The sequence below is a fragment of the Oncorhynchus kisutch genome, linkage group LG3 (genome assembly GCF_002021735.2).
Source record: "Oncorhynchus kisutch isolate 150728-3 linkage group LG3, Okis_V2, whole genome shotgun sequence".
Lineage (NCBI taxonomy): Eukaryota > Metazoa > Chordata > Actinopteri > Salmoniformes > Salmonidae > Oncorhynchus > Oncorhynchus kisutch.
The window spans coordinates 27186208-27247582 of record NC_034176.2 but is presented as its reverse complement, the minus strand read 5'-3'; the positions used below and the strand labels follow the sequence as shown (position 1 = coordinate 27247582).

General features: G+C 42.6%; 1 protein-coding gene across 6 annotated transcripts; it reads right to left on the bottom strand.

The window, feature by feature from the left end:
* Positions 1 to 5704: 5704 nt before the first annotated feature.
* Positions 5705 to 52381, bottom strand: LOC109879266 (fibroblast growth factor receptor 1-A). 6 transcript variants are annotated; one of them, XM_020471444.2, is made up of 18 exons: positions 51707 to 52374; positions 36670 to 36850; positions 22098 to 22346; positions 21876 to 21965; positions 21064 to 21236; positions 19073 to 19196; positions 17838 to 18028; positions 15155 to 15305; positions 12291 to 12487; positions 11725 to 11870; positions 11473 to 11594; positions 10757 to 10867; positions 9641 to 9867; positions 9443 to 9565; positions 9249 to 9319; positions 9003 to 9140; positions 8517 to 8622; positions 5705 to 8293 (listed from the first exon to the last, which is right to left on the bottom strand). In XM_020471444.2, exons 2-18 carry the CDS (start codon positions 36821 to 36823, stop codon positions 8117 to 8119), a joined length of 2550 nt encoding a protein of 849 aa, XP_020327033.1. In that variant the 5' UTR covers positions 36824 to 36850; positions 51707 to 52374; the 3' UTR covers positions 5705 to 8116. The 6 variants fall into 6 exon arrangements, with proteins under 6 accessions (XP_020327033.1, XP_020327046.1, XP_020327054.1 ...); XM_020471457.2 differs by having other exon boundaries at positions 5711 to 8293; positions 12297 to 12487; positions 51707 to 52381; XM_020471465.2 differs by having other exon boundaries at positions 5711 to 8293; positions 9677 to 9867.
* Between the last annotated feature and the right edge of the window lie 8994 nt (positions 52382 to 61375).

Sequence of the window (61375 nt, the reverse complement as noted above, 5' to 3'; positions counted from 1 at the left end):
TTCAAAACATTACTGAGTAATTCACAGCCCACATTTATCTCCCTTGTTTGTGCTTCAAAATGGTTATTTTGATTTGTCTGTGTTGGTTACAGCTCATTATAGGTGACATGGTCTTAGTGGCTGTTGAAGAGCTCTAACAGCTCTGACAGCACAGTGCCCCCACACTCTGGAAAGTGCCAGTGCCCCCCTTGCTCTGGACACTGCCCACTTCACTATGGGCAGTGCCCCCCTCGCTCTAGGCAGTGCCCCCCTCATTCTGTGGGCCCTGCATGTGTAGACACTCTGCCTTTAAGACAGGAGACAGGCCTCAGTCTCCTCCACAACACATAGCAGATGGAAGCTGGCCGAATTGATATTCATGAGCCCCTGCATTGTCCCACTCCCTTTTGTCCCCTTCTACCCCTCATGTGCAATGACAACCCCCTCCACTTTTCTCCTCCCTTGTTCCCATAAATAATTGTCTCAATTGCAATGAAACAGCCAGAGGCGCACAACAACAGGCTGATGTCACCACTCCTCTCTCTGGTGGAGGCTCTAATAAGCAAGTTCCCCCGCCACCTTCCCAAGCCCCACTCTCAATTGAAGCTGAGTAATGATGGCTGATTGACAATGCGTCACCTCCGTGGGGAATCTGCAAGGTGAAGAGCAGGTCATCTGTCAGTCCTGACAGGCCACAAATTGTGGACAATAATGGAGGGTTTCTGTAGCTTGAAAAAACGCAGAGACAAGGAGCCCAAACTTCAATAAATCAAGACAACTTAAATGAACAAGAAAATAAATAAATTCATCTGAGTCCCCACAGTCATGGTCAGTGTTACCAATGACCAATGACTAAACCAGCACTGTGTGGATTCATTACGCATCTTAAATCAGATATTTTCTTGAGGCTAAAGCAGTTATTTAAACAAATATTTCCCAGACTTTAAATGAAGACTCATTATTGACTGTTATTTCTCACACTCTTGCTTGTTTTCTCAGTCTCAAAGAATCCACTGTGAAAAAAACTGCATAGACCAACATATGCTGGTCACTACTGCTGGTTTTGCTGGTGACCAGCCTTCGCTGTGTTTTGGACACTGGTGACCAGCATATGCTGGTATGCTGGTTAACAGCATACCAACATAAACTGGTCACCAGTAAATGCTTACTTACGAGCCCCTAACTAACAATGCAGTTGAAAAAAAATACAGATAAGAATAAGAAATAAAAGTAACAAGTAATTAAAGAGCAGAAGTCATTAGAGACGGTAGTGGCAACATTACGTACAAAATAAGTAATTTTTTATTTGACAAAAAACACAAATAAACAAACTAAAAAACAAAATCGATTGGGGACACATAAACGTCTGCCTTCTTCTCCGGGGCCATTATTACCAGGCCTACATTATGCAAATGTATGTTTAATTCCTATTGGAATCCAGAAAGTGGGGATATCCAACAGTTGAAACTTCTATTCACCCACAATCTGCATTCAGAATGACTGGCAGGGTTAGAAAGACAAATAAAAGAGACTACCTAAACTGGAGCAATCATTTCAGTAACGGAGTGCAATAAGTCCAACTAACATATTGGATTAGTAACAAGATTAGTTATTTATCTTTGTGTAGCATAAGATTAATTAATCAATCAACACGCAAACAGACAGGTGTTGAAACAATTCAAAAAACGTAACTAGAATAGAGCATTCTGGGAAATATGATAATGATGGGCGTGGTTTTGCCAGCTAGACCGTGCTGGTCAGATCAGCTAGTCACCAGCACGACCAGCTAGACCATGCTGTTCGGCCAGCATAATCAGCTAGACCATGCTGTTCAGCAGGGTTGGGTAGGTTACTTTCTTAATGTAATCCAGTACAGTTACTAGTTACCTGTACAAAATTGTAATCATTAATACAACTTTTGGATTACCCAAACTCAGAAACATAATCGTATTACTTTGTTACTTTTAGATTACTTTCCCCTTAAAGAGCAATTCCGCCACTTTTCAACATCATATTCATTATCTCCAGCACAATACCAGTGTCTACATGTGAAAGTATAAGAAGAAAGGTCCTAAAACATGCTTCTCTGTGACATCACAGGTTAGGATTAAAAGTAAGAAAATCTGTGATTTTCAAAACTGGTAATGAGTTCCTAGCCAGAGGGAGGGTGTCTTCTTGCTCCCCACGTCACCGTGAATCTCATAGTGTTTGAAAATCCGTTTTTAAAATGAGGTTGAAAAGTGGTGGAGTTGCCCTTTAAGAGGCATTAGAAGAAGACACAAATGCATATTACCAAGAAAATTACATCTATTGCAAGATAAATTAATGTTTGAGTTTACATAGCTGGCCATAAATGGATGTTGCATTTCAGTTTATATGTAGGTTTTGTAGGCTTATTTTAACCCATTACCTTCTCCTACAGATATAACCTAATTGTATTATCTTTACATTAAAAACCAAAGTCTGTCAGATTTCCAGTCATTACAATTAATTGAATACCCCTTGATCTTCAAGAATATGACTTGGAAATATGTAAATATAGATTAGCGTAACCCATAAACTAAGGACTTACAGTGGGGCAAAAAGGTATTTAGTCAGCCACCAATTGTGCAAGTTCTCCCACTTAAAAAGATGAGAGAGGCTTGTAATTTTCATCATAGATACACTTCAACTATGACTGACAAAATGAGAAAAAAAATCACATTGTAGGATTTTTAAAGAATTTATTTGCAAATTATGGTGGAAAATAAGTATTTGGTCACCTACAAACAAGCACGATTTCTGGCTCTCACAGACCTGTAACAACTTCTTTAAGAGGCTCCTCTGTCCTCCACTCGTTACCTGTATTAATGGCACCTGTTTGAACTTGTTATCAGTATAAAAGACACCTGTCCACAACCTCAAACAGTCACACTCCAAACTCCACTATGGCCAAGACCAAAGGGCTGTCAAAGGACACCAGAAACACAATTGTAGACCTGCACCAGGCTGGGAAGACTGAATCTGCAATAGGTAAGCAGCTTGGTTTGAAGAAATCAACTGTGGGAGCAATTATTAGGAAATGGAAGACATACAAGACCACTGATAATCTCCCTCGATCTGGGGCTCCACGCAAGATCTCACCCCGTGGGGTCAAAATGATCACAAGAACGGTGAGCAAAAATCCCAGAACCACACGGGGGGACCTAGTGAATGACCTGCAGAGAGCTGGGCCCAAAGTAACAAAGCCTACCATCAGTAACACACTACGCCGCCAGGGACTCAAATCCTGCAGTGCCAGACGTGTCCCCCTGCTTAAGCCAGTACATGTCCAGGCCTGTCTGAAGTTTGCTAGAGAGCATTTGGATGATCCAGAAGAAGATTGGGAGAATGTCATATGGTCAGATGAAACCAAAATAGAACTTTTTTGTAAAAACTCAACTCGTCATGTTTGGAGGACAAAGAATGCTGAGTTGCATCCAAAGAACACCATACCTACTGTGAAGCATGATTTTGAGTGAAAACCTGCTTCCATCAGCAAGGGCAGTGAAGATGAAACGTGGCTGGGTCTTTCAGCATGACAATGATCCCAAACACACCGCCCGGGCAAAGAAGGAGTGGCTTTGTAAGAAGCATTTCAAGGTCCTGGAGTGGCCTAGCCAGTCTCCAGATCTCAACCCCATAGAAAATCTTTGGAGGGAGTTGAAAGTCCGTGTTGCCCAGCAACAGCCCCAAAACATCACTGCTCTAGAGATCTGCATGGAGGAATGGGCCAAAATACCAGCAACAGTGTGTGAAAACCTTGTGAAGACTTACAGAAAACGTTTTACCTCTGTCATTGCCAACAAAGGGTATATAACAAAGTATAGAGATAAACTTTTGTTATTGACCAAATACTTATTTTCCACCATAATTTGCAAATACATTTATTTAAAATCCTACAATGTGATTTTCTGGATTTTTTTTCTCATTTTGTCTGTCATAGTTGAAGTGTACCTATGATGAAAATTATACAGGCCTCTCATCTTTTTAAGTGGGAGAACTTGCACAATTGGTGGCTGACTAAATACTTTTTTGCCCCACTGTATTAGCCTTTCACCTACTCTGCTGTTGATGATTTTGTTGTCATGGAGGACTTATTGGTCTCATTGCTTGGAGTTGAAAAATAAATGCTACTCTCATGGAATGGCATGCTTTGAGCACTACTGAAGTGCTATATGCATGTGAAAAATGTATTCCAAACGCTGCATTTGGTATAGCCCTTCGTGTAGCCAACAAAAGCCTATTCCTGCTCTTTTCCCACAATCCATCAAACGCATTTGGTGTGTTAGACGTCTCTGACTTGTGGTCAGACTTGCTCAGGCGGAACAAACGTACATTTACGACCTTTTTACCATACGGATTTGAAAGATATTCAGAAAACTGAAAAGGTGTCAGAATGCTTTCGCAAATATCCTTTCTGAATTTAAAAGTAATCCTAGAAGTAATCTAGTTTTTCACAATATTATTGCTTGTGATATACCAGATTACAGTTCGTTTTTTTATAATCAGTTACAAGTAAGAGATTAATCCGTTATTCCCCAACCCTGCTGTTCCGACCAGTTTGACATTTTGGCTGGTCTGAGGCTGGCTTTTTCAGCAGGGTCAAAAGCACATCCAAATAACAACAATGAACAATAAACGATGCTTGAAGACATCATCCAGTGTAGCCTGTATACCAAAATAAACAGATATTAAACACTAGTCTTATTTTAACACGGTGCTCATAAATCAGATGCACTCCAAGCCAGTATGAAACTATTAGTAGAGCCCTGATCATATCACTGTTGCTGTACTGAACACTAACTAATTAACTTTGCCCCACCCAACTCTTCCTGGACCATCTGTCAGAAGTGATAATACCATCCACTTAATTGCATCTGCCTTCTTAGCGATGCACCATTAGCCGGCTATAAAGCAAGGTTCCAGGGGTCCATTTTATTTCCATATGGAGCCCTTGATGGTCACAGCACACGGAAGTCCTTTTATTGGTACACGTTCCCAGGGATTAATACAATTCCACCCAAAACAAATCAACATTCAAGTGACATCATTGGCCTCAGAATCCAGGAAGGGAACAGAGGTGGCTTCTCATTTCCTGGTTAAGGACTGATGAGAGGCAATGTCCCTGGAAAAGCCTTTTCTGATAATAGGGCCATTTGAAACTTTCACTTAATCCCCTCTCCAGTACTAGTCCTTAGTTACCATTCATATTTCAGTTCAAGTACACTGGCCTGAAGGATGAAATAGCTCACACAGAATCAAAACCCCAACTCATTCTTGCATCCTTTCCCTTTTAGCAATGATATACAGTAGGTACTAAAGGCTAGATCCATTGACCCCAGCAGTAAAAGCTAGCTCTTAACAGGGAACAGGAATTGTCACTGTGTGACTGGTTTAAGCCTGTTGCGTGGAAACAGCAATCCAGGTGATGCATCAGTCCATGGCAGGAAGCCAGAGGCAGATATCAGGGTCGGTGGAGGCTGATGGATGGAGCTGGAGAGCCAGCCAAACCAAGCCATTCACACTGCAATAAATGACATGTTTACAGCTGCCCATGGCTCTCTGCACTAGTGGACATTTCTTCTGGTGTCAGCAGCACATTATCATATTTAATCACCCCCAGTAACATGAGCTAAATGGGGAGGAGATTGAAGTGACTATCGCTCTCGCTCTGTAAACACGATTCATATCACAAACAACAAAATCAAGATATTTACAGACCCGTTTATTAAGCTCTTTCAAACTGAGCTTTAAATTAAGAGTTTTTCAATAGCATTTTATTTGATGTAACTTTTACAATGACACAAGCTCTGAAAACAAATGGGTCTCCTGGTAGAAGCATGGAGGGGATCAGTTCATTACATGGCAGGCATGCACAATGAAAGTGCATGGTGTTTTCTGAAGCATATCATTCTGTTTTTATTTTAAGCATGGTTAACTAGAAAAATGTACAGCTGTGATCATACTTAAAATAAACGACCGTTCATCAATGAGAAGAGGTACATAAAAGACGAACACCCTCACACAGGCACAAACTACTACAGCATGGATTTCAGTGAGAGAACATTGCTGGTTTCTCTAATCGACATCAACTACGGACGTGGAGCTAAGAATAACGCTGTATTGCAGGTTGACATGAAAAACATTTGTACTTGAAAATAAAAATATACGTAGAATGTTTCCACTAATGGTTAAGCGGCTGATTGATTAAAGGAAAAAAAGCAAAGCTGACAAAGAATTGAGACAGCAAAAACTGGCCATGAAATATTCAATACAATTTAAAAGTAATTTCATGTAGCAAACTCCCCTATGGATTATACTGAAATGGATCAAACATGAGCATCCTTGTACAAAAACAAAACAAATATGGTAATAAAAACAAGAACAGTGTAAATATATATATATTCTTATTAATGCCTAACTGTATTTACAAGGACATACTAGTTTGAAAGAATAACTGACCACTGACCCAACATACACCACATAACCAAAAGTATGTGGACTGCTCGTTGAACATCTCATTCCAAAATCAAGGGCATGAATATGCAGTTGTTCCCCCCTTTGCTGCTATAACAGCGTCCACTCTTCTTGGAAGACATTGCACTAGATGTTGGAACATTGCTGCGGAGACTTGCGTCCATTCAGCCACAAGAGCATTAGTAAAGTCAGGCACTGATGTTGGGCGATTAGGCCTGGCTCGCAGTCGACATTCCAATTAATTCCAAAGGTGTTCGATGGGGTTGAGGTCAGGGTTCTGTGCAGGCCAGTCAAGTTCTTCCACACCGATCTCGACAAACCATTCCTGTATGGACCTCGCTTTGTGCACAGGGGCATTGTCCAAACTGTTGCCACAAAGTTGGAAGCACAGAATCGTGTAGAATGTTTGTATGCTGTAGCGTTAATATTTCCCTTCACTGGAACGAAGGGGCCAAGCCCGAACCATGAAAAACAGCCCAGACCATTATTCCTCCTCCACCAAGCTTTACAGTTGGCACTATGCATTGGGGCAGATAGCGTTCTTCTGGCATCCGCCAAACCCAGATTAGTCCGACGGACTGCCAGATGTGAATCGTGATTCATCACTCCAGAGAACTCGTTTCCAATGCTCCAGAGCCCAATGGGGGCGAGCTTTACACCACTCCAGCAGATGCTTGGCATTGCGCATGTTGAGCTTAGGCTTGAGTGCGGCTGCTCGGCCATGGAAACCCATTTCATGAAGCTCCCGACAAACAGTTATTGTGCTGACGTTGCTTCCAGAGGCAGTTTGGAACTTGATAGTGAGTGTTGCAACCAAGGACCAAGGATTTTTACATGCTTCAGCACTCCCATTCTGTGAGCTTGTGTGTTCTACCACTTCACGGCTGAGCCGTTGTTGCTCCTAGACATTTCCACTTTACAATAACAGCACTTACAGTTGACCGGGGCCACTCTAGCAGGGCAGAAATGTGATAACGTAACGTGTTGGAAAGGTGGCATCCTATGACGGTGCCACGTTGAAAGTCACTGAGCTCTTCAGTAAGGCCATTCTACTGCTGATGTTTGTCTATGAAGATTACATGGCTGTGTTCTCGATTTTATACACCGGACAGCAACAGATGTGGATGAAATGGCCGAATCCACTCATTTGAAAGCATGCCCACATACTTTTGTATATATAGTGTATACAATGTATGAATGTCCCTTGGTAATATATTCTCTGGAATTGGTCATTTATTATTGATTAACAAATACAACAGACATAATTCTAACTCTGATCCATCCATTTCATAATCCTTTCAATTCAATCCTGTCTGTTTCCCTTGTTCAGTGGAATGCTCAGAGTAGAGAAATTAGTGAGTGTTTCTTTCTCCTGCACTGTTTGACACAAACAGAAAGAAAATCCCAGCAATACAAAGTGCCCTGAAAACATTTCCACCTCATCCACGAGCAAGCAAACTGCCTTGAGTTCTTGATGCCCTACCGGTCGGTTTAAACATTTCAGAAGTAAGTAAGCCCATCACAATCTCCACTGGTGTGTTACCTAGTCTCTGGGAGGGTGGGAAATATCCATACCAGGCCAGTTGTGCAGAGGAGAACACAGGAAAATGAATATTTGGTATTTGAGGGGAGTGAGGTATCAGCGTTTCTTGATGGCCACCCCATTGGAGTGGGGAGGGAACTTTGGCAGGCAGGGCTCCTCAGCACCAGCATCGTGGGAGAAGACCGAGTCCTCGCCCGAGGAGCAGGTGGAGCTGCGTGTGTCAGGGTAGCTGGGGGAATACTGGTCCAGAGGCACAGACAGCTCCAAGTACTCCTGCAAACACACACAGATGGCATTTATGAGAGAAGATTAGACACTGGCCAGAACAGTTAAATCTGGCTTTGGATATCATTACTTTTACACCCACATACAGACAAGTGGCTTAAATGTGAAGTAAAAACATTAACATTTTGCAGTTACTCCTGACAGTAACATGAGTGTATCAGCTCTGTTGACTGTGTGAACTGCTGAGGTGTGCTCAAATGTGGGGACTCACCTGGTTGGACGTCATGGCCAGGGTGCGGTCCAGGTCTTCCACCAGCTGTTTGAACGTGGGCCGGTGAGAGGGAACAGCATGCCAGCAGTCCCTCATCATCATGTATCTTTGGGAGGGGGGAGAAATGTAGAAAATAGAGCGGGAGAGAAGGAGAGTGGGAAAGGTAGATAATTCTGCTGCTGGCTTGTGTCAATATCTTTACTGCTGCGTCCCTGAGCTCTGGGACAGTATCTTTACTGCTGCGTCCCTGAGCTCTGGGACAGTATCTTTACTGCTGCGTCCCTGAGCTCTGGGACAGTATCTTTACTGCTGCGTCCCTGAGCTCTGGGACAGTATCTTTACTGCTGCGTCCCTGAGCTCTGGGACAGTATCTTTACTGCTGCGTCCCTGAGCTCTGGGACAGTATCTTTGCTGCGGCGTCCCTGAGCTCTGGGATAATCCCATAGTATCCATTCTAATGATAAAACACTGAGGAAGGAGGCTTACAGTTCATGGGTGCAGGTGGAGGGCTTGTCCATGCGGTGGCCCTCCTTCAGCAGCTTGAACAATTCCTCCACAGGAACCCCCGGGTACGGCGAGCCCCCCAGTGTGAAGATCTCCCACAGCAGCACCCCGAAAGACCATCTGCAGAGTCAGATGAACAAACCCGTCAGTCAACACACAGGTTACATGAATCTGACCAACTTCTGCACATTCCAACAAATAGTGAAGGTGCATCTATTCCATACTCACACATCACTTTGGTGCGTGTATATCCGGTCAAATAGAGCTTCTGGGGCCATCCACTTGACTGGCAAACGACCCTGTGGGTTAAATGCTAGTGTAAATTGGCTTATTTACAAAGGAGATGGAATAAGGTAAGGGGAAGCAATTCTCACATGAATTGGCATGGCTGAGGTAGGTAATGTAATTAGTAGCACACTCACATTGGTGGTCTTCTTATAGTAATCAATATGGTGGATATCTCTGGCCAGGCCAAAGTCTGCGATCTTCATCACATTGTCCTCAGTCACCAGTACGTTGCGGGCAGCCAGGTCTCTGTGGATACACTGTACAAAGACACATAAGAACTAGGTCGAGCTGGCCCAGCACATACACTGCATCTTTACTGTACTATACTCAACTGTGCTGATGTACGTAGAGTCGGATCCTGATGTTACCTTCTTAGAGGACAGGTACTCCATGCCGCGGGCCACCTGGTAGGCACAGGACACCAGGTCTTTGATAGACATGTTCTCTATGGGCACCTGGTCAGGGTTGTAGCAGTACTCCATGCCTGGTGGACGCCGAGCTCTCAGGTACTCCCGGAGGTTTCCCTTGGAGGCATACTCCACAATAACATAGAGAGGACCTGGGGAGGGAGGGGGAGACAAGCGTCACTCACTATTCAACACCACTAGAGGATGTAGCATTTAGAATAACTTTGTGACATCTGACACAAGACAGACTGATAGGAGCAAAATGGCATTTCAAGCGGTGAGGAAGGATTTCATTGAGGGGTGGAAGGGTCATGATGAGAGTTAAGCTCTGAATTATAACCAACAGCTGTATCTTTCTCCTAACATGTCACACACACAGAGACAGAGAGAGAAGACTAATGGTGTATTCTGGACAGCCATTTTGTAGTCAGGGGGAAAAAAACATTAAAATCACGGAATTAAGACTACAAAAATGTAAATGAAGAACAAGAAAAATTATTTATATGTCTGTTAACACGTGTACTCAAGTGTTTAAACAAAATCTACATCACTATCTATAGTAAATGCATTGACTTGAAAACAGTTTGCCAAAAAATGTGAGTTTGTATTTCAAACCAAGCCGGTGGGAATAATCTGTGCAATGCTACCAGATTCCTACAGTAACTTCTACTAGAACTTCTCAAGGGACGAGGTGGAACAAAAACCAGCCTTGTGTCGAGGACAGAAAGCTCTGCAATGTTCACAGCAGGGTCAGAACACAGTGCATGGTGCCAGGGCTTGTCAGTGAAGATTTGAAAGATATGGCAACCCTGGCAGCAGCTGTGGTCATCTCAAACTGAAAGCTCGGAAGTTAGGTGTCAGAATCCCTTACTCATAACATTGGACACATTTCTGCGTGCTGATCTGAACATGCCGTTAAACAACTGAACAATGCAAGGGTCTCAAAACACCACATTTTCCTCAAAATTAAACATGTTTTCAGCATTTCTGAATGAAAGATTTGAAGGGAAGAAGAGGGGTCTGTGCCAGTGTGAGACCCACCATCCTGGGTACAGGCTCCCAGCAGGTTAATGATGTTCTTGTGCTTCCCAATGATCTTCATCATCTCCATCTCAGAGATCAGATCTGACAGGTCTTTCTCTGTAGCATCAGCTGAGGGGAGGAAAGAAATTCCATTTGGTTTTACTCATAAAATTCACTCAATCTTGAAACCTCTATGATTTGCAAATAATAAAGAATTCCCATGTACAGTAAATCAATCCAAGTTTGTAAAAAACGAAGTAGATTATGCTACACAAAATGATTTCAAAGTACATTTACAAAACTATTTAAAAATGTTTCAAAGGCACCACCTATACGCAAAAGGCTACGGACAGTCTACTTCCAGAGGGACATTCAGGTAGTGTGTGTGTGGGGGTATAGATAAAGGCAGCACATAAATTGTTATTTTCCTACATTCCCACCCCCACTCATCACAGTTTTATTAACACAGTCACATATCCCAAGTCAGGGGGTTCTCATACATTTTTACTCTGGTCTCCCATTTACAGCGGCCAGGAGCCTGTAGCAGATGCCTCTTATGTCTGTGCATCACGGCTCTGAGTAAAACTCTCCTCCCATCTTGTAATTATGGTTGTGGCTTTCTGCTACCTTCTATGCTCCTTTTCAATAACTTCCCAACATGCAGTATAGGAGACCCAGCCATGTGCCCAAATCTCAGGTTCGATATGGTTTATGGGGGGGGGGAAATGACTTACATTTGAGCATCTTCACGGCCACTTTGGTGATCCTGTTTGGCTTCTCTTTGTCCATCCCTACAGCCTCTCCCATCACCACCTGGCCAAAGCAGCCTTCTCCCAAGGGTTTCCCCAGCACCAGTCTGAGTGGGTCAACGGGTGAGGAAGAAACAAACAAATTTGAGAGGATTGTGACAGACAGGCAATTTTCCCATTCAAAGGTGTGTTATGTGATGTCTGTATTTGATAGGTGTGTTCCAGTCATCTGGGTACCGGTCTCTGGGCAGCTCCCAGCGTGGATCCTGGGGCAACTCGTACTCAGACACCCCAGACAGCATAGGAGAGCCGCTGGATGAGAGGCGGGAGGGCCGCACCAACATCACCCCGGAGTGGAGGGAGGAGCTAGAGTCCACTGACACCTGGAATACAGAAGCCTGCTGTTACTCTCTCATAGTGGAGCCAGGAAAGGAACAACAGACAGAAAGATGTCCAGTGTGGACAGAAAGTAAATGTACAATTTGTTAAACCCCCAAAATGTTACTGAAATAAGTCTGTAGACACAATGTCACAACTAATTGATTCCAGTGGAAGCAGAGAGCAGGATGGAACAAACACCTGCCCTCTACTCACACCAACCTGAGTCAGCCCATGGGCTCTTTGGGGAACCAGAAGCTCAAGGAATTAATGTTTTTTTCATTTTCACAATATAATGAACACTTCCATTTGAAAATAATAAGTTATACAAATTTGAAGATGCCATAAAGATTACACTAAATGGGATGAGAATACTACAAAGAGCAAGAAAAGGTATAAAGATTTCAAACCCCCTATCTACTTTCTGTTACCTGTCTGCGCAGGGGGATGCTTTTAGCCAGCTTGTGGACAGCCAGCTGACTGCTGAAGTCACTCTTCTTGGACGAGCTGCGCATCTTTAAGATGATGGCCACGGCCACCATGACAGCAATGAGGAAGAAGCCCACACAGTAGATCAGCACTTCCAGGTAGGTTTGGTTGGGTGGTGGAGAAGGGGGGACTGCTGGATGAGGGCAACGCGATAGGATAGGTGGCAGGAGGTCAGCCACACTGGGTCAAATTGCAACTACAGAGGTCCATGCATTCTCAAATACCAATCACACTTTCACCACACACAGGCATGTAACACACACAATCACCCTGATACGTTCACTAAGACCACTCAGCTGACATGTACAGAAAAACAGAGCCCTTGACACCACTGGCACAAAGCGCAGAGCACAAACTCCTATTGTGGCACCATGATCACTTCTTTCAGGCATAGGCATTACTCCACATTCTTTTCCAGTGTGAGCCGCAGCTATATTCTCAACAGCCAAGTTCTCTTGAGTTGGGACAAACCCAAAATATATTACACAGAGCCTTTTGCAAACTGATGAGCATTAAAATATACTAACTTGAATGTATTTATTTGTGTGCAAAGGCTCTGTTTTTAAGGAGAACATATATCACAGGCAAAAAAAAAAAACATGCCATTGAACACCGACACACATTTTAAACATGTTCAATAGTAAGTTTAGTTAAATTATTTGTCTAAAGTAAAATGTCCCATTCTGACTTCCTTAGGGCACATAAAATGGTGGTTCTGCATAAAAACCCAGTTTTAAATGGCTTGTGTGGTGGTTGTTGGTACAAACAATTTTCATTATGATTTCCTTGTAATTACAAAATTTGACATTGACTCATGATAAAGAGCAAACCACCTAGGTATTGAAGTAGACTAGACACAAAATATAACATTTGTTTAATCAAAAATCTACTTATCTCCAATTCAGAACAGTGTTGTAATATTTTGCAATATAGATTCAAATCATCATATTAGACGTTTCTTTTTTTACCTCGCTTTCCAAAAAACACCAGAATGATACCAACACCAGCAACACAAGTGAGCTGCCCTTGTGTCTAGAGGCTGAATGACAAGCAGCTTGATAATTGGACAAATTCCAACCCTGAGGAATGAGCCGTCCACTACAGTGGGCCAATTATCAAAGCTAGCCTTAAGAGCAGGCTTTGTCCTCACAGCAGGAAATGACATCAGGGATATATGTCATTTGCAGTGCTTGTCAGAAAACATTCGCCTTACACATAATCAAATGTAAACACCATATTGAAACCAGAATGGGAGAGACATAGGTTTGAGTAAAACACCAACAGTACTGCCAAACAACCCCTTTTCAATGTGAAACTTCACCTTAAAGCAATAAAGTAGAAGTGCATTGTAAAGTTAATCACTTGAAACAACGTGGAAAAATGACAAATAATTTATGAAATTGGGCAAAAAATGTTAATTGTAGTAATTCATTTTTATTCTACTTTCCAATATTGAGGGTATAAACACTTGAACTTTACTATTCAAGGGTTGTCAGTTGAGGTCAGTTAGGGTGTTTGGCATTCTGTTATTCCATAAAACAGAAGACAGAGGGGAAACATTTCTCAACATGGACCATACTGTCCCATCCAGAAAGGTTGGATGGGCCTGGAACATGGCTTACAGGGTGAGGGTGAAGGTTAGTAGCACAACTTGGCCTGGCTTCCACACACATTTACATTGTTCACTGAAGTAGGGTCTACAGAGACCATATTCAGAGAAATGTGGAAAGCGGATGACCAGGCCAAAGGGAAAGAGGAGGAAGAAGAGGAGGAAGTAGAGATCAGAGGAGAGAACCATTGATACCTTTAACAACGGACAACCATGCAGAGTGATGAGATAACCCGATAGAATTGCCCGCCAAGCAGGTATACTCCCCAGCGTCATCAAAAGACACATTCCTCAGTTGGAGGATTTCCATTTCCTTGTCCGTGGTGTTAAGGCCAGCAGTCTAGAAAAGAACAATGGAAGCAGACCCGACAAGAGGCCCAGAGGGAAAAGGGAGGCATGAGTAAAAGATTCTGAAAAGAGGAAAACTTCTGGTAGTGGAGGGGACAGGACAGAGGGTGGCTGGGGTGTTCACCCCCCCCCTCTCAGTCCAACACCATCCCCCCTACCAAGAGTAAAAATCCACACTGCCATTAGAGGGCGCTGACAGAATCAGCCCTCCAGTCAGTTAGTGGAGGAGCTAGTTAGGTAGAGACCGCACCACAGCACTGAACACCTTCACTGTACCATCACCATTTGAGGAGAAGCAGGGACGGACATCCCATACCCTATAGACTCATCTCTACATGCAAGAGATGAGCTACATGGAAAACCCCTCAGCAGAGCACACTCACTCAAGACCACACACACTTCACCATACAACAAATTCACAAGGAGAAAAAAAAGGAGCTCATCGAAAGATGGAACGGCTGAGTAAGACAGATGAAAAGCAGTGGGGGGAAAAACAAGGCAGTAATAGGAGCATAAGACTTTGAAGGGCGAGGGAGTGAAAGTAATAGCAGTGGATGGTAGGAGAAGCCCTTATTTGGATGGCACAGGAGAGGCATGGGGCAGGGAAGAGAAAGCAGTCCAACATAAACGAAGACTAAACACATTCAACCGCTCTGCTGGGAATTTTCCATAGAGTCATTTACAGTCAGGAGCACCGAGGCGGGATAGAGGGAGGGAGCGAGGGAGGAAAGAAACAGCTGAGGTTGTCCCTAAATAAGTCCCTACGTCTCCAGGTGGTCCTAACAGCCCCTGGCTGAGGCTCTCTGTGTGCTCTGAGCTACTGCTGCTACATGGGGCGGTTACCTTGGGCCTCATGCCTGATGACGGTCAGCCAGGCTGACTGATTGGCCTCGCCTATATAATTGGACACTTTACATATATACTCCCCGCTCTCCTCCTCAGTGACATTGTAGAGGGTCAACACCTGAGTGTCCGAGCTATTAACCCCAGAGTGCTGCAAACAAAAACAAGTCACGTGCAACAAGTCAATGAGGTTGTAACAAACATTTAAATCAGATTGAGGGGTCAAAAAGCAGTTGTCTCTGTTGAATGAGATCACAATCATTTGTTAGTGTGGACTTTCCTCTGTCAAGCATAGAGTTTTACACAACAGGGCACAGGAAACTACCTATTACATAGAGGGATCATATCCTAGGAGAGGGATACTACACTGCTCAAAAAAAATAAAGGGAACACTTAAACAACACAATGTCAATCACACTTCTGTGAAATCAAACTGTCCACTTAGGAAGCAACACTGATTGACAATACATTTCACATGCTGTTGTGCAAATGGAATAGACAACAGGTGGAAATTATAGGCAATTAGCAAGACACCCCCAATAAAGGAGTGGTTCTGCAGGTGGTGACCACAGACCACTTCTCAGTTCCTATGCTTCCTGGCTGATATTTTGGTCACTTTTGAATGCTGGCGGTGCTTTCACTCAAGTGGTAGCATGAGACGGAGTCTACAACCCACACAAGTGGCTCAGGTAGTGCAGCTCATCCAGGATGGCACATCAATGCGAGCTGTGGCAAGAAGGTTTGCTGTGTCTGTCAGCGTAGTGTCCAGAGCATGGAGGCGCTACCAGGAGACAGGCCAGTACATCAGGAGACGTGGAGGAGGCCGTAGGAGGGCAACAACCCAGCAGCAGGACCGCTACCTCCGCCTTTGTGCAAGGAGGAGCAGGAGGAGCACTGCCAGAGCCCTGCAAAATGACCTCCAGCAGGCCACAAATGTGCATGTGTCTGCTCAAACGGTCAGAAACAGACTCCATGAGGGTGGTATGAGGGCCCGACGTCCACAGATGGGGGTTGTGCTTACAGCCCAACACCGTGCAGGACGTTTGGCATTTGCCAAAGAACACCAAGAATGGCAAATTCGCCACTGGCGCCCTGTGCTCTTCACAGATGAAAGCAGGTTCACACTGAGCACATGTGACAGACGTGACAGAGTCTGGAGACGCCGTGGAGAACGTTCTGCTGCCTGCAACATCCTCCAGCATGACCGGTTTGGCGGTGGGTCAGTCATGGTGTGGGGTGGTATTTCTTTGGGGGGCCGCACAGCCCTCCATGTGCCTGCCAGAGGTAGCCTGACTGCCATTAGGTACCGAGATGAGATCCTCAGACCCCTTGTGAGAACATTTGCTGGTGCGGTTGGCCCTGGGTTCCTCCTAATGCAAGACAATGCTAGACCTCATGTGGCTGGAGTGTGTCAGCAGTTCCTGCAAGAGGAAGGCATTGATGCTATGGACTGGCCCGCCCGTTCCCCAGACCTGAATCCAATTGAGCACATCTGGGACATCATGTCTCGCTCCATGCACCACAGACTGTCCAGGAGTTGGCGGATGCTTTAGTCCAGGTCTGGGAGGAGATCCCTCAGGAGACCATCCGCCACCTCATCAGAAGCATGCCCAGGCGTAGTAGGGAGGTCATACAGGCACGTGGAGCCCACACACACTACTGAGCCTCATTTTGATTTGTTTTAAGGACATTAAGTGTGACTCCAAATTCAGACCCCCATGGGTTGATAAATTTGATTTCCATTGATAATTTTTGTGTGATTTTGTTGTCAGCACATTCAACTATGTAAAGAAAAAAGTATTTAATAAGAATATTTCATTCATTCAGATCTAGGATGTGTTATTTTAGTGTTCCCTTTATTTTTTTGAGCAGTGTATTTTCCAGCCTTTGTCAGACAACCTTGAATTGATAGAATAGAGAAGACACAATGAAACTGATACAATGAAAAGGATAAACTAGATTTAATTTAAATCTAATACAGTTTGGCTGTATTCTCCAAGTATTACATGGGTTGCCATCTCTTATTTTTATTTATTTATTTTACCTTTATTTAACTAGGCAAGTCAGTTAAGAACAGATTCTTATTTTCAATGACGGCCTAGGAACAGTGGGTTAACTGCCTGTTCAGGGGCAGAACGACAGATTTGTACCTTGTCAGCTCGGGGATATGAACTTGCAACCTTTCGGTTACTAATCCAATGCTCTAACCACTAGGCTACCCTGCCGCCCCCTCTTACTTAGGGTGTGTTCGTAAATTCACCCTGGAGTGCGCTCTGGGCATTCGTAAATATAGAATGTTGGCAGATTGTCTGTTCCTAAATTCTGAGCGTTTTGATCTTGAAGTGTTCAAAGCACCCTAGCAGAGCTGATTAGGATGTTGTCATGTTATCTATAGCCGACTAACTGTGCTGCTGGCAACAATTTAATAAAATAATTTTGCCTACGTTTACTGACACCGGTCATATTCAACTGGTGTTCCGTGTTCGTAAATTCATCAGTTATTCTGCGCTCTGGCACAGTCAGACGAGAGTGCTTTGAAATCTGGAGTAGATAGCCAGAGTGAATTTACGAACACACCCATAACCTACATTTTATCACCTTTTGTTCCAGACTGAAAATAATACTTGCAGCCATGTGGTGTGTACAGTCTGGTGGACTCAGTCCGTACACTGCGAACCCCTACCTTGAGGACACGGACGTAGGGTAAGCCATCAGGGCCCACGCGGCTTCCATTGACCTCGATGTGCTTCAGCCACTGGATGTGAGGCTGGGGGTCGCTGAACACCTTACACTCAAACTCCACATCACTGCCCACCACCGCAGTGTTATTGGCTGGCAGTCCCGCCTGCAGGATGGGTCTGTGGGGGGAACGCTCTGCGACACAGACACACGTCAACCACATAAGAAGACACGTCAACCACATAAGAAGACATGTCAACCACATACTTGTTGAAAATCCTAGTGGTTATTGCAACAGAAATACCTTGGTAAAAACAATGGATTATCATTGAGGAAAAAAACTGCTTTGATGACGTTTCTAGTTCATTCCAGTAATGAATAGGGATTGAGGAATGGCTGAACTAGGAGAGTAACAGGCAACAGGAAGAGGACAGCTCTGTCAGTAGAGCCTGATCTAGGCCAGGTTACAAGGTTACCCTGATCTCATGTCAAGGTTACCCTGATCTCATTTCACTACTTAAATATGGTAAGCTTTACAGCCAGGGATATAACTGTTCCCCTACTACTCTGTCGCCTGTATAATTGTTGCCATTTGGCACAAATGACTGGAAACACAAGCTTGCAGACAAGTTTGAAGCCGCTGCCCTGAAATAAATGTTCTCTGGGCGCCCTTTTGATGACTGATAACTCCCCCAACCGTACTAATGAGCCCAGCATCTGGCAGGGAAACAACTTGTCAGGCTTTGGTTGCTTTCCTGATACAGAGATCAGTGTGGTGCTTTGCACACATTTTGTAGAATTACACTCAGTCTCCAAAATGATCTCACAGCTGATCAAGGTTGGGGAGTGAAGTCACGCCAACCCAGGGCCCAGCCACAAATATCCCAGGAGACACCACTGTCTGTGGTGGAGCTTTGATTTATAGAACCAATGGAGCGTGAGTAAGTCACAGGGCAGGTCCCTGGGGGAATATTAATTTCACCCTTTTACACAGCTCCATCGACAGAGCCACAATGCAAACAAGGTTAATTTAAAAGACCATGTGACTCTCCTTGGAAAAAGGGACACCATTACTTCAATTACTAGGGCCTAGTATTGTAAACCATTAGCTATATTGAACCAACAACACACTTAGGCTACATGGATATCCAATCGATGATTAAACCAGGGGAATGGGTTAGGCTTCGGGATGCTTAACAAGAAATTTCACCTATACAACGGCCCCGAGTAGAGACTCACCAACAACATCCAGCTGGTAAGTGTGGTTAATGCTTCCATGTTGGTTTTCTACTACACAGGTGTAGTTTCCCTTGTCGGATGGCACTACAGACTCCATGATTATGGTCCACATGTGTTCTCGAACCTACAAATTGGAGAAGAGGAAGGTTAAATATTTTGTCAGAGGAAGTATGGAAGGCACTTGATGACAGCTGGTCCAACCAAAGCACTAAGACTTAAATAAATCCCCAAAGCCCCATACTTTCACAAGACATCCTATCAATACATTAAAACGCGAGAGACTTGTTTAGATTATTAAAAAAAGGCTGTAAAGCCAGCCTGATTCACAAGTTCATTTCTTGAATGATTATTTTCTCTGACATTGGGATTTACATAACCCCTCAAGAGCACATTTAATTCTGCTAGTTAATATTTCCCCATTTGTACAAATAACTAACGAGTTCAATGATGTCTAATGAAATCCAGATCAAAAGTATTTTTTTCCCCATGGGAAGGAGGAGGAACTATCAGGATACTATTTCCCATGCTGTATAAAACTATTGTGGTCCATTGCTTGAGGAATAGTACATTAATGCACTATTGGAAACATATTGAGGCTGGGAAACTGTTTTTTGGTGGTTACATGACTTGTATGTCACAACCTGTTCCGGGAGAAACTATGGTTGACTACAGTCAGGTTACAGCCCATGTACATCTAAGGCTAAATCCTGTTCTCTATATTCCAAGTTATAATTGTTCTTCCATAAATCTGCCAAGACCGGTAGTGTGTGATTAAACTCGAACAAATCTCTCAGACAATGGCAACATCAAACACGCAGACCCTGCATTACGCTTTCTCTCATTTAGCTAAAATGTACTGGGGTTCTACAGCTGCTTCTGGCCAGATGTGTTGTGCTTGGGTTAATACATGTGGTCTGCATTATTTCCTCCTGCCGTCTCCATACATTAAGACTATATGAACAATGCAGCCGTGGTCATAAAACCAAAGCGCGGGGTGCTTGGCGAGCCCCGTTCATAGACATCCCCAGCCTCCCATCTAGACCTTGACTGAAAAAACAGCAGCCAGATGGTAAAGCTGGGCGGGGGAGAGAAGGCAGGGAGCTGATAGGAAACTCCTTAATGTGTCCCAGCTGCCGAGGACAAGACTGGACAACACCTTGATGGGAAGAGCAGATGAACAGGACCCTGGCCCCCTACAACATCCCAGCACATCTTACACCACGTGAGGCTGTCGCAAGCCAACACACAACCGTCCACGCTGCAGTGCAGATATGGTCAACTTTAAAAGCCAAGCACACAGTATAAGATGCTATCTGCATCAGGGAAAAGATAAGTAAACGGACTCATCACCACCACGCCCATTACTGTGAACTGTTTACACGGTCTCACTTCCTCTGACAGCGAGCTGTCCTATTCTGCTCCCCAACACAGAGATGGAAGGAAAACTGCCTAATGTCAATTGAATCAGACATGTAGTTTGTCAACAGGCATCAAATAAAAAAATAAACTTAATTGGATGTTTAATGGATTTATCCTGTCTCCTCTATGAAAAACAAATGACATTGAGTTTCCTTTTTGAGAAGTTGGTTTTGCTATACGCAGATATATCTTGACGGAAAACAAATGCAGTAAACAGCAGTTACCCAGATGCATTAAAATGAGGACAGCCAGGTGTATCCTGCCTCTTAAGGAGGGCTAAAATTGCTATCCTCGAGGAATGCTTTTGTGGCACAATCATCCCTTTGTGGCATTGGATTTCACCTTGCATTGTTCCCCAGTTAGAGGAAAGAAGGAGCTAGTTTCACACCTATCTAACAGGCCTCTAATGCTGTGGGGTGGGGGTTGGTGATCTAAAAGTGATGATATCACCATCACACCTGCACTCATGGTCAAGGAGTTTGGGGATATTCAATTAGGATCAATGTACAGTATGGTCTTTGGGCAGTCTAGTACCAAGGGGTGAATTCAGGGAGGGGCGGGGGGGGGGTTACCTTGAAGCCCCCGATGCGCTGATCCCTCTTGAACTCCTTGCCGTTCTTGAACCACTTGAGTGTTGGGGTAGGGTTCCCACTGGCCTGGCAGCGGAACTTGACAGTCTTACTGGCTGGGACAGCATGCAACTTTTTTTCCATCTTCTCTGGCTGAGCCCACTGAGGGGCCATTGCTGAAGAACAAGGGAGAGAAAGACAGAAAAGTTAAACACCTCTTCTGACAAAAATTGACATCAATTATGTGTGCAAGTAGTTCCATCAGGCTAAGGAGTATTTCATAAAACCACAAAAAGTCAAGACCATTTCCTGTTAAAAAAATAAAAAATTAAACACCAATATAGGATTGACTAGTCTCCTGGGGCCCCAAGGTCATCATAATCATAAGGGGTGCCCGCCACGCTAGCTGCTTACTTCCCCGTGGGCCCAAGGCAATCACCAGATGCCAGCTGACCACGACTGACTGGCTTTATAATGCACCGTAGACTCAAACACTAAATCAGGGGACGCCTGGAATGGGCCGAGCTGAGTCACTAGCGTGACATGTCTTACTCAAGTGTAACCACCACTGTGGGCTGCTATTGTTCCTCATTCACGACTGGGGACAAATCACTCTTAGATGAACAGCAAACATGCCTAATAGGTGAATCACACATGAACTGTAGCTGAGACTGTAAATAACTAAATGAGTTAAGCTTAACATAACAAAGCCCTAAGACATTAACAGGAGCAGAATCTGGTCCAAGCTCTGTTCTACCATTTCAAGGAAACAGCAATGGCGACAGGTAGTAGGACTAGGAGGATGAGACACTTACGCAAAAGCTTTTGACTGCTAGACAGCTTTGCCTCCTCTGAGGAAGACTCATCCTCCTCTTCTTCATCTTCAGAGGATGCCAGGATATCAACTGGTGAATAGGAAAAGAGGACAAATATGTCATAGGACTTGGGCTTCCCTGCATTGATATACCTTTAATTGTTTCACTCTACGGGACCAGTGATTTGAGCGCTCAGTTGTAGCTTTGTATATTTAACCTTACCTGTGACATTGACAGAGAAGTAGGAGCTGTGGTTGCCAAAGGCGACGCAGGTGTACAGGCCCGAGTCAGCCGGCTCCACCCCCTCGATCTCCAGTTGGCCGTCTCGTAAACGTGTGTGCTCCCCATCCACCACCAATGTGTCATCCTTGGTCCAATTGACTGACTCAGTGCTACATTTCAGCTCCAGTCGGTCTCCAGGGTACAGGGTGTAAAGCTCTGCTTGGATTTTCACAGGTGGTGCAGAGACGACTAGGGGAAAAAAACAGGGCAAAGTGAGGGCTAAGTACCTTTCTGTACAATAGTATACATTAAAAAAAAGCAGGCACGCTCCAACTAACACACTGCTAGCAGATACCCATAGACTTCCATTAATTATGCTAATGCTAGTTAGCAGTGGCTAGCGAAACTACCTCTAACTTCCTTCATACTGGACACAAACGATAAAAATGGTATCCACGATTTCATCTGACTCTGGGGAATTAGACAAAGGACCTCATTGCCAAATTCCTGAAGTATCCCTTTGGTCACTGGGCTGATAGGAAAACTACAGAAAAAATGGTTCATATGATACTGGGAGATGCATATCAAAATGTATGCAGCAGGAGACAGATTATATAATGTCTACAACATGACCAGTCTTAAAAAAATGTCTAATGGAAAAAAAAGTAAAAAATCTAGAAAATAGTGCATATAGCTCATATCTGACATTTGGTAAATGTACAAAAAGCTCTCATACTGTGATGCAACAATCTATGTTCTAATCAAATTGACTGATAAAAAGGCATATGTCTTGTGACAAAAATCTTGTGCCCAGCTATATGATAAAAGGAATCACAAAAAGACAAGGGAGCAGCTCATTCCTCGATGTCCCTGAAAGTACCATTGTCCACATTCACGCACGGTTTATTGAATCTAAGCCATTGTTTGCGTTTGCAGAGCTGAAAATCGAGCTGCACCCTCTTACCTTCTCCACCCAATCCCTGACTATGCTCTCCATTAAATTCAAATCGCACCCCAAATTAGTCAAGGGCCAATCATCAGGCTGGCAAGGAGCTCTTTGGGAGAGGAAGGTGGAATTAGATTAGAGGAATGGGGAGGAGGCGAGCTAGACACCTGAGTCCCCCGTTTTCTACGACTACATAGACGGCCAGGGGGTGGGAGTAAACCAATTATGTTGACATTTTGTCCATCACATTGTCCATCAAGCTAAACTTGTCTGGGAGTCTATGGGGACATTTGTCTGTTCCAGATGCTGGAAAAGCTTTAGAGGACAATGTGGTCTAAACCTTAGCTATAGACTGAGGACTGGCTATACAGTGAAAAAGCCATCTTTGCCTTTTCCAAGTGGTATTGTCTGGCACAAACACCTGTCACAATACATTTTCTGCATCCTTTGCAGTGATGGGAGAAATGTTTTTTATATTTTTTATAGTTACGTATTGCAATATTATTCAGATACTTGATTCCATGTATCGATTTGCTATGTACACCTAGTGTTAGAGCTAGTCGTCTGTACCTAACCAGGGGCTTCAAGACGGTGTCAATCAACAGACTGCTGTGTCACGGAAGCTCTCCTCACTGCCAAAGCTGACTCACTCTCCTCGGTTCTCATCCTCCTAGATCTAGCCGGTGCCTTTGACACCTTGAACCATCAAATCCTCCTCTCCACCCTCTCAGGACTGGACGTCTCAGGCTCTGCATGCTCTTGGATTGCATCCTACCTGGCAGGCCGCTCCTACCAGATGACATGGAGAGGATGCGTCTGCACCACATACTCTAACTACTGGTGTCCCCCAGGGCACCACGTCAAGCTCAACAAGACTGAACTGCTCCCGGGGATGGCCTGCCCACTCAAAGACCTCTCTGTCATGGTAGACAACTCCACAGTGTCACCCTCCCAGAGTGCAAAGAACCTTGGTGTGACCCTGGACAACACCCTGTCCTTCTCTGTAAACATCAAAGCAGTGACCCGCTCCTGCAGGTTCATGCTTGACAACATCCGTAGAGTACGACCCAACTTCACACAGGTCCTAATCCAGGCACTTGTTTTCTCCCGTCTGGACTACTGCAACTCACTGTTGGCTGGGCTCCAAGCTTGTGCCATCAAGCCCCAGCTCGGGCTCTACTGATTGCTACCTTGAGGAAAAATGTACTTTCTATGCCTGTGATGTGGTTGTCCCACCTAACTATCTTTAGATTAATGCATGTCGCTCTGGATACAAGCGTATGCTAAATTTCTAGTGTAAATGTACCTGTGCCAAAACTCAGGTATTTTTCATCCTATAGCTTGTTCTCCATCTTCTTCTTAAATAGCGAGCCAACATGTTCAGCACTTTCTTGCAATGACTGAGCAAAAAAAATTCCCATACTCTCGTCTCAGAGTACCCCAGTATGAGTCATAATACCCATAAAACCTAGCGGTAACATGGAAAAGGTTACATTTGTTTTTCCTCCCTAGAATTACTCCTATAGGGGATTTTATAACACCCCCCAATACCACTACACCTCCTCCTCCATGCTTCACGTTGGGAACCACAAATGCGGAGATCATCCATTCACCTAGAAAAGGCGGTTGGAACCAAAACTCTGAAGCATTTCTTTGGGCTGCCATTGGGGAGGTGCAGTTAACTCTAATGAACTTGATTAGCTGTTCAGGTGTCTTATGGCTTGGGGGTAGAAGCTATTAAGATGTATTTTGGACCTACACCGCTTGCCGTGCGGTAGCAGAAAGAACAGACTATGACTAGGGTGGCTGGAGTCGGAAAATCTGTAGGGCCTTTCTGACACTGCCTGGTATAGAGGTCCTGGATGGCAGGAAGCATGGCCCCAGAGATGTACTGGGTCGTACACACTACCCTCTGTAGTGCCTTGTGGTCGAAGGCCGAGTAGTTGCCATACTAGGCAGTGATGCAACCATGCACTTGATGGTGCAGCTGCTCTTAACTGCACTTGAAGAAACGTTCAAAGTTCTTGAAATGTTCCGGATTGACTGCCCATGTCAAGTAGCCTAGTGGTTAGAGTGTTGGGCCAGTAACTGAAAGGTTGCTGGATCGAATCCCCAAGCTGACAAGGTAACAATCTGTTTTGCTGCCCCTGAACAAGGCAGTTAACCCACTGTTCCTATGTGGTCATTGTAAATAGAAATTTGTTCTTAACTGACTTGCCTAGTCAAATAAAGGTAAAATGTAAAAAAATATATACAGGAAATATTGAAATGCAACTGCAGGTGGTGTTGCTATATACACAGAGTGTACAAAACAATTATTATTTTTTAAACTCTTTCCATGACAGACTGACCAGGTGAAAGCCATGATCCCCCTATTGATGTCACTTGTTAAATCCACTTCAATCACTGTAGGTGAAGGGGAGGAAACAGATTAAAGAAGGATATTTAAGCCTTGTCATGAATGGTCCACCACACAAAGGAAATCCAGCCAACTGTGGGAAGCATGAGTCAATATGGGCCAGCATCCCTGTGGAACGCTTTTGACACCTTGTAGAGTCCATGCCCCAATGGAGTGAGGCTGTTCAGAGGGCAAAAGGGGGCTGTAACTCAATATTAGGAAGGTGTTCTTAATCTATTGTACACTCAGTACATGTTTAGAGTATTCCTGTTAGGCTGAGAGAGGATCTCATATCAGAATATATGGAAGTAATATGGCAACAGGTTCATCTGCCTTACCTAAAGTCTATTCTCGTAGGAAGTGAATAGACCACTGAGTGCTAAAAGTTTGTATTTCGACTGTTGAAACGGTCGATAATAATATCAACAGAGGTATATTTTCTGGGGTGACCTAAATATTGACTGGTTGTCATCAAGCTGTCCATTCAAAAATAAGCTTCAATTTGTAACTGATGCCTGCAATCTGGTTCTGGCTCAGTCAACCTACCATAGTATTTATAAACAAAACAGGAACTAAATTATCCACGTGGATTGACCACAACTTAACTAATGTGGCAGAAATCTGCTCTAAAGCAGTATCCACACCTATCGAATGAAGTAAATCATAATAGCTATATTCAGAAAAAATAAGTTCCGAAGACTGGACCTGAAATTGTGTATAAGCGATCATAGAGGTTTTTCAATGATTCCTATGTCAAGGATGTGAAAAATATTTGTTGGTCTGATATGTGTAATGAGGAACAACCGAATGCCACACATGAAGTATTTATGAAACTGCTTCTTCTAGTTACTGATAGGCATGCGCTCATCAAGAAAGTGACTGTTAAAACAGCCAAATCCCCATGGATAGATTAATTGAAAAACTGTATGGAACAAAGATAAATTATATAAAGAATGATAGTAAAAAGCTCTGGAGTAGCTTAAATGAAATTCAAGGCATAAAAAAAACTAACTAAGCTCCATCCTTCATTGAGGCAGATGGCTTGTTCATAACAAAACCCTTTGATACCGCCAACCACTTGAATAACTTTTTTTGTTGACAAGATAAGCAACCTTAGGCATGACATTCAAACAACAAACGCTGAGCCTTCATATTCATGCATAACGGACCAAATAATGAAAGACAAGCACTGTAGGGTAGCTAGATTGGTGTGGAAGAGGTGAATTCTTTTTGTCTATAAGTAAGGACAAGCCACCTGGTACTTTTTAAATCAAAAGTAGGCCTAATTATTGCAGTAACCTAAATTATTTTATATTTGTAAATATTACAGACGAGTAGGCTTCAATAAATAATTCAGTTTTCACCTCACAACTTGGCTATCACTTTGAGAAACATGTCAAAAAAACTAAACAATTTGACCCTAACCCCTAAATTCAGAGCAGAGCAATACCCAACGGACTATTATGAGTCAGGCGAAAGGCTGTTTTGCAAATTCTGTCAACATACTATTGATTGGACCCGTAACAATACGTGTGATGACCACTTGAAGTGTAAAGCCCATGTTAATAACAAGGAAAAGCATAGTTTTAGCCAGAGCATACCTCTTCAAACAATCATTTCTTGTGCAAGCGCATCAGCAGATTCAAGACGAGAATTTATTCAGGACTTTGTGCGCCGAGTCTGACAAGCTAAGAAAGCTACGGCCGCTTCTAGTGAAGTATTGCAAACAGGGAGGAGCGTTGCCGAAAATGAAAGCAGTCTCAGTAAGTTAACAGCCTATTAATATACCGTTGCAATAGCCTACATTTACATTCTGCAATGTGAATTGTCTGCATGCAAATTGTGATATTACAAACGACGAGCTATCGTGGTGAAATATAGCGATGCATAATGTCAGCAGCTGTCTGACTCTCCAACTATCGCTGTATCTATATTGTGTTCACACTTGCAATTTAAATAACACTTATTTCAGTTAAAACATAATTCATGTTTTTCCTTATCTTTCATTGCAGTGTTGAAAACCAGTACTTTCTGGTGGATGTTTTCCCAAGCTGTACTAGCTTCCCTCCACAGCAACAATCTGAACCTGAATGATGCCTGGGCAGTGGTCACAGATAATGCCTCCTACTGCCTGAAAGCATACAAGGAGGTTCTGAAATGAGTTACACCCAATAGTGTCCATGTAACCGGTCTCTGCCATGTCATCAATCTGGTGGGTGAGACCTGGCAGCACAACAAATACTTCTCTGAAGTTGCATCACTTGTGATATGGATGAGATCTGTCTCCTTCAAGAAGCCTGCCAGAAAGAAAAGATGGGTGAGCTTCCTCATTATGAAGGAGTTTGTGCAGGACAAGGCTCCTCCTGAAGCCGTGAGCTCCAGATGGAATAGCTGTTTTGAGGCAGGGAAGTACCATGCAGAGCATGTTCATCTGTACAGAGAGTTTTTGTTGGCAGAAAAGTAATCCCAGGCAGTCACAAACATCCTCAGCCAGCTGGAATCAGAGAAGGTGCAGGCCCTCACTGTCAAGCTAACCTTTATCTCGGAGGGCTGCTTCAAACTGATGACAGCTCTGTCAATCCTGGAAGGAACCCACCGTCCCACAGCAGTGTCTGCATACAATGTCATGGAGGATCTGGGCTCTTACCTAGTGAATGGAACGGCAAAAACATGTGGGTATGGTGCCAAGACAGATGAGCTATTGAGAAAGATGGGGATTGGAGAGAGGAGGGAGGTGCTTGACCATCTCCATGATGCATTCCACTTGACCTTCAGAGTTCTCAACGCACTGGGACACACATCCAGCCAGAGAGGTCTACAGGTTGGCTAGGGTGTTCAATCCTAGGCAGGCCCCAGCCATGGAAAAGCAGATTGAAGCCTACACACAACTGAAACCCATGGGAAGCCCATCAACAGAGCTCAGTGAAGAATGGATTGCCTATCAGCACTGTGTGTCCAGTGAGCCCTCACCTGCTTTGGAGCTTGCTGATTACTGGAGGTGCCTGAGTGTGAGATTACCAAGAGTTGCAGAAGTGGCAGTGCCCTACATCTACTTCCCAGTCAGCTCAGTCGACTGTGAGAAGAGTTTCAGCAAATACAAGACTCTACTCACAGACAAGCGAGAGGCACTCACCGAGTTCAACACAGAGGGTGACAATCATGTAATACAATGGAGATGTAAGTTTTCCATCTATCACAGACAATGGACCGACATAGGAGCTCATTAGATAGCTCCATAGGTAGCCTATTGTTGCATTATTGCCTAGATTCTTGCATGACTCTTTTTTCCATTTATAACAAAACACTTAGTGGGGCAAAAAAGTATTTAGTCAGCCACCAATTGTGCAAGTTCTCCCACTTAAACATATGAGAGGGGCCTGTAATTTACATCATAAGTACACTTCAACTATGACAGACAAAATGAGAAGGAAAAAAAATCCAGAAAATCACATTGTAGGATTTGTAATTTATTTATTTGCAAATTATGGTGGAAAATAAGTATTTGGTCAATAACAAAAGTTTCTTAATACTTTGTTATATACCCTTTGTTGGCAATGACAGGAGGTCAAACGTTCTCAACTCCCTCCAAAGATTTTCTATGGGGTTGAGATCTGGAGACTGGCTAGTCCACTCCAGGACCTTAATGCTTCTTACGAAGCCACTCCTTCGTTGCCCGGGCGGTATGCTGAAAGACCCAGCCACATTTCATCTTCAATGCCCTTGCTGATGGAAGGAGGTTTTCAAACAAAATCTCATGAAACATGGCCCCATTCATTCTTTCCTTTACACGGATCAGTCATCCTGGTCCCTTTGCAGAAAAGCAGCCCCAAAGCATGTTTCCACCCCCATGCTTCACAGTAGGTATGCTGTTTTTTGGATGCAACTCAGCATTCTTTGTCCTCCAAACACAACGAGTTGAGTTTTTACCAAAAAGTTATATTTTGGTTTCATCTGACCATATGACATTCTCCCAATCTTCTTCTGGATCATCCAAATGCTCTTTAGTAAACTTCAGACGGGCCTGGACATGTACTGGCTTAAGCAGGGTGGACACGTCTGGCACTGCAGGATTTGAGTCCCTGGCGGCGTAGTGTGTTACTGATGGTATGCTTTGTTACTTTGGTCCCAGCTCCCTGCAGGTCATTCACTAGGTCCCCCCATGGGGTTCTGGGATTTTTGCTCACCGTTCTTGTGATCATTTTGACCCCACGGGGTGAAATCTTGCGTGGAGCCCCAGATCGAGGGAGATTATCAGTGGTCTTGTATGTCTTCCATTTCCTAATAATTGCTCCCACAGTTGATTTCTTCAAACCAAGCTGCTTACCTATTGCAGATTCAGTCTTCCCAGCCTGGTGCACGTCTACAATTTTGTTTCTGGTGTCCTTTGACAGCTCTTTGGTCTTGGCCATAGTGGAGTTTGGAGTGTGACTGAGGTTGTGGACAGGTGTCTTTTATACTGATAACAAGTTCAAACAGGTGCCATTAATACAGGTAACGAGTGGAGGACAGAGGAGCCTCTTAAAGAAGAAGTTACAGGTCTCTGAGAGCCAGAAATCTTGCTTGTTTGTAGGTGACCAAATACTTATTTTCCACCATAATTTGCAAATAAATTCATTAAAAATCCTACAATGTGATTTTCTGGATTTTTTTTCTCTCATTTTGTCGGTCATAGTTGAAGTGTACCTATGATGAAAATTACAGGCCTCTCTCATCTTTTTAAGTGGGAGAACTTGCACAATTGGTGGCTAACTAAATACTTTTTTGCCCCACTGTATATGAAGCACTTTATTTTACATAAGTATAGCTCTAGGTTTTGCCTATTGCTTGCTGCAATGTTGACTAGACTTTTGCATTACTTTTTCCATTTATAATGAAACACTTAGAACTCTATTGACACACTTGCCTTGATAAAAAAATTGTGCACTGTTGTGTTGCATCATTACAAATTAAATTTGATGTTTTATTCATTCACATTTTTAGATACGCTTTCTGATAAAATGTCCGTAAATCATAAAACACAGAATTCAGACAAATTTAAAAGGAAAAAAAGGAATTTGGAAAAAAAAACACAGATTTCATAGGGCCCTAGTTATGGCAAGCCTAAATAAGTTTAGCAGTGAAAATGTGCTTAACAAGTCACATAAGTTGAACACACACTGTGTGCAATAGTGTGTAACATGATTTTTCAATGACTTCCTCAGCTCTGTACCCCACACATACAGATAATTGTAAGGTCCCTCAGTTGAGCAGTGAATTTCAAACAAAGTTTTAGCCACAAGACCAAGGTTTTCCAATGCCTTGCAAAGAAGGGCACCTATTGGTAAAAATAAATAAATAATCACTACCAAGATACAGGCGTCCTCCCTAACTCAGTTGCCGGAGAGGAAGGAAACTCCTTAGAGATTTCACAATAAGGCCAATGGTGACTTTTAAAACAGTTAAAGAATGTAAAGGCTGTGATAGGAGAAGACTGAGAATGGATAAACATTGAAGTTACTCCACAATACTAACCTAATTGAAAAGAAGGAAGCCTATACAGAACAAACATTATCTAAGCATGCATCCTGTATGCAACAAGGCACTCAAGTAATACTGCAAAAAATGTGGCAAAGCAATAAACTTATTGTCCTGAATACAAATCTAATAGAACATATCTAATAGAACACATTACTAAGTACCACTATCCATATTTTCAAGCGTAAATGGTGGCTGAATCATGTTATGGGTATGTTTGTAATTGTTAAGGACTGGGGAGTTTCAGGATAAAAAAGAAACAGAATGGAGCTAAGTACAGGCAGAACCCTTGAGGAAAACCTGGTTGTCTGATTTCCAACAGACACAGAGATGAATTCACCTTTCAGCAGGACAACAATCTAAAACACAAGGCCAAATCTACACTGGAGTTGCTTACCAAATAGATAGGGAATATTCCTGAGTGGCCGAGGTGCAGTTTTAACTTAAATCTATGGCAAGACCTGAAAATGGTTGTCCAGCAGTGATCAACAACCAATTTGACAGAGCTTGAAGAATTTAGAAAGGAATGATGGGCAAATATTGTACAATTCATGTGAGCAAAGCTCTTAGAAACTTACCCAGAAAGACTCACCGCTGTAAAACTGCCAAACGATTATTCTAACATCTATTGACTCGGGTGTAAATGAGATATTTCAGTATTTCACTTTCAATAAATAAGCAAACATTTCTAAAAACATGTTTTCACTTCAGTAATATGGGGTATTGTGTGTAGATGGGTGAGGGGAAAACAATTACTAATCCATTTTGAATTCAGGCTGTAACAACAAAATGTGGAATAAGTCAAGGGGTATGAATACTTTCTGAAGGCACTGTAGATATACATGGAGAGCAAATGTCAGTGGTATGGGTGTCAATATCTCATTGCTCAAAGTTGAGAGATTGACTGCATGGTCTTTGTGCAAGATGTTGATGGGTTAAAAGGTACTGAACTGTCTGTTCAAGCAATTATATCTTCCCAGTCCCCAGGTCCAGAACAGAGGAACTCAGTATTTTGAAGCACCTTTGGCAGCGATTACAACCTTGAGTCTTCTTGGGTATGACGCTACAAGCTTGGCAATCCTGTTTTTGGGGAGTTTCTCCCATTCTTCTCTGCACATCCTCTCAAGCCCTGTCTGGTTGGAAGGGGAGCGCTGCAGCATAACTATTTTTATGTCTCTCCAGAGATGTTCAGTCGAGTTCAAGTCCAGGCTCTGGCTGGCCCACTCAAGGACATTGAGACTTGTCCCGAAGCCACTCCTGCATGGCCTTGGCTGTGTGCTTAGGGTCGTTGTCCTGTTGGAAGGTGAACCTTCGCCCTCAGTCGGAGGTCCTGAGCACTCTGAAGCAGGTTTTCATCAAGGATCTCTGTACAGTTCATCTTTCCCTCGATCCTGACTAGTCTCCCAGTCCCTGCCGCTTAAAAACATCCCCACAGCATGCTGCCACCACGCTTCACCGTAGGGATGGTGCCAGGTTTCCTCCAGATGTGACGCTTGGCATTCAGGCCAAAGATCGTGCTTTCATCAGACCAGAGAATCTTGTTTCCTTTATGTGCCTTTTGGCAAACTGCAAGCGGGCTGTCATGTGCCTTTTACTGAGGAATGGTTCCGTCTGGCCACTACCACAAAGGCCTGATTGGTGGAGTGCTGCAGAGATTGTTGTCCTTCTGGAAGGTTCTCCCATCTCCACAGAGGAACTCTGGAGCTCTGTCAGAGTGACCATCAGGTTATTGGTCACTTCCCTGATCAAGACCCTTCTCCCCCGATTGCTCAGTTTGGCCAGGTGGTGGATCTAAACTTCTTCCATTTAAGAATGATGGAGGCCACTGTGTTCTTGGGGACCTTCAATGCTGCTGAAATATTTTGTTACCCATCCCAAGATCTGTGCCTAGATACAATCCTTTCTCGGGTCTCTACAGACAATTCCTTCGACCTCATGTATTGGTTTTTGCTCTGAAATGCACTGTCAACTGTGGGACCTTATATAGACAGGTGTGCCTTTCCAAATCATGTCCAATCAATTGAATGTACCACAGGTTTACTCCAATCACATTGTAGAAACAAGGATGATCAATGGAAACAGGATGTAGCTGAGGTATAATAGCAAAGGGTCTGAATACTTATGTAAATAAGGTATCTGTTTGTATTCGTAATAAATTTACAAACATTCCTAAAAACCTGTTTTCACTTTGTCATGGAGTATTTTGTGTAGATTTATGAGGGGAAAATGTTATTTAAATACATTTTAAATTTAATTTTACTAGGCAAGTCAGTTAAGAACAAATTCTTATTTTCAATGACGGCCTAGGAACAGTGGGTTAACTGCCTGTTCAGGGGCAGAACGACAGATTTGTACCTTGTCAGCCCGGGGATTCGAACTTGCAACCTTTCGGTTACTAGTCCAACGCTCTAACCACTAGGCTACCCTGCCGCCCCAAAATAAGGCTGTAACGTAACAAATAGTGGAAAAAGGGGTCTGAATACTTTCCGAATGCACTGTACAATGTAGCATATACTAGGCTCTTCCTCCAACCAGGGACCACACCCATACTGTATACCTTACCCTCAGGACAGCATTAGCAATTCTGATCACGGTAAGCGCTCTCTCCATCTCAACAAAGGCTCTAAACAATAAGGGGGAGTATGAGAGAGAGCAAGAGCGTGTACACAAGAGAGAAGGAGAGAGAGCAAGTGGGGGCGTGCAGCAGCAGGATCTAGTGCCAGTTGCCATGGTGACCCCAGTTGAGCCTAGTAAAGGTATTTCCTGGATCACATGTCTGACATGTCCTTAATCCCAGCAGTAAAAAGGGGCCAGAGGGTAAGATCAACTTTCTCCTCAAACCAAAGGGAAGGGGGGAACGGGAAGAAGCAGCAACATTTAGGGATGAGCCACAACTATCTAATTGAGACAGGCTAAAACATAAAAGAGGTCCACCACACTGTGTGGGGCCATAATATTGTTTAGGTTTTTTCCCTCCTAAAGTCTATCAAGCTGATAAGGCTATGTCAACATTCCAGCTATCAATCTAGCTGCAGACGGCTCTTAAATATCCCATTGACCTGTCGCGGTTGTCGAGCAAAGTCAATCTAGTCTTATGATTACAATTGGGATCACAAACAGCAACAAGTTGCAGCATTGGCCTCACTATTGAGGAGCAGACATACTTTGCATACCCTTATTTTTTATTTCTTCCAAAATGGGAGAATCAAGTGGGAAGCATTGAGTCAATGTCTAATTGAGGCCACTTACTAGTTTATGTATTTCAAAATCAAGAGTCATCTAAATGTATACCCTGTGTCACAGTGGGACCTAAATTAACATTGTAAATAGTGATGGAATGACTGTAGACATTCATTAAGGGATATCTGTGTGTAACTAAAAATACAGGTGAATAGACAGTCAGTCAAACCAAAGTAGTAAGCTTTCCATGAGGAAGTTGTGGCTCAGTTGATCCTTCTGCTTCCATGGTTGGATTAAGATGAATTAGGGACCATATTTTCAGAAAGCAACCCAGCTGGAATAGTCTTGCTGGCATTCTTTCTTCCAACCATTTTGAAAAATTGATTGACAACCCTGAAAATCAACTTAATTACACAAAATCATGAAAGGGATTTTGTCTGAGAAGTAAGCATGCAACACAGGGTTTGAACAACAACAAAAAAGTGCTCGAGTCTATGAGCACAGGACTGTCTCCAAAAACTGAACACATTGGCTCCAGTCTATAGAACCTGCGCTGGCTTCCAGATAGGAAGCAATATGCCGCGTGAATGACTGTTGGGATTTCCTGCTCTCGCCGGAGTGATGGTTGAGTGCAGCACAGAGATCTCAGTGAAAGCAGGGAGATGGCGTAAGCAGAAAGACCACTCTTGGTGGCCAGTCTCCCCCCACTGATACGACCGACCGAGTGAGTGAAGGGTTGATCGTGACAACAGACAGGAATTGCATGAAGTGATAGAACACAGGGTCTATTAGCAAACCCAAAAGTTTACATGGAAGGGATAACCTTTGAAAATGACCAACATTTCCATCTAACCCCCTCTCTCTGTACTGTGCCTCTAAACCCCTCTATGTCTGAAGAGAGTCTGAATTAGACTGACCATGGCAGCTCTGGGTTTTGAGTCCTCTACTGAAGTGTCAGTGTCTTTTCTGCTTTGACTGACAGCGCCACAGGCCTCAGTACAGGAAGCAGATCTCACAGTTCAAGGAATCCACTGGGAAACCGTTTTCCCATGCTGCCCCACCATTCGATGACTTGTCTCCTTTAGAGACTTCTCCTTTTGAGGAGGGCCTTTTCAACCCAATCCTCCTCAGAGAAACAAGCCACAAACAAATACTCAAGAGTAAGCAAAAAAAATGTTTTTAAAGGAACTAAGTGACATGCATAAAAACATGACAATTTCCACATAATAAGCTATTTTGTTTTCCACCCATGACAAAAAGAATGTGACCAAATAATTCTGCCGTGATTGTTTGTGAACAGCTGAAGCAATCAGTCACCCAGCGGGGAAGCATGAGGAAAGTGATGCACTCCCAAGTAGTGTGGAGAGGGGGGCTGGAAGAAAAGCAGAGGGGGCCCTAAATAATACCTGGCCATTTGGTGATTGAAAAGTGGGTGGAGAGAATGCATCAAGCTCCCCACTCCACCAGCAATACATCCTCCAGTCTTTCTCATTCTAGCTGTAAGAATATACACTGTCACTCTCTATGGTTTAGGAAGGGCTCCAAGTGGATTCATGTTTTTCTTTTTTTAACAGCTAATTTATAGTTTCCTGGTAGTTTACTCTATTCCATCTGGCAAAAAACAACAACAAACATTTTCATTACAAAAGAGAAGGAGAGGAGCAGGGACTGCTAGCTAGGTAGTAAAGCTGCCTGGGCCTGAGGCTACAGATGGGAGGCATTTACTCCCTCCCCTCCCTCGGTATTGGGATAAACACAGCCTTGCCTAGTTTATTTAGAAGGCTTACAGTCCAAGATACCCTCGTTCATAATTACTTTAATTATAATGCTGGGCTTTATTATATTCCTTTTGCAGCACTCTACTTCCGACTGCTGAGTGGAAGCATCCAGAACTATACACCCACAAATCCAGGCAGCCATTACACTATTGGAATTTATCCAAAATACACATTTTTCAGGATTCTGTTTCAGTGACCCCTTTCCTTTTTTTCAGCCGAGCTTGTGCAACTATTGGGTTGCCTTTTTGTAGGCAACCTATAAACATGGCTATTTCAGTGCTAAAACAATATAACATAGTAGAAACAGAGCCATGTCAAACTAGATCCAGTTAGGCTCATACAGGGAATTGGGTGGGGGCTGCACTGTGACTACAAAGAAACTTAAAACACTGGAAAAGTCTCTAGATTATAGTACAACTATAGAGACCAGAGGAATAAAAGCATTACAGGTAAGATGGAGTGCTTGTAAACTAAAATTACAAATCTAGACCATTGTTTATGTTGGTAACTACATCTTCTCTAAATCCATCTACTGAAGTACATTATTTATAAAAAAGGGCAGCATACGACCCATTTCAAAAGGTTCTGGGATAAGAGCCAGTCAAATACATTGTGGTTCATTTTGACCACAAAAACTTGATCAGGAGAAATGTGACAAGTAGACATACAATTTAGGTGATGGACTGGCGCCATATTTAAAATAAAATAAAACATAATTTAAAAAAAATTAGGAAGGGCCAGGGAGGGGAGTCTTACCTTCATCTGGGATGGCAGGCCGGGCCTGGGAGGGTAAAATCTGGGCAAGAAAGGCCAGAACCACCAGCATACTCTGCACCGCAAACATCCTGTGGGGTGCGCTACAGCTGTTGATTACTCTGTGACTGGAACTCCATCCGGACCTCTGGGGCATCAGCACTGAGGCATTCACTGTGCCAAACTGGAGGAACAGACAACAAGGTGAAACTGTGCTCACGTGACATGTGAAACACAAAATGCAAAATTATGATTTGAGAGCCTTGCATGAAAACCCATGAGACCTAAACTGAGAGTTGGGCTTACCGCATGCTTCCCAGTCGAAACAGATAGCGCGTATATGAAGATGAAATGGTGACACTTTGGTTTTGGTGTTTTTTTTCCCGGCTGTTTGAACAACATTTTTCTTGATGCAAGCCAAAGTTCGGTAGCTGTAGTCTACGCCCCTTCGTTGGTGATTGGGCAACAGTAGGAATTCTTCAATTAAGTGCTTGATTTTATTCAGTGACAGACGACTAGTTTTCATGCAAATTCTTTCACTTGAGAAATACTGCACCAAAACGTCTTAGATGTAAAATTGCGGGACTAAGGCCTCCTCGGCAAAAACATCAAAATGAATGACAGATTTCTTGATTTACCTTAGATTGATTCTGACTATTGAGGAAGAGTTACTGTATGTTAAGTAAGGCATCTCAAGAGGGACAAACCGTAATATTGCCAATTTTTTCTAATTTTTCAAGCAAAGGTATTTTAAGGGAGTATGCAAAAACAAACGTTCACGTCACCTAGTTGAGTTCTGATAGGAGCAAACTGAACCTGTATGCAGATGCCTTTAGCATGCTGAGGAAAAGTAGATGTTGAGCTTTGCTAAAAACTGAAACACAGCTTGATTTCTAACACAATGACTATTGCATTTAATGCCAAATTAACATGTTGTTCATGTAAAACAAACACCTTGAAAGACTGACGCTGCACCAGAGAATTATACTGAACGAAAATATAAAAATACAACATGCAACAATTTCAAATATTTTTCTGAGTTTCGGTTCATATAAGGAAATCAGTCAATTGAAATGAATTAGGCTCTAATCTATGGATTTCACATGACTGGGAATACAGATATGCATCTGTTGATCACAGATGGCCATTTTCTTTTAAGGTCTCACAATGGGCCTCAGGATCATCACGTATTTCTGTGCATTCAAATTGCCATAGATAAAACGCAATTGTGTTCGTTGTCTGTAGCTTATGCCTGCCTATATCATAACCCCAATGCCACCATGGGGCACTCCGTTCACAACGTTGACATTAGCAAACCGCTCAACCATACAACAACATACACTTGGTCTGCGGTTGTGACGCCAGTGAACGTACTACCAAATTCTCTAAAACTGAGGCGGCTTATGGCAGAGAAATTAACATTAAATTCTCTGGCAACAGCTCTGTTGGACATCCCTGTTGTCAGGATGCCAATTGCACTCCTCAAAACTTGAGACACCTTTGGCATTGTGTTGTGACAAAACTGCACATTTTAGAGTGGCCTTTTATTGTTTACAGCACAAGGGGCACCTGTGTAATGATTAGGGATGCACAAAATATTGGTGAACATATCGGAATCGGACAATAATAGCTAAAAATTCCAACATTGTATCAGCCTGATGTCTAGTGCAAACCAGATGTCAAAGCTGACGTGCATACCTATATAACGTGACGTAATGATCAAGTAAAATTTTGCCCTACACGTGCAACACAGCATTCCTAACCTAGCCCACAATGTCTGCTGTGTGCATCGAGTCGTCCACAAATCGAGCAGTCATTTGAAAGATTAAGAACATTTCAGAGGCAACTCAAAGGCGAAATCCATTAACGCCAAGATAATGGAATTCCTTGCCCTTGACAATCAACCGTTCTCTGTCGGGGGTGATGTTGGCTTTCACGATTGGTCGAGCACCGGTACACATTATCAAGTGCGCTATTTTTCAGATGTTGCCCTACCAGAGTCACAGTGATATCGTCACTGCATACTATGGAATGCCGTTTGGGTCTTTGCGTGTCAAAAAAAAAAAGAAACGCGTTAAATAAGCTTTTAAATTTGACACGTCAAATAACACAGTTCTATTATATAATGTGTGTTCTGAATTTGCACATGCAAGCCAAGTGCCACCACTATTATCAGTAGCAGTCAAAGCTGTACGAAAAAGTCAGCAGACATCGGCCACGAACGATGTTTACAATACCGCGTTGGTAATAAAGAATTATTTGTTCGACCGCAACTTCTGGGGTAGCTAGCTTTAGCTTTGTGCCAAGCTAGCACTAATACAACCAGCCTGAAAACAATGACCAGTAGAAACTGCAGTCATTTTTATTATTCTTAGCAACGATTTAGGAATCCAAGTGAGTAAGTATTAGCTAGGTAGCCACTTGTTCGCCTATTGAAATTTAACTTCAGTTCATGAAAATAAATAGCTAGCCAGCTACTTAACCCTGTTGACCAAAACTAACGTTATAAGCAGCCAGCTAGCTTCATCTGGCTAGAGGCTTGACCGGACCGAAGCTAGCCACAATAAGGATTAGGCACAAGAGTGGAATTTGCAGTTTTCCTTCAACATAAAAGTACCTCTTTGAAAGTGATGTAGAAGGTTACAATTGGTGGAATCATGCCATATTTAGACTAGATAATGTTAAACAAGGTTGGAATGTGAAGCAATGAAATGGGGTATCAGTCTACTCCAGTGGTCGCCAACCGGTTGATCAAGATCGACTGGTCGATCTTCAAGGCATTCCTAGTCAATCACCAAATATTTCTGTAGAAAAGCCAATGAACGATAAAGGCTTGCGCTCCTTTTTAAAAATAGTTTTGGGCAGTTGCCAGTAGGTGCACTTGATTCAAAAGTCCTGTGCACCAGGTAAGCAAAGTGTTCCCATGAGACACACTCCGCCTAGCTGGCAGACCGGCAAATCTGTGACTAAATCGAGTGAAACTACTGCGCTGCCCAATCGGATAGCTCAAATCACTGTGGTTACAGAGCTTACATGATCCTGGCCAAAGCCAAGTTTAATAGGCTACTAGTCTACGTAAGATTTAATAACTTTTAAAACCATGACCATAGAAAGACTCAACGAATACAGCAAAGAGCTGCTGTTTATATGAGTGAGTTCATGTTTAAGTTTATAATCAGCACTGTCACTGTTTATATTCAACACTATTACAAAACACGCTTCTCTGTACTTCCGCTCGGGCTGCCGCTGCAATGAATGAGTAGCCAAGTATGGAAAGCCCTACGTTTAATTATTATTAGCTTGTGTCAATTTTAATTATTAAGGAATATTTATAGGAACAACATGAATTTGTGCATGATGCAGATGCGGTGCGACTCGAGTTGCGCCATCAGGTGGAAGATGGTGTCACCTCTCTCTGGTCAGTCTCATCGGAGGAAAGGAAGGAGAGAGCAGGGACCGTGAGAGACGGTAGGGAAAAAAATTGTTTAACGGTCATCCAACTCGGAGACTTGGGCATCTTTCTAGAGCTCCGACTTTTCGACCTGAAGATCACTGATGTCGTGATTTGACCTCGTTGACCATCAGATGCAGGTACTATCAGTCCAGTAAAATTAAAACGGATATTATTTAAATTCATGCTCCACAGTGCCTCACAAGTGCTAAACCAACTGATCTAATTTATTATCAAAGCTCGAGTTTTGAAATATAATATGGTCTGATAAACAATATTGGCAGGCCAATCATACATCTAATATGCGGTGATAATGTATTAGGCCTACTGCCCAAACCTCATACCTACAAAACTGTTTGTGTGAGGTTGATGTAAAAAAAATATCTGAGCAGTAGATCTCAGCTTGCTTTTTGACTGCAAAAGTTATCTTGACTCAGAAAAGGTTGGTAACCACTGGTCTACTCGGTGACAAACACAAAACACAACTGAAGAGTTTATGCAAATATTAGCGTTGTAGCTCTTATCGCAGGATTGTGACTGTGTGAAATCACCTCCCCAGTCAGCCTATTGTGTACTGACATTCATATTGCACTGTACAGCTTTCACGATTGGGGATCAATTAAAATGGGGTATCAGTCTAGTCAATACCCAAGATATTTTTTCCCAACGTCCTCCTCAGAGTTAGACTCCAAAACATCCACGCAGTATTGTTTTCCCTTGGGAAGTGTTCAATACACATAGATTGACAATAAATTTGGCTCAGTTCACAGTTGTTTCAGAGTCCCGCAATAAGAGCTACGGCGCTAATGTTCTCTGGGTGTCACTGAGTAGACTGATACCCCATGTCATTGATCCACAATCCATAGGTAAGGCTGTACAGTGAAATAAGTATGCCCTCAATGCAATTCTAAAGAATAATACATCGAGTGTGATTTCAGATTGTCGAACTAACAAAATTGTCCACATTTTATATAACATTCCAACCTCGTTTAGCATGATCTATTCAATTATGGCATAATTCTAGTATTTGTATTCATTTGCATCCCTGTCAATGACACTTTTATTTTTAAGGCTAACTGCAAACTCCACTATTGTGGCTAGCTTCACATAGATGGGGCCGACCACCATTAAATCGAAGGGTTATTTTAGATGACACCTAGCTATAAAGTTAGCTAGCTAACTATAGCTACTGAAACAGATGTCGTTTTGCTATGTTTGGGGGAAGAACATTGTTTGCATCCATGAGCTAGCTAGCATTTTTTTTAATGACCAGCACTGCAGGTGCACGAGACAACTTTACCAGCATACCATTTCTGGTAATGGGGACATACGTAAATGCCAACAAAATAACTTTTGTCAGTGTGGTGTGTGTGTGTAACCTTTATTTAACTAGGCAAGTCAGTTAAGAACAAATTCTTATTTACAATGATGGCCTACCCCGGTCGACGCTGGGCCAATTGTGCGCCGCCCTATGGGACTCCCAATCATGGCCGGATGTGATACAGCCTGGATTCGAACCAGGGATTGTAGTGACACCTCTTGCACTGAGATGCAGCGCCTTAACGCACACACATGGACGCAGCGGTCTAACTATTTAACTGTACTAGAATGCTTAAAAAGTTCACTAACATTTTAAATATCGGTATAGTTTTGTTGAGCGAGGAAAATCATCCGAATCAGACAAAAATATAATCTCGGTGCATCACTAGCTATTATCATGCTGTTTAAATCAGCTTCTTGATATGCCCCACCTGTCAGGTGGATGGATTATCTTGGCAAATGAGAAATGCTCACTTATTGGAATGTAAACAAATTTGTGCACAGAATTTGAGAGAAATAAAGCTTTGTGTATATGAACATCTTCTGGGATCTTTCACTTCAGCCCCCAAAACATGGACAAACACTTTACATGTTGCGTTTATATTTTTGTTCAGTGTAACAAGTACAAGAGATTTTCCATTGTTGTTTGATAAAAAGTAGGTTTTTGAATTAATTTTTTGCATGTGCAGATACTCCCTGTGTGATAAGAAAATACAAAGCATGCATCAGATTGTTTTGGAATACCTGAATAAACAAGTGAAATTGTATTCCCTAGTTCTAAAGAAAGTTGTTTAAGTATTTATATGCAAAGAGTAGCTAAAACACCTTTCTTTACAAGCAGTAACTTTAAATAAGCTTGTTCTAAAAAAGGCAACAATGTGGGTGCTACAAAGTCATCTTTGTTGCCATGATACAACAAGGAGGAAACAATAAATAAGAATAAAGAGAGGATACAAGAGATAACTGGGCAGGCAGAGCTCATGTGACAGACTTGCTCCCCCATGGCTGTTGATGGCCAATTGAAGCTGGGGACCTATGTTGTAAGTGGGCACACTGCTGTGGGTGACCCTCACATGCATATCTGCTCACCCCTACACCCTGCAGCATCTGGCCAAAGAGATTAACACTTGCCCCTCACCCCCATAATCCCCCGAGGCATTTGTTAAGGACCCAAAAACTCAGGGCTGTTACGTGACACCCCTGTAGAGGCAGCCAAGCCATAATAATATATATATATATATATATATATATATTTTACACTCGCAGATCTATCACCCAAGAGTTGGTTTGGCCCCAACCCCAGCGCAATCTCCAACCACAATTTGTTCTCATCCCTGTCAATTTGTTGTAGTGTGCTGGATTCTGAGAACATGCCTATTCGAAAACAAGTCTACATACATTTTGCCTAAAGTAACAAGCCCTTAGCATCTTTGGAATTAAATCAGCAATATACATGAGATTGGTTGCATATATGAAGATAGTCTACATAGTTCACTGATGTAAAAGCATGTAGGAGTAATCCAAAATCTATAGATCCAAACAAAAAACGGGAAACGTCCAGGGCAGGTCAGGTCATCCATATGAGTTAACAGATTGGCTGTCTAACAGGCAATAATGATGGGCAAAGTCTGAATGGTCTTCCTCTTAAACATGTTCCTTGTACTGTCGTCAAAATAAATTCAATTTCACTTTCCAAGAATGGCCTAGTGTTCCGGCACAGACCCGTAAGCAGTGAGTCAGTGCCTGGTCAGGCTCCAAGAATCCACTTCAGCTGCCAAACAGAAGGAAGTCCGCACAGCACACGGCCAACCACGTTCCCTGAGCGCTCATCACTACACAACTCTCCATGATGGGGGAACCAATGATGTTGTCAGTGTGAAATATCACGCAACGCCCATTTCCAAGCTTGTCAAGTGCAACCTGCATTTTTACTGTAGGCCTATGCTAAAAACATACCGCACAAAACACACAAATGGTTAAATGAATGTTTTCTGAATATTATATAATCAGAAAAAACTTTTCCCAAAAAGGAATTATTGACATTAATAAACACTGTTAATCTTGTGGTCCACTAGACTCCTCAGGTACCTTTTGAGAAAAGCACACAAAACAAACAAGACGTTCAGTTAATTTATTCTCACCATCTCTGACAACTACGGATATTGACATAAGCATTACGCATCTGCAGCACCGCTTGACTCGTAAAATACCCTCATCTCATAGATGTTGTGCAACAGGGTTTGTAAATAAATACAGTCACAAGAGATGTGGTCTCTGGCAGTTGACACTAGCATTGTTAAATGTGTTCTTGAATTGAGTCCGTAAGGCTGCTAGAATACAATTACTTTTAGTGTAAGTAGACACTTATCCAAGTAAACAAAAACATTTTCTCTCAAACAATAGGTGTGGGGTTGCTGCTTATCGTGTCACATAGCCTCTACTGAACATACAATCACACTGAATCCACACGGAGTCACATTTGAGACAGAGATGAGCTGCTGGATCAATGTGTAATGCAGGTCACACAAGAGTTGTGAGTTTTGATAGAGACAAGAGAAATTTGTAAATGTTTTAGCAATCAGAATGCGACGAGATCTGCCCTCACAAAGCATGACTAAGTCGCTTTGGATAAAAGGGTCTGCTAAATGGCATATTTTTTATAATATAAAGTTGAATTTAAACATGTAGAGAGACAGGGTATAAGCCCAAGCATGGCCCCATAATTACTGTATCCATCCATGCATTCAATTCCTTAGCTCTGTTAAATTCTGTAGTCCAACCCCACTCATTTCTCCCCTCCCAGAGCCAGTCTACGGAGCAGACACACCAAGCTTCTCTCCATGGGAGTTCAATTTAGGGGCCTTACTCAGTTTGCCCATTCCATCCAGTTAAGCTGCTTTCACAAGTCGGCAGCAGTCAGATGTGTTTAGTCTGCTTTTCACCATTAAGTATGCCATTGCAGACTGTTGATCTGGTTGTGTTAGAACTACAAGAAAGATTTTATAGCCATTTAAACTCTCGTAAGAATGTTTCAGATGAACAACATGTTCACTTATTAGATGGTTCTCCAATTGAACATGTTCCAGCATATAAATACTTAGGTACTTGGATTGATATGGATTTGACGTTAAAAAAATCATAAACATATGAGCGGGTTAAGAAGCTAAGATTTAAAGTTGGCTATTTCTACAGAAACAGATTGTGCCTTTCTCTAAGCAATAGGGAAGCAGATAATTCAGTCACTTTTAATCTGTTCTTTATTATGGTGATATTATTTATCAAAGTGCAACTGCTACTACTCAAATCACTGGACACAAGCTACCTTAATGCCATTCGTTTCGTCACAGGTGACAGTTTCGATACACGTCACTGCATCAAAAGGTTGGCTGGACTTCGCTAAAAGACCCACAGATCTATACATTAATCCCCATTTGTTTATGTTTAAAAAATCCATCTAACTAGGTAAATCTGCACCCTTTGCCTTGACCGTTTTACACACTTGCCATTCTCTCAACCAGCTTCACATGGAATGCAGTCTTAAAGGAATTCCCACATATGCTGAGCACTTGTTGGCTGCTTTTCCTTCCCCCTGCAGTCCACCTCATCCCAAACCATCTCAATTGGGGTGAGGTCGGGTGATTGTGGAGGCCAGGTCATCTGATGCAGCAGTCCATCACTCTCCTTCTTGGTCAAATAGCCCTTACACAGCCTGGAGGTGTGTTGGGTCATTGTCCTGTTGAAAAACAAATGATAGTGGAAGAAAGGGCAAACCGGATCGGATGGCATATCGCTTCAGAATGCTGTGGTAGCCATGCTGGTTAAGTGTGCCTTGAATACTAAATCACTGACTGTGTCACCAGCAAAGCACGCCCACACCACTCCTCCGTGCTTCACGAGGGGATCCATACATGCGGCGATCATCTGTTCACCTACTCTGCGTCTCACAAAGACACGGTGGTTGGAACCAAAAACCTAAAATTTGCACTCATCAGACCAAAGGACAGATTTCCACCGGCCTAATATCCACTGCTCGTGTTTCTTGGCCCAAGCAAGCATATTTTTCTTATTGGTGGCCTGTAGTAGTGGTTTCTTTGCAGCAATTTGACCATGAATACCCGATTCATGCAGTCTCCTCTGAACAGTTGATGTTGAGCTGTCTGTTACTCTATGAAGCATTTATTTGGGCTGCAATCTGATGTGCAGTTAACTCGAATGAACTTATCCTCTGCAGCAGAGGTAACTCTGAATATTCCTTTCCCGTTGTGGTCCGCATGATAACCAGTTTCCACAAATTAACAAGGCACACCTGTTAATTGAAATGCATTCCAGGTGACTACCTCATGAAGCTGGTTGAAAGAACGCCAAGTGTGCAAAGCTGTCATCAAGGCAAAGGGTGGCTTTGAAGAATCTCAAATATAAAACATATTTTGATTTGTTTAACACTTTTGGTTACGACATGATTCCATAGGTGTTATTTCATAGTTGATGTCTTCACTATTATTATAGGAAAAAGTACAAATAAAGAAAAACCCTGGAATGAGTGATTAGGTGTCAAACTTTTGATGGTACACACACACACTTAGGTTGGAGTCATTAAAACTCATTTTTCAACCACTCCACAAATGTCTTGTTAACAAACTATAGTTTTGGCAAGTCGGTTAGGACATCTACTTTGTGCATGACAAGTAATTTTCCCGACAATTGCTTACAGACAGATTATTTCATTGTATCACAATTCCAGTGGGTCAGAAGTTTACATACACTAAGTTGACTGTGCCTTTAAACAGCTTGGAAAATTTCAGAAAATGATGTCATGGCTTTAGAGGCTTCTGACAGGGTAATTGACATCATTTGACTGAATTGGAAGTGTACCTGTGGATGTATTTCAAGGCCTACCTTCAAACTCAGTGCCTCTTGATTTTCCCATGATGTCAAGCAAAAAGAAATCAGCCAAAAAAAGTGTAGACCTCCACAAGTCTGGTTCATCTTGGGAGCAGTTTCCAAATGCCTGAAGGTGACACGTTCATCTGTACAAACAACAGTATGCAAGTATAAACACCATGGGACCACGCAGCCGTCATACCGCTCAGGAAGGAGACGCGTTCTGTCTCCTAGAGATGAACGTACTTTGGTGTGAAAAGTGCAAATCAATCCCAGAACAACAGCAAAGGACCTTGTGAAGATGCTGGAGGAAACAGGTACAAAAGTATCTATATCCACAGTAAAACGAGTCCTATATTGACATACCCTGAAAGGCCGCACAGCAAGGAAGAAGCCACTGCTCCAAAACCTCCATAACAAAGCCAGACTACGGTTTGCAACTGCACATGGGGACAAAGATCGTACTTTTGGAGAAATGTCCTCTGGTCTGATGAAACAAAAATATAACTGTTTGGCCATAATGAGCATCGTTATGTTTGGAGGAAAAAGGGGGAGGCTTGCAAGCCGAAGAACACCATCCCAACTATGAAGCACAGGGGTGGCAGCATCATGTTGTGGGGGTGCTTTGCTGTAGGAGGGACTGATGCACTTCACAAAATAGATGACATCATGAGGCAGGAAAATTATGTGGATATATTGAAGCAACATCTCAAGACATCAGTCAGGAAGCTAAAGCTTGGTCGCAAATGGGTCTTCCAAATGGACAATGACCCCAAGCAGACTTCCAAAGTTGTGGCAAAATGGCTTAAGGACAACAAAGTCAAGGTATTGGAGTGGCCATCACAAAGCCCTGACCTCAATCAGAAAATTTGTGGGCAGAACTGAAAAGGTGTGTGCGGGCAAGGCCTACAAACCTGACTCAGTTACACCCGCTCTGTCAGCAGGAATGGGCCAAAATTCACCCAACTTATTGTGGAAAGCTTGTGGAAGACTTTCATGGTGCACCTGCCTTGGTTAAAAAAAATTCCATGCTTTTGTATGAGGGGCGCTGTCCTCAGATAATCGCAAGATGTGCTTTCACCGTAAAGCCTTTTTGAAATCTGACACAGCAGCTGGATTAACAAGAAGTTTATTTTGACGTGTGACACTTGTATTTTCATTTGAATTTGAATTTCGCGCTCTGCAATTTCACAGGATGTTGAGGTGGATCGCTAGCGGAACACCTGCGCCAGAAAGGTTACAGAAAGGTTTGCCAGCAGCATACTACCCTGCATACCACTGCTGGCTTGCTTCTGAAGCTAAGAAGGGTTGGTCCTGGTCAGTTCCTGGATGGGAGACCAGATGCTGCTGGAAGTGGTGTTGGAGGGCCAGTAGGAGGCACTCTTTCCTCTGGTCTAAAAGAAATGTCCCAATGCCGCATGGCAGTGATTGGGGACACTGCCCTGTGTAGGGTGCCGTCTTTCGGATGGGACGTTAAACGGGTGTCCTGACTCTCTAAGGTCATTAAAGATCCCATGGCACTTATCGTAAGAGTAGGGTTGTTAACCCCGGTGTCCTGGCTAAATTCCCAATCTGGCCCTCAAACCATCACGGTCACCTAATAATCCCCAGTTTACAATTGGCTCATTCATCCCCCTCCTCTCCCCTGTAACTATTCCACAGGTCGTTGCTGCAAATGAGAACGTGTTCTCAGTCAACTTAACTGGTAGAATAACAGATAAATAAAATAAATAAAAACAGACAATGTTACCAAATACTAATTGAGTGTATGTAAACTTCTGACCCACTGGGAATGTGATGAAAGAAATAAAAGCTGAAATAAATAATTCTCTCTACTTTTATTCTGACATTTCACATTCTTAAAATAAATTGGTGATCCTAACTGACCTAAGACAGGGAATTCTTACTAGGATTACATTTCAGGAATTGTGAAAAACTGAGTTTAAATGTATTTGGCTAAGGTGTATGTAAACTTCAACTGTATGCATGTATGTATGCATGTCTAGTACCAGTCAAAAGTTTGATTTTTACTTTACCAGGGAAGACACATTGAGACGTAGGCCTATTTTTCAAAATGTGCCCTGCATATGTGTGTATGTATTGTGCAGGGCAGGGCACATTTTGAAAAAGAGACCTACGTCTCAATGTGTCTTCCCTGGTAAAGTAAAAATGAATAAAAATAAAAAAGGACTGAATTCTTCCAAGTTTCTAAATATGTTGTTTAGTTACTATGCATGTGCATCAAGTATTGTAACAAGGTGATCTCCATTTCAAAAGATGTATAACTTCAGTCTATTTTTCATATAAATTACAGGTAAGATTATCCAATGTAGGCTAAGTTATTCAATGCCACATTTCACCACAAACTATTATTAAATCACTGAAACAACTTTCCAGAGAAACAGTAAGCTACAATAACTCTGTGCCAACCCAGCAGCCTAGTAAATTACAGGGAAGGACAATTCCTCACTTCCTTTCCTACAGCTCAACAGAACAACTTTTTTTCCTGGTGAACTCCCTAAGGGAATGCCGCTTAGCTCAACCATCCATCTTCTCCCTCTCATTTAAAATCAACTTGATAGTAACTTTGTAGGCTCATTGACACTATCCATTCTAAACCTGCTTCCATACAAAGTCAGCATTAGCAACACTGAATTGGCAAAGCAGGCTTTTGGGGTGGACACATGATTTAATTTATACTGAACAAAACTAAAATGCAACAATTTAAAATATTTTACTGAGTTACAGTTCATATAAAGTAATCAGTCAATTAAAATAAATAAATTAGGCCATCATTTATGGATTTCACATGACTGGGAATACAGAAACACATATGTTGGTCACATATACCTTTAAAAAAATAAAGTATGGGCAAGGATCAGAAAACCAGTCAGTATCTGGTGTGACTACCATTTGCCTCATGCAGTGCGACATCTCCTTTGCATAGAGTTGAACAGGCTGTTGATTTGTCTGTGGAATGTTGTCCCACCCCTCGTTGCTGGATATTAGCGGGAACTGGAACACGCTGTCGTACACGTTGATCCAAAGCATCCCAAACACGGTCAATTGGTGGCATGTCTGGTGAGTTTGCAGGCCATGCAAGAACTGGGACAGGTTTAGCTTCCAGGAATTGTGTACAGAATCTTGCGACATGGGGCCGTGCATTATCATGCTGAGACACGAGGTGATGGTGGCAGATTAATGGTACAACAATGGGCCTCAGGATCTTGTCACGGTATCTCTGTGCATTCAAATTGCCGTTGATAAAATTAAATTGTGTTGGTTGTTCGTAGCTTATGTCTGCCCATACCATAACACCATGGGGCATTCTGTTCACAGCATTGACATCAGCAAAATGATCGCCCACACAACACCATACATGTGGTTTGCGGTTGTGAGGCCGTTTGGACCTACTGCCAAATTCTCTAAATTGACGTTGGAGACGGCTTATGGTAGACATTCAATTCTCTGGCAACAGCTCTGGTGGACATTCCTGCAGTAACCAATCGCACGCTCCCTCAAATCTTGATACATCTCTGGCGTTATTGTATGTGACAAAACTGCATATTTTAGTGGCCTTATTGTTCCCATCACGAGGTGCACCCATGTAATGATCATGCCGTTTGCTATGCCACACCTGTCAGGTGGATGGATTATCATAGCAAAATAAAATAAAAAGCTCAATAACAGGGCTAAACTAATCTGTGCACAAAATGAGAAATAATATTTTTGTGGGTATGGAATATTTCTGGGATCTTTTATTTCAGTTCATGAAACATGGGACCAACACTTCACATTAAGCATTTATATTTCTGCTCGGTGTAGTTTCAGAGGTGTGCACTATAAAAAGTGATGGGGCAATCTACTTTCCTCACACCACATAGATAGATCTCAGTTGTTTTCACAAAGAGCCACAAGCAAGAATGAATCTGCAAGCAGAACAGTTACCTGTTTGCATTGTACAGTATGTACTATTCTCCCAGTAAGTATGCTTACTACTTGGGGAAACAGACAGCCTGAAATCAAAACCCTGTAACTGATACTTCTAAGTAGTATTATTTCACAGCAAAAAAGCATCTTCCAATCAATATGCTCTTGATCTTATTTGTTTCACGTTGTAAACACGTGAACATTCGACATGTGCATTCTTGGAAGTCAATTTAGTTGATTAAGCTTATTCCCAGGAGCCTGTTTGCTTGTTTGTTTCACATAACTCTCGAGTACTAAAGCATCTTTCCTTAAAAACGATCTAAAAAAAGACTGAATCTGAAGGAGAAGGCGTAGGGATTTGGCTGGTATAAATCAGGATCCCTCCCTCTTGAAAAGTTTGGGAATGTTAGGATGGCTAGGCCCTACTTACGACCACTGGAAATGTTGGCGATTAAAGATAAGAGTACTATAGGCTATAGAGAGAGCAGGGGGGTGTGATCCTAGAAACCCTAAAAAGTATTGATATTTTAAAGCAGAAGGGTACCTAATTCCAATCTGAGGTAAATAAATAATGCAAAGAACACTTTTTGTTTTCTTCAGAAGTTAATTTCAAATTATGGGCTATTTTGAAGACAGACTCAAGCAAAATCTTGTGCAAACGTGTTATGTCAAAACAAGCACTGACTTGAAGCTTTTAATTAGCCAGGAACACAGGTGACGGAGGTAAAGGCAATATATCTAACAACAAGGGAATGACAAACATTTTCAAAATAAACCTTACAAAAAACAGTCAAATACACTGCATAGCCACCACGCCATAATATTTCTTCATTGAAAATGCAAACTGATAAAAACACTAACCAAAGGTGTAACATTATGCATGTCATACTGAGGAAGGGGAACTTAAATCCTAATGTAGGCCTATGTTAGGGCTAATTGAAGAGATCAACCAGAAAAGCAACAAAATAAATAACAAATAAATACTCAACATTCTCCCAATGTTCCAAGTGTTTGAAGAGGTGACTGAGCTTCCAGATGGTTATTGCCCCCCCACTACTCCAAATGCTCTCCCAAACGAATTAAGCACGACAAACAAATTAAATTACAAAACCCATCACCAAATGTAAAATGTTCAACCGAATACACAGGCAATTTTCTAAAATGTGTCAAATTAAAAACTTTATTAAAAATTTAAAAAGTCCAGTCACATCATTGGTGCATGGTTTATTTCCAAACCAGAAACATATGTCCAGACTCCATATAGGAGGGGGACTAGTGTTACAGGCAATAAAATAAAAAAAAGTTTAACAAAAATGTTCTTTCTGAGAGTCATCTGTCACAATGTGGATACCTGATACTGATCTAAATAATGCTAGATAGGTCTCCCTCACTAAAAATAATTCTAGCAGCACGCGCTGTGCCGAACATTCCAATTTACACCTTTAAAAAAAAACCTACCTTTTTTGACAAAACCCTCGAGAGGCGACGAAACTGCCAGCGTAGAAAAATGTTGTACTCCGAGATTTGATGTTAATTTTTTCTTTTACAAAAGCTTGAATATCCAACGTAGTTTATTTTAACCCGTAAATATGCGGTATTAAACGAGGAAACTTTTACAATATATTATACTTTTCCCACGTTTACCCAACTTGCCCAAAAGAAAAGAAAACAATGCGCAAAGCATCAAAAGAAAGCTTCCTCCAGGGAGAAGTCTGACCCAATCCCAGACCTTCAAAATGTACAAGGTAAAAACGTAGAAAGAAAAAAATGTAGGATAGGACTACATTAGCTACTATAAAATGTGATTAAGTCTAGTTGTACCTTTCGGTACGAAAAGTACGAAAAGGTGTGCAATATTCCCACTTCAATTCTAAGAGATTTTAGAAGCGATAGAAGATCCGTTCGTCGTTTTCATAAATCCATTAGCTCACGAAGAAACAGTCAACCCGACTCCAAAAGTTCCTTTGCTGGGGTTTTACTGGCTGAAAGACTCGATATTAAATTGTTTTAATTGTGCGTTCATGTCTAACTTCTCTCAACTCAGGCTGCCCTCGACCACCCCCGGCCAAATTACTGCATACAGACAACGAGATTCCAGATTCGTGGAAGCCTTCCCCCGGACCATCGCAGCAAATGCCTATTCGCATCACTCGGTTAGAACAAACCTGGCTTCCCCTGCCATCCACAACACCTCTGTACCCACGTTTTTCAGCGCGCTCTTTGCATTGTGGGATTGTAGTTCTAAACGCGCGCTCTTTGCCCTCACACACAACACATTTCTGAATTATTTTTCTTAACAGGAAATTATCCTACTGCATGTATGCTAATGTTCCTTTGAATGCTCAGCATTGATCCCGGAACAGACTTATTATAAAAGACGCACACACACATACACACACACAACCACACCATTCTATTTAGCACAGTAGCTGCTGGGCATTAAGGCTTAACTGTATAGAACACAATATGTTGGCAATTAGACCTGACATAATAAATGTAAATCCGGGACGTATAATGCGAAAGTCTAGCAACCCGAAGGTTGCGTGTTTGAATCTCATCACGGACAACGTTAGAATTTTAGCTAATTAGCAACTTTGCAACTACTTACTACTTTTAGCAACTCCTTAGCATGCTAGCTAACCCTTCCCCTAATTTTAACCCTTTAACCTACTAAATCCAAACCTTAACCCTAACCTTAACCCCTAGCCTAGTTAACGTTAGCCATATTGCTAACATTAGCATTACCCACTGAGCCACTAGCTAGCTAACAAATTGCAATTCATAACATATTGTACGAATTGCAATTTGTAACATATCATGAATTGTAATTCATAACATATTATACGAAATGAACGATGGAAATCCACAAATTAATACATACCATACGAAAGGTAACATGTCATACTAATTGGAGTGTTCCAGATTTACATTTACTATGTAACGTCTACCCCTGAGTCCAGGATGGATAGAGATGCTACAGATTCTGCTACTGAAAGACAAATACCTCATTTCAGGCTGGGCCACAAGTATGGCTGTTTAGAACCGGTAGTAGTTACATTCTTTCTGCTGTTTTCTATAACAAGATTCAGTATCTACCTAGTTGACCATTACCCAGTCTTGTTCTTTTTGAGAGCAATAATGCAGATCTGAAAGGCCCCCATTGACCTACTAAAGGGGGCCCCCATTGACCAACTATAGCAATGCATGGAGGTGGCAATGAGGTGTGAACCAGACCAACAGAGACTAACTAATGAGGAGAATACTCATGGTGCATTTTCACTGAGGATTTACCCCAGTGTTTTAACAAAAAGCTTAAGACTTTTGTGTTTCCACCTCCACGGCCCGGCTCCTAGAACACTGGGCCATGGCCTCAGTGGACCTGCACCGACTTGGGGCAAAGGCAAGGCCGCTGGGGCTTTTCATGTATAATTTTCATAACAATAAGCAAACTGTGAACATGGGTATAGGCCTTCGACGGTTAACACCCTTTCACAAAGCAACTTTTTTTTATTATTCTCTTCACAAGTCCTCACTGTCAGCCCTAGCTATGGAAACACAATTTCCCTAGTAATTATTTTATGTAACCTTTAATTTAACTAGGCAAGTCAGTTAAGAACAAATTCTTATTTATAATGACGGCCTACCCCAGCCAAACCCTAACCCGGACGATTCTGGGCCAATTGTGCGCCATATGGGACTCCCAATCACAGCCAGTTGTGTGAGAGAGTGAGAGTGAGAGTGAGTGAGGCTATGTGCACACTGCCCACAAAATGAGGTGGAAACTGAGCTGCACTTCAAATGTATGACCATATTAGAGACACATATTTCCCTCAGATTACACAGATCTGCAAAGAATTTGAAAACGAACCCAATTTTGATAAACTCCCATATCTATTGGGTGAAATACCACAGTGTGCCATCACATCAGCAAGATTTGTGACCTGTTGCCACAAGAAAAGGGAACAAACACCAACCCATATTTATGTTTATTTATTTTATTTTTTGTACTTTAACTATTTGCACATAATATGACATTTACAATATCTTTATTCTTTTGGAACTTTTGTGAGTGTAATGTTTGCTGTTAATTTTTATTGTTTATTTCACTTTTGTTTATTATCTACTTCACTTGCTTTGGCAAAGTTAACATATGTTTCCCATGCCAATAAAGCCCTTAATTTGAATTGAAATTGAAATTAAATTTGAATTGAAAGATATATATATATATAAGTAAGAAAATAAACTAGAAGATAGGAAAAAAATAAAAAATAATGCAGGCTCAGTAGAAAACACCAATGCCAGTTTGAAGAATGTAAATAAGCGCCCTAAAGATGTATCAATGCAACAGTAATAGTGATACTACATGATACTACATAACAGACCTAAGATTTTGTGGTGAAGACTGCTTTTTCTTATTTCTCTACCTGAGACATTCCACTCACATACATTTCAAACCCATGTTTGATGGCAATAGCAAGCTAAAACTGTGTGTCACATCTAAAACCACTTTACAGTAACTGGATAGAGAACCATATGAGGACATCAACACTATTTTAAATAGCAGCAGTGTGAGAGCATCTGGTAACTTACTCACTACAAAGCATAAAAGCCACTGCTCTCTGACTCCGATCAATCACATCTTTTATATATAGGGACTTCATATGGTCTTTGTCTTTGATGCCATGTCACCCCTGCGCTGCCTCATTTGATTTGCATCACATGCCTAATAAATGAAGTTCTCCTAATCTCATTTGCATTGACACATGCATCCCAGTTCGGTTGTCTCCCACACAGGGAGTAAAATTAACAGCAGAGTTGGAAGGGAAAGGCCGGATGTATTATTCTATAGTAATAGTAAATATATCATTAATACTTTAGCATCTTTATATTAATACACAAAAACACAGTTTATTTTGTATGTTTTACACAGTATGGTTATGCTTGTATTATTATGAAATGCAAGGAGCAACTGCATGGCTAATCACCGGTAATTAGCCCCCAGCAATCTCACGTCTCAAACAATGGCATTGTGCTCCTTTGGTATACAGTAGGTATACCATTACTCTCCAATGAGAGAGTGAAAAAACATAACATCTCTGCTGCTGTATTGGTTACAGCTCCAGGCAAGCAGAGCAGAGTTTCTACTAGGTAGATTAATTTCCTCACAAGCCCAATATCTTACTATCTGTTCCTCATCACAAACATAAAGGGAAGCACTTTACTAGGGCTGGAAGGGGAAAGGTGGCCAAGGCAGCAGCTACTCTTCCTGGGGTCCAGGTTATCGTGTGTGTGTATGCATGTGTCTGTGCCTGTGTTTGTGTCTCTTCACAGTCCCCGTTGTTCCATAAGGTGTATTTTTATCTGTTTTTAAAATCTAATTTTACTGCTTGCATGAGTTACTTGACGTGGAATAGAGTTCCATGTAGTCATAGCTCTATGTAGTACTGTGCGCCTCCCATAGTCTGTTCTGGACTTGGGGACTGTGAAGAGACCTCTGTTGGCATGTCTTGTGAGGCATGCATGGGTGTCCGAGCTGTGTGCCAGTAGTTCAAACAGACATTGCATTCAACATGTCAATACCTCTCACTAATACAAGTAGTGATGAAGTCAATCTCTCCTCCACTTTGAGCAAGGAGAGATTAACATGCATATTATTGGTATGTTAGTGCCCTGTTCTGAGCCAATTGCAATTTTCCTAAGTCCCTCTTTGTGGCACCTGACCACACGACTGAACAGTAGTCCAGGTGCGACAAAACTAGGGCCTGTAGGACCTTCCTTGTTGATAGCGCTGTTAAGAAGGTAGAGCAGAGCTTTATTATAGAGACTTCTCCCCATCTTAGCTACTGTTGTTTCGACCATTACATTTTACAATCCAGGGTTACTCCAAGCAGTTTAGTCACGTCAACTTGCTAAATTCCCACATTATTCATTGCAAGATTTAGTTCAGGCTTAGGGTTTAGTGAATGATTTGTCCCACATACAATGCTTTTATTTTTTTATTTTTTTTTATTTAGGGCTAACTTATTATTTTCCACACATTCTGAAACTAACTGCAGCTCTTTGTTAAATGTTTCAGTCATTTCCGTTGCTGTAGTAGCTGACGTGTATAGTGTTGAGTCATCCACATACATAGCCACACTGGCTTTACTCAAAGCCAGTGGCATGTCGTTAGTAAAGATTGAAAAAAGTAAGGGGCCTATGGGGAATTCATGATTCTACTTGGATTATGTTGGAGAGGCTTCCATTAAAGAACACCCTCTGTGTTCTGTTAGACAAGTAACTCTTTATCCACAATATAGCAGGAGTGTAAAACCATCACACATATGTTTTTCCAGCAGCAGACTACGATCGATAATGTCAAAAGCCACACTGAAGTCTAACAAAACAGCCCCCACAGGCCTCCCGAGTGGCACAGCGGTCTAAGGCACTGCATCGCAGTGCTTGAAGCGTCACTACAGACCTGGGTTCGAGCCCAGGCTGTGTCGCAGCCGACTGTGACCGGGAGACCTATGAGGGGGCGCACAATTGGCCCAGCGTCATCCGGGTTATGGGAGGTTTTGGCCGGCCCGGGATGTCCTTGTCCCATTGCGCTCTATAGCGACTCCTGTGACGGGCTGGACACCTGCACGCTGACTTTGGTCGCCATTTGTATGGTGTTTCTTGGCACTGCAGCTTGGCAGGGTTGTGTTTCGGAGGACGCATGGCTCTCAACCTTCACCTCTCCCGAGTCCGTACGGGAGTTGTAGAGATTGGACAAGATTGTAACTACCAATTGGATATCATGAAATTGGGGGTAAAAAGTACAAAAAAGAAGCCCCCACAATCCTTTTATCAGCAATTTCTCTCAGCCAATCATCAGTAATTTGTGTAAGTGCTGTGGTTGTTGAATGTCCTTCCCTCGAAATGTGCTGAAAGTCTGTTGTCAATTTGTTTTCTGTAAAATAGCATTGTATCTCGTCAACCACAATTTTTTCCAAAAGTTTACTGAAGGTTGGTAACAGGCTGATTGGTCTGCCATTTGAACCAGTAAATGGGGCGTTACTATTTTTAGGTAGCGGAATGACTTTTGTTTCCCTCCAAGCCTGAGGGCACATACTTTCTAGTTGGCTTAAATGAAGATATGGCAAATAGGAGGAACAATATCGTCTGCTATTATCCTCAGTAATGTTCCATTCAAGTTGTCACACCCTGGTGGCTTGTCATTGTTGATAAGACAACAATCATTTCCCCACCTCTTCCACACTCCCTTAATGGAATTCAAAATTGCAATGCCTTTCTTTCATAATATGGTCAGATAAACAGTTCCATTCAAAAGTTTGGACACACCTATTCATTCCAGGGTTTTTCTTTATTTTTGCTATTTTCTACATTGTAGAATCATAGTGAAGACATCAAAACTATAAAATAACACACATGGAATCATGTAGTAACCAAAAAAACTGTTAAAACAATCTAAATCTATTTTATATTTGAGATTAGTAGCCACCCTTTGCCTTGATGACAGCTTTGCACAGTCTTGGCATTCTCTCAACCAGCTTCATGAGGTAGTCACCTGGAACGCATTTCAATTAACAGGTGCGCCTTGTTAAAAGTTAAATAGTGGAATTTCTTTCCTTCTTAATGCATTTGAGCCAATCAGTTGTGTTGTGAAAAGGTAGTGGTGGTATACAGAAGATAGTCTTTTACCAAATAGCTAAGTCCATATTATGGCAAGAACAGCTTAAATAAGCGAAAAGAAATCACATTCCATCATTACTTCAAGACATGAAACCATCACGGTCACCTAATAATCCCCAGTTTACACTTGGCTCATTCATTCCCATCCTCTCCCCTGTAACTATTGCCCAGGTCGTTGCTGCAAATGAGTACGTGTTCTCAGTCAACTTACCTGGTAAAATAATGGATTAAAAAAAAGGTCAATCAATCCAGAAAATGTCAAGAACTCGCAAAAACCATCAAGCACTATGATGAAACTGGCTCTCATGAGAACCTGCCACTGGAAAGGAAGATTCAGAGTTACCTCTGCTGCAGAGGATAAATTCATTAAAGTCACTAGCCTAAGAAATTGCAGCCAAAATAAAGGCTTCAAGTAACAGACACATCTCAACATCAACTGTTCAGAGGAGACTGCGTGAATATGGTTTTCATGGTCGAATTTCTGCAAGGAAACCAGTATTAAAGGACACCGATAAGAAGAGACTTGCTTGGGCCAAGAAACACGAGCAATGGACATTAGACTGGTGGAAATCTGTCGAATTTGAGATTTTTGGTTCCAAACGCCGTGTATTTGTGAGACACAGAGTAGGTGAACGGATGATCTCTGTACGTGTGGTTCCCACCGTGAAGCATGGAGGATTTGATGGTGATGGGGTGCTTTTCTGGTGACACTGTCAGTGATTTATTTAGAATTCAAGGCACACTTAGCCAGCATGGTTTCCACAGCATTCTGCAGCGATACACTATCCCATATGGTTTGGGCTTAGTGTGAATATCATTTGTTTTTCAACAGGACAATGACCCAACTCACCTCCAGGCTGTGTAAGGGCTATTTGACCAAGAAAAAGAGGGATGGAGTGCTGCATCAGATGACCTGGCCTCCACAATCACCGACCTCAACTCTTCAAGACTGTTGGAAAAGCATTCCAAGTGAAGCTGGTTGAGAGTGTGCAAAGCTGTCATCAAGGCAAAGGGTGGCTACTTTGAAGAATATAACATATTAAATATATTTTGATTTGTTTACCACATTTTTGGTTACTACATGATTCCTGCTCCACGAACCAGGCCTCCAGTGTGTCTTTCCAGCCCGGTGAATCTTGTGCCTGCTCCACGAACCAGGCCTCCAGTGTGTCTCTCCAGCTCGGTGAGTCCTGTGCTTGCTCCACGGACCAGGCCTGCTGTGTGTCTCCCCAGCTTGGTGAGTCCTGTGCCTGCTCCACGCACCAGGCCTGCATGTTTCTCCCCAGCCTGGTGAGTACGGAGCCTCCAGCGACGGTCACCAGTCCGGAGCCTGCAGCGACGGTCACCAGTCCGGAGCCTGCAACGACGGTTCCCAGTCTGGAGCCTCCGGCGATGATCGGCGGTCTGGTTCCTCCGGTGAAGGTCCATGCACCAGGGCCACCACCAAAGTGGAGGGATCTGCGGGTGGAGGGGGGTCTATGTCCCGCACCGGAGCCGCCGTCGTGAAGGGATGCCCACCTGGACCATCCCCTTTAGAGTCAGGTCCGCACCTTTGGGTACTTTGGTACTGTCACACTAGGGTGGGCATTCTAGTGTCCTTATTTCTATGTTAGTGTGGTTCCCAATCAGAGGCAGCTGTCTATCATTGTCTCTGATTGGGGATCATATATAAGTTGTCATTTTCTGTTGTGGGATGTTGTTTTCTGTTTTGTAATCTGTACCTGACAGAACTGTTCGCTTTCGTTTTTGTTTGCGCGTGTTTTTTGATAATAAATATCATGAACACTTTCCACGCTGCGCTTTGGTCCACTCCTTCAAACGAGAGCTGTTACAATGTTAGTTCAGGGTGAGCTGCACACAGTGGACTTCCTACTAGGGCACACTGCCTCAGTGCTAACAGTATAACTCTGGTTCATAGGCACATGATTACTGCATACAAAAGCTGTGGGATCAGCATTCAGGGCATTAAAAGGGACATAAATTAGGTTGCTTACATTATGTCTTCCAACACCCCTGGGATAATGTATATAGCTGAAGCATTGTGACAACTCAGCTACACAATGGTAGGGTTTACCTGAGCTGGGCTTGGGTAATTAATAAGTAATTGTCTCAACAGACCCTTATAATGCTGTGAAAGGATCCAGGAACCCAAATGATTTGGGTGGATCCCATCCTCCTTATGAAATGAGAAGGTATCAAAATTGTCAATAAATGTTCACCCACAGAGCTGCAGTAGTCTCGTAGCCAGTTATGGAGGGCTAAAAGTCTGCTGAACCTTTCAATGCCACAATTTAGGGAGGACCTAGGGCTAGATATAATGGGAAATTTGTTGGTGTAAAGTAGTGACCCAATCAGTTCTTTAAAATCCATCTTCAACTGTTCTGAGCTGCCCTTCACATTGTCATTGAATCGCACATGAACTATGATAGACTCAAAATGTTTGGGAGCAGCTTATTCATGTCCTGTACTCGTGATCCTGGATAGCACAACGTTTTTGCTCCAGGGACTGAGACATATCTCACCATTGAACTGCTCAATACATCGGCCGGAGAAGGGAATGGAGAGACCCGCCCATTCCTTCCCCTCACATAATTCGTTGAACCTTTCATAGGCCCACGAGAAGCCAGAAAGTGTACCGCTGCTGCTCCCGGCGATAGATCCAGACCTCCCACCGCAAGCAGTGCCCCCCGTCAGATCCAGAGAGAGGGAAAGTAGCCGAACTTGATGACGGAGCACATCTATCAGGCCAGAGCGGCGTCCAGCCATAGGAGTTGAGAATGAGAAAGTTCTCATTTGCATTTTCCCCATAAATTTGTTTGCTAAGCATAGCCACCGCATTCCTCTAATCCTCCACTAGCAAACAATTGCCACATTGGAACTCCGGATTGTCAAATTGTCCCAGACAAGAGCATAATAAACACAACTTCTACAGCGCTGGAAACGTTTGTTAGCTATTACAGGCGAAGCTGGCTCCATTGCAACTTAGCTACCTAACTGGCTAGTTGGTAGCAGGTGTTGACACAGGTATCCAAGTTGTCGAGTCGGGGACAGCAGCTGGTGGGGAAACACAAGAAGCACAATGAGGGGCTATACTAATCACAATTTGGAAACTCACTCACACACTGGAAATGAGCACTTTCCTTTAGCAATTGCGAGCATTGTAGGAGTTCCCTTTGGTAGTCTGGCTCGGCAAAGGTTGGCTTGGCCTTGGAACTGGCCATCAGAAATATGAGTTGATAGTCGTATGCAGGAAGAAACATTTGTTTTTCGGGCATTGTATCAAAAGTGCCCCTTCATTTTTAGAATGAACGCATAAATCGGGCCTCACACACTCTACTCCAAATAATTATGGAAGTAAAATCTGAAACAGACAGACAGTTAGGCTACACTTATCAGCTTGAGCAGAACCAAAAACCCATACTATAGGACTTTATGCAACTTATTAGTGGG

Coding starts and splice junctions, on each gene's coding strand:
- LOC109879266 (XM_020471444.2), bottom strand. CDS start 36,823: ATGCCCCAGAGGTCCGGATGGAGTTCCAGTCACAGAGTAATCAACAGC. Junction 22,347..36,669: donor GCCTGCCATCCCAGATGAAG/GTAAGACTCCCC, acceptor TTTTTCCCCTAG/TCGTCTCTGCACCACCTGTG. Junction 11,871..12,290: donor CCCTGCGCAGACAGGTAACA/GAAAGTAGATAG, acceptor TCTGTATTCCAG/GTGTCAGTGGACTCTAGCTC.